This window comes from Diuraphis noxia, unplaced genomic scaffold (assembly GCF_037042655.1).
Source record: "Diuraphis noxia isolate RWA-SAM2 unplaced genomic scaffold, SU_Dnox_SAM2 contig0001, whole genome shotgun sequence".
Classification (NCBI taxonomy): Eukaryota; Metazoa; Arthropoda; class Insecta; order Hemiptera; family Aphididae; genus Diuraphis; species Diuraphis noxia.
Genome location: NW_028301711.1, coordinates 93938673 through 94010761, shown reverse-complemented (window position 1 = coordinate 94010761; position 72089 = coordinate 93938673). Strand labels below are relative to the sequence as shown.

At 27.0% G+C, this 72089-nt stretch overlaps 2 protein-coding genes, 2 long non-coding RNA genes, 2 other non-coding genes and 1 pseudogene across 17 annotated transcripts in view; 4 read left to right on the top strand and 3 right to left on the bottom strand.

Moving 5' to 3' along the window:
• LOC149062502 (uncharacterized) overlaps positions 1 to 3552 on the bottom strand; it is a 7332-nt gene extending 3780 nt beyond the window's left edge. Inside the window, exon 1 of the mRNA XM_089215345.1 lies at positions 3453 to 3552. Coding sequence (XP_089071471.1) covers positions 3453 to 3552 — 100 coding nt within the window. The remainder of the gene's footprint in view (positions 1 to 3452) is intronic.
• A 2476-nt stretch (positions 3553 to 6028) lies between these two features.
• On the bottom strand, positions 6029 to 8236 carry LOC107164369 (uncharacterized). The gene is made up of 3 exons (XR_001506062.2): positions 8062 to 8236; positions 6518 to 6676; positions 6029 to 6240 (listed from the first exon to the last, which is right to left on the bottom strand). It is a non-coding gene; the product is annotated as an uncharacterized LOC107164369 (long non-coding RNA).
• A 755-nt stretch (positions 8237 to 8991) lies between these two features.
• LOC149062501 (5S ribosomal RNA) lies at positions 8992 to 9110 on the top strand. The gene has a single exon (XR_016190033.1). It is a non-coding gene; the product is annotated as a 5S ribosomal RNA (ribosomal RNA).
• A 1564-nt stretch (positions 9111 to 10674) lies between these two features.
• Positions 10675 to 10793, top strand: LOC149062500 (5S ribosomal RNA). Its single transcript, XR_016190035.1, has one exon. It is a non-coding gene; the product is annotated as a 5S ribosomal RNA (ribosomal RNA).
• A 10707-nt stretch (positions 10794 to 21500) lies between these two features.
• On the top strand, positions 21501 to 33251 carry Pdk (pyruvate dehydrogenase kinase). 5 transcript variants are annotated; one of them, XM_089218164.1, is made up of 9 exons: positions 21501 to 21850; positions 24622 to 24790; positions 26852 to 27062; positions 27553 to 27737; positions 27808 to 27978; positions 28038 to 28207; positions 29651 to 29766; positions 29846 to 29954; positions 31434 to 33251. In XM_089218164.1, the coding sequence occupies exons 2-9, from the start codon at positions 24685 to 24687 to the stop codon at positions 31578 to 31580; spliced, it is 1215 nt and encodes a 404-aa protein (XP_089074290.1). In that variant the 5' UTR covers positions 21501 to 21850; positions 24622 to 24684; the 3' UTR covers positions 31581 to 33251. The 5 variants fall into 5 exon arrangements, with proteins under 5 accessions (XP_089074290.1, XP_089074291.1, XP_089074292.1 ...); XM_089218165.1 differs by having other exon boundaries at positions 24608 to 24790; XM_089218166.1 differs by lacking the exon at positions 21501 to 21850 and adding an exon at positions 23415 to 23432.
• A 5077-nt stretch (positions 33252 to 38328) lies between these two features.
• LOC107164370 (RNA-binding protein spenito pseudogene) lies at positions 38329 to 42721 on the bottom strand (annotated as a pseudogene). The gene is made up of 2 exons (XR_016189962.1): positions 42324 to 42721; positions 38329 to 42209 (listed from the first exon to the last, which is right to left on the bottom strand). The product of XR_016189962.1 is annotated as an RNA-binding protein spenito pseudogene (transcript).
• A 266-nt stretch (positions 42722 to 42987) lies between these two features.
• On the top strand, positions 42988 to 50058 carry LOC107164356 (uncharacterized). Of its 7 annotated transcripts, XR_001506058.2 has the most exons (8): positions 43008 to 43081; positions 43305 to 43421; positions 43490 to 43618; positions 43694 to 43953; positions 45515 to 45668; positions 45735 to 45990; positions 47390 to 47493; positions 47561 to 50058. It is a non-coding gene; the product is annotated as an uncharacterized LOC107164356 (long non-coding RNA). The 7 variants fall into 7 exon arrangements; XR_016189963.1 differs by lacking the exon at positions 43305 to 43421 and having other exon boundaries at positions 42988 to 43081; positions 43490 to 43605; XR_001506060.2 differs by lacking the exon at positions 43305 to 43421 and having other exon boundaries at positions 42988 to 43081.
• The last annotated feature ends 22031 nt before the right edge of the window (positions 50059 to 72089 follow it).

The following is a 72089-nucleotide window of genomic DNA, read 5'->3' as shown; positions in this document are numbered from 1 at the left end:
TGAAAAGTCAACATTAAAATTGAATGTACATTATATGTGTGTTGTGCTCTAAAATAAGCACACGTTGTCATGTAGGCATCATGTACATCTCTATTTAGCCTCGGAAAAATGAAATTTATCTTTAAAACAAATTGGAGTTTATTTTTTTCAGTCGAGCAATTATATTTATATTCAATATAAATAAATATAATATGTTTAATTATTATATTTTCATAAAGTAAAAAAATTCTTTATTTTTGTTTGAAATTCAAATTTTTTGACATACGATGTTCACTCTTGAATCAATTGAATCAATTAGGTATTCCTATACTCAATCGATTTTTAATATTTTATTATACTTCAAAAATATCAGTATGTATAGTTATACTAAATTTACTCCAATTATTTATAATAGCATTTTTAGTACATGATGGTATTTCCAAAATATTTTAATGTTTTTTGAGACATTCGGAGACATTTGACATTTTCGATTTTTAGTTTTTTTTTTTTTTTTTTTGGTGTCCTGACACGACATTTCCCACTAATCTTTTATTTGTAGTTCATTAGTAGGTACCTATATAGTTTTGGAGATCGTATTGTTTAGTAAACTACTGTTGAATAAGTCAAATTAATATTTTTTAATTGTAATGTTATTAATAAAGATAAAATCGTTCAGACCGATCTAATAACCCACGGGATTAAAAACAGAAAATTATATCAAAATTTGAAAGTTGTAAGCAAAAAGTTTTAAAAGAGATGAAATTATAAGCACAAATCAACATACATTTTTTTATTATTTTTTTTTATCCATCTCATAATCGAGTATATAGCAATCTGCAATGGATGAGTAAATAAAAAAGTTCTTGTAATAATATAGATAACATAAATAATTATAATTGTATTAGTAATGTAAATTTTTAACTATTTTTAATAATGCCTTCTATTATTTTGAATTATAACAATTTATAATAATAATAATAATAATAATAATAATTTTAATTTAACTAAGAATTATTTCGTGTACAATATTTATGGTTAACCTATAACTTTTGCTAATATAAATAGATTTGATGACTTTCCCACAAGTAAGCATGCAACAAACTCCAAAAATGCCGGATAAAAAATAAAACTGTATACTTTCAATATTCATAAGTTAAATGGTCAAGGTCTTCAATTTACTTCACTACACTTATACTTCACACTTTACTTCATGTATCCCTTGGGTCACAAATAATTAATACTGATGAATACGTCATACCGAACTTCACCTTTTTACCTTTGAAGATCGAAAATTCTAAAACGAAGCATTGGCGAACATTATGTACATTAAAGCAACTTTCTAGAAAATTCTATAACTTTCTTTTTCACAATTATTGCAATAAAAAAAAAGAGGGCCTTAATCGAGATAAAAACTATCCTACCTTTTAAGTTGGAACAAATTACACACAGTGTAAAAAATATCGGTTTAGTAATAGTTTTGGAGTTCATCCCGGACAAACATCGTGACACGGAATTTTTATGTAAATATACAATTATTAATAAAAACGTAATTACTTGGTCAAAAAGTTTGAAAAATTATTAGAAAGTTCCTCATAAGCTGTACTTGCAGATATATAAAAATATATATGTGCATTTGAATCTAAAATTTTGATCAAATTTGCCAAAAGTCATAATTAATTTAAATTACTTTTAATTTTTGAATCTAAACAATTTTTTATTTTCCTATAGTAACATCGTGCAATCTTTTATAATATCCTCGATTATTATACGTAAAACTTTCGAAATCACAATTAAATTTTAATTTATTTTTATTTTTTTTCAAATATCGCCTAGCTCCTTGGTTTTTCATATATATTCAATATTCATTACTTATTTCAATTTTCAATAATGGAGAAAATAACGCGTTACCTGATGGCTCATAGAAATTACACTTATTTATAATTTACGTTACACAAATCAACTGGTCTTCTTTTAGGTTGGCTATGTGGAAATTTAATTATTTATTTTATTGTATACACCTAATAATATGATCGTAATGAGCGTTGGAAAAGAAAACATCGCGTAACGATTTGTTTTATACTCGGTTTATTGTGACGTTGTAGAAACATGCGACTGATCAGTGCTCATTAACAGGGACGTATGTGTTTTTGTTGGCCGTCAAACGAATAGTCATACTGCCGCGTGCCGCCGAAACCCCGCGATGTTCCCCCTGGGGCCCTGGTACGTTGGACTCTGTAAAACTAGTTGTTTTTAGGGCATTTAATTTTATTATTATCATCAAACCATTTTATTTTATTTATTGTTGTATTTATTTTTTTTTATTATAAAATTCTTTTTTCTTTATGCTAATTCATTTTTGTATTATAAATGTATAACCATAGTAACCGTACATTTTAAACGGTATAAAATTAAAACTCTTTAATCAAGTAAATACACATTTTAAATCGCACACAAAACTTAGACTTGACTTATCCGATTTTTCCGTTTGAAAATTGAATATTATTATCATATAAAATGGAGAAATTCAAAATAATAAATAATAATAAAGAGATAATAATATAGTCAATGCCGGCAACGAGGAATGAGTACCTAAAAAGTATGATAAAATTAATATACACACAGCTAATTGAGCTAAAATGCAAAGACCAAATATGAGAAGGTTCTGGGAATTTTAAATTTTTACCTGTAGTTCTAACTAGATTCGCTTTGCTACTAGAAAACAAGTACGCACACACATATAAAAAAATTTCATAAAATTTGTCAAATCAATACATCTTCGATCATAACACCCAATTATAGTGGTCGACAATCGACTTACAAATACAAAATATTACCGATGTAAATATAATAAATGTAGGTAACCTGAGTTAAGTAGCCACAGCCATCTAGGTGCCAATCCGCATATAATATACAACGAACAGTACTCAAAGCATAGATAATAGAAGAGTCTTAATAGAAGTCTTCTAATATCTATGACTCGAAATTATAATGGATAAGGTTTTCAAAATCATAAATATTAAATTATCATGCGATGTAGTCATATCATAGACCTTATACTAGTCATATAGACTCATATATAGAGTCATAGATTATAGATATTACCTTATAACATCTATGTATAGAATAGTCACCGCCTTTGTACCCACTCGACTAATGGTACAATGTTTTTCGTTCGACTAAAATCATATACCCATAAGAAACTCTACTCATACGCCATCTATCTTGACACGGTGTAAACATGAAGAAAATGAGTAAAAGGCATAGACCTTATATTATATATTATGAGTATAAGGTCTATGGTAAAAGGTCATATTCAAGAATATCATTTTTGTATAATATATAATATATACATACATACAATACAATTTTCATGCGATAAAGTTGATCGAGATTTCAATTTTCAAGAATAAATTGGTCAGAACAGAAATATACGAAACTGAGTCGATAGTACCAGGGTCGCATATGGTATTCGCCCTCGGCTTCTCGTTCAGTTTTATATCGTCGAAACGCGATGAGCATCGACCACGGCGGCGACAGCATAGTATCTACTCGTACAACAACCATCACGGCCATAGCATACGCTCCTGGTCCTGGTAGATGTATAATAATCTTTCTCGCTAACGGTGAATGTTAATTATTTTATTAATATTTTTGATCATAAAACAATATAGATAATATACTTATATTATCAGTTTAATTATAAATTATAATATTATTGTATTATTTATAACATGATATAATTATTTATTACAAAATAACATAACAATCTTGTTTTTTAATAATTACTCAAAGTACATAATATAGGTAGATGTTGTCCATTTCATGAAATGTATATTCATATACATTGTATTTCCGTCAAAGTTCACAATCTGGACGAATTTCACAATCTGTATTTCCAATTCATGATATATAAATATATTTGGTATCGGACTATTGATCTATTGAATATACTTAAATTTATATATATAAATAATATATTATATATGTATATAATCACATACTTTCAATTATTAGTAGAGTGTTTTTATAAAAATATATATAATAATTAATGTATAATATTTTTTTTCCTAATTTTTTTACGTACTCGTTGGAAATAAAAAAAATCACGTCATTGCATAATTTATTAACACATTCCATTCTTCGATCAGAATCAAAAACAATTTCGTACACGCTCGTTTATTGCGGCCTATCTGCAATATAATATTACATTATATTATATTCGTAATTTATAGACACCGAAGAAATTATAACAAAAGGACAAGACATGATGACTATATCACTATATTATTTTCGAACATTATTTCGCTTTAAAACGTCAGTCGATAACAAAATAAATATGTTCAAATAATTCGTAGGTATTGCTGTATTAGTACTTTTTCTGTGTGGTATCGCATCGCAACTGAGTTCGGATAGGATAACTAGTATTTACTAGTTTACCTTTAACACTGCAATGCTCACCACGAAACTATTAAATCCACCTCAGTATTAACATAGGCAGTGTTTTTACTGAGCGCCAAATGATTTTGACAAGTTAAGCCCTCTTAAGCTATTAACATTTATTAAGTTATTTTGTTCAGTACATCAAGAGCCAAAAATGTAGGTATGTGACTACAATATATTGCAAATTAGAGGCTTATTGATTTGTTATAGTGAAAAGGTAATGAATTATATAGTCTCAATATGAATATTAATAAATTGTAATTAATATGTACACATATGTATTCAGTTTATAAAAATAATAATAAATTATACACATTATTTTAATTATTAGTTTAAATAAGTGAAATTAACAATTCAGACTTGAATCTTGCACGCAAACATTGAAAAGGTTATTTAAAAAAAAAATCTTAAAAGTAACAAAGCTCTAACGTCCACAAATATATTAATTAGGATGAATAATATCATAATCAAAGTTCCTATGTAGAGTTTTTAAATTAAACAGATAAATAAGCAAATCATAAAAGTAATCAATGTCCCCACCTCAAATGCGCCACTGATTTGTGTATATTAATTATTATATTAATATACTATAATTGTGGTTAAAGTATGAATAAAAAAATACAATAAAATAGTGATAAAAAATATTTAAACATTTTATTAAAAAATAAAAACTATGCAAAATTTAATGGGATGGGGCAGTCTCTACAACCTTAATACAAAAATATTATTTAATTTTAACTTAAAAATAATGATAAAATACAATGTATTTTAGTTTTAGCATCAAAACAAGTTATAAAATCATTAAATACAATAAAAATTAGTTTATCATTGTGTTATTCTTGATATAAATTAACAATTATAATATATCTATATTATATTATTAATAAAGTAAAAATCCTTTAGCTCAATTTAAGGTTGGGTTCTCATGATTGCAATACTTTCAAAGAACGTCAAGTGGGTTTGTCATCCTATATGAAATTTTCAACAACTGGCATATTTGTTTATTTGTTAAGTACATTAAAAAGTATAGTATTTGCTATTCTTTTTTTTAACGTGTGCTATATATTCTGGAAATGCACCAGTCACAAATACATTTTTGTATAGGTGTACCTTTTGCATGGTATGTTAAAAATCTAAAATGCCACATTTTGACAAGAATATGATTCATGAGAACCTGGCTTAAGCTAAATAACTAAAATAAGGAATTGAAACAGTCTCTACATTACAAATTAGGGTTAACATATTATGTTGGCAGTTTTCTTTAGTTAGAACTGGAAGAGTTTATAATACTTAAAATTAATTATATACTGATATAATGACTTAAGACTCATAAAAATAGATGGAACATTTGTTTTGAAGACTGGGATGCATGGTCATACCAAACGGATTATGAGAGATAGCTCAAGTTTTATCATAAAAGTGTGAAAAATATAAGTACCATTCCGAGGATAGAAGGTCCTCGAGAGTGATCCTTCAAAATATTAATTAGACCGAGATTCTCGTAATAAGCTAGCACGCGTTATCATACTTAATGTACCTATTATATTATATATATATATATTATATATACCCTTACCAGTATGTTTTTACAAAATAATAATAAATGAGATGAAACATTATAAAATTTTAATTTTAAATATTTAACATAGATATGTAGTATATTATAATATAATGGTATTAATGGTAATAAGAATAACTACATTAAAAAGTAATTTTTTTTGTCCTCAGCTGTTTAAAATCTACAGCATATCGTCTTCATCATCCTCATCTTCCATGTACCATTTGTACCATTAAGCAGTCCCATTCATCGGCTTGAATTTGCTGTTAAAAATAAAAATAATAATATAATTTAGAAAAATTACAATATATCAACATGCAATAAAGGATAAAATAATGGAAGAATTAAATTAAGGCATCCCCCTAATTTCATATTTAAATACTAATATGAATAAAGTAATTATTTCAATAAAATAAATACCTAACCAGAATAATAAATTAACATAATACATAAAAATGTACAACCAAAAATATGGTAGATAATGGTACATAAAGTAGAAGTTATCAAAATAATACTTGTTTTAACATTAGTAGATCTTACCAAAAGTGTGAAAATGGGCAACTGATAATAATTCAGAACCGCTTTTAATATGTGTTGAAATTCCTTCTTCGTCTGGTTTTGTTCCGTTACCTTGATTATCTGTATTAAGATATAGCCGCATTCCCTTGTAATGTCCTCTAATCTCTAGATTCCATATACCTAGGCACCAAATATAGAAATAAATATAATTATATTCAATGGTGATGAATATTAAAGTTTTTAACAGTTTAGGATTGAAGGAGGTCAACAACATTTTCAGGTAATTTATAAGATTATTATTCGTTAATTATTCTAGCATATACATTTTTTAAAATGATTTGTCTATGAAATATAAACAGGCATTGTGTATGTCATGATTGTACTAATGTACCAAAGCAGAATTAACCAAGCTATTTTTGGCAAAGATAGTTCAATAATAACACAATTTAACAACTTGGAAACATTTACAAATACTGAAAATACTTTAATATTAATTAAGTATTATCTACATAGATCAAAGCAAAATACATAATGTAGTTAATTTTCTTCTATTTCTTCGCTCTTCACTCCTAACTATATATCTGATCAGCCACCCTTACCCAACACTTCCAGATTGCTTTGTCCACCACCTCTATTTTATGCAACCAAACACTTTTATACCATTCTGTATTTCTTATTCTTATATGTATTTCTTATATCTTCGCTCTAACTTTTTTAAAATATTTATTTTTATAAGTCAACTCATCTCTTCTCACAACACATTCAAACCATCTCAATCTATTCTCCTTCATTTTTTCTACAAATTCTGCCACTCCTACGCTATGATTAATGAATTTATTATTTATATTTTTTCTCAGTCATTTCAAACTGAGTTATATTAACCTTAACATTCTCATCTCTGATATACATAACTCCATGTTCTATTTTATTGTCCATTATCTGAAACTGCAATCCATACGACATGCCTAGCCTAGAAACGGTTTTAAAACATGTATATTAATATCTCATATTCTTATCATACGAAATATCTGACAATTTTCTTCACTTCATCTATTTAAATATAATATAGTACCTACATATAATATGTTATGCTTAATCCTCAAGACCATAGTTTTTGCCTTTTTGGTAACACCAATCCTAAATATCTGAATCTAATCACTTTAGATATCTCATTATCACATGCCTTGTTCAATCAATTTATTTTTATTCAAATTTATTCTTATCCCCATCCCCTTAAGCGTAAGTTGTATTGCCAAGCTTTTGTTCACTTCTTCTACTTGGCTTTCTCCCACAAAATAAATTATGTTATAAAAAAAAAAAAAACACAATTACATAATAGGTATCTTTCAGTATGAAAATGAATTATGATAAAATAATTTTTTTTTGAGTTAAGAACCTAAGGAATCCAAATTAATTTATTAATAAAAATGGAAAACATTCTAAGTATGTATAATTTACTAAATTTAGTCAGGTTTTTAAGTCTAAATTGATCAAGTATTACCATCCTTCAATTCCCTTAATAACCGTTGAACAGTTCAACATCATTACAATAGTTACTTATTTACTTTTGCCAAAGGAGTCCAAGCCACATTTTCTGTATTTCTGTTGTCATCATTTTTATGTATAATAAAAATAATTTTATAGATCTAATAGTGTATTGTCATTATTCATAATTTCATCAATAACGAAAAATTCTTCGTCTGATTGATAATAGTTCCTTTTTTCTGCATTCTGCACACGGTGATACCCCAGTTCTCCCGGAGTGATAAGAGTGGTTATGCGGCGGTTACCCTGTGGTTACCATGTGACCAACTTTACTTGAGGTGGTGTTGCACCAAGGTTTATGGAATATAGAAAAGCAAGTCGAGGGATATTTTCGATCAGCTGAGCGGAGCGACGGCGCCGAGGAGCATAGCGACTAGTGCCGCTAGCATGGCATCACTGACGTAACTTATTTCGTTTTGGTATCACTGCTAGATCCCTGGTATATGCTTTATCACACTCCGAGAGAACAGTACTATTAGGTACCCTCTGCACACCACTGATATCATTTATGTTTAGTACCTTCCACGATATAATAAACTATAATTAAATCATGTAAAGAAAATACCAATCTTAATAACTGGTACTATTTTCAAGTATCTACGACTTATACTTTTTGGATAATAACAAATATTTAAAATCGTTTGAGGATAAATCGTTATCGTTACGCTATTTCGTAAAAATTTTAAATTCAACCGCACTTAATATTTTTCCTATAATGATGCTTGAGTTTTCTCTATAGCTACTTGTTGAAAAACTTATGGAAATCTTAGTGTTGTATTTTTAATCCTTAGTTATAAACTCAAACAAATTTATGATTTTTCAACTTCAAAATTATTTCCGAATTTTCGACTGATTTCGTCGATATGTTGATATGTAAACGATATGTTTTTTATGTTATTTAGATACAAAGAAATATCAATTTAAATATTGTAAAAATTATCTATCTTCATGCCAACGGCCATACCACGTTGAATACACCAGTTCTCGTCCGATCACTGAAGTTAAGCAACGTCGGGCGTAGTTAGTACTTGGATGGGTGACCGCTTGGGAACACTACGTGCCGTTGGCATTTTTTGTATTTTTTTTTTAAATTTTTATATAAATGTGAATATATTCTGATATTATTTTATTATAATAAGGTTATTTAAAATAAATCATTAATTATTTTGCATAAATAGATAAATACTAAAGTGTACCATCCATTTTTTTATTTCTTTAATTTACTTTATAAACACAAATATTTTATGACACAGTTTAATTCAAATTTATTTCATTTAACTTTAAAAAAAACCATTAAATTTAATACAACTTGAATTACAATTATATTGACCTTTTTCTTCTGATTAGTTATTCTTATTATTCTAAAATGGCACCAATTATTTTTTGTTTAATATTTGAAAGAGGTAATTAACAACAACGTTTATAACATTGTTTTTCTTTGAATGACACAATATTAAAGCACACTGAACAGAGTATAATACGTATTTATTTTTTTTTTTGCCATTAAAATTATAAATATTTAAAATAAATAACAAAGAAAGAATATTTAAAAATATAACAGTAGCTAGTTAATACAAACTTAATTTAATGATTAAAAATTAGAAATTAGATAGATACACATAAAATACATAAATTGCTTCAAATTATTAGTTATTGTGTTTATAATGTTTATAATACTATATTTTATTAATTATTATTTCTATATTGTATGTTTCCTAGCCATAATTATAATATAATATTTATTGAGTATATAAATGAAGAAAACAAATTTAAAATAGTATAAATTAATAGATAAAAATTATATGATTATATAACTATTCAATAAATTAATTTAAAAATTGAATTTGAATGTTAAGAATAATAGGAGTTTTAATGATTAAGTTCAGTCGCAAATCTGGTAGGTAGGTACTAGGTACATTAGTTTTTGATAGAGTTAATGTATAGTGTAGTAAAATTGGATAGAATATTATAAACCCTTGTCCCTTAGATTTCTTTACAGCAATATCTATATATAGGTAACCGATAATATATAATATATTTTAATAATAATATACATTATACATATATGTTAGAAACTAAGTATAATAGTGAATATTAGACATAATATAGAATGGAAATCCATAAATATGCATTAAAACATGATGAATATAAGAAATGATCAAGCAAGTGAAAATCGACTAAAAATGTAAAAATATGCAATACTAAATTAGTAAAACACATTTCTATCTTATTCAGTAGTCAGCATTAATTTAAATTTTTTAATTATAAAAATGTGACAAACAAATAATAATGAATATGATAAAAATGTATATGCACAATAAATGTTTTATTTTAGTACACAAAGTAGGTAAATCACATTGTGAAAATAAATACATGATATTAATTTATGTTAAATTAGACTTATATCATTTACTAAAATATGTTTTTATTTTAAATAATATAAAAGCCTTTTCCAGTTCAATATTTTTTATATTTTTACGAAAAAATATCAATTATTACGCAAAGTAGTTAGTTTCGATATATTTTATATTTATTACCATTGACTACAAATACTTTATTCATTTAAATATAGTACAATAATTTAGAAACAAAGAAATATCAATTTAAATATTGTAAAAATAATTAATCTGTTCGCCAACGACCATACCACGTTGAATACACCAGTTCTCGTCCGATCACTGAAGTTAAGCAACGTCGGGCGTAGTTAGTACTTGGATGGGTGACCGCTTGGGAACACTACGTGCCGTTGGCTTTTTTTTTTTTAATTTTCATATTATTTTTTTATTATAACTTATAAGGTTATTGATAATGAATCCGTAATTATTTTGCGTAAGTATTTAAATACTAAAATTATACAAACCATTCGTTTTTATTTTTTTTATTTACTATAAACACAAACATTGTATAATATTGTTTAATTTATCTTGTGATTCATGATTTGACAATTATTTTTCTCTATCAGCTTAACTATATAACTTCAATTAATCTGTTTTAGCTATTAATTTTATGAAGCTAGGTAGATAATTTATATTTGTATTTAACTTAATTCTTATTTGTCTATGTTTTCGATATTAAAACGCGTTAAGGTGTCAGTGTTGTGTGTAGTTCACACACACACACAAATCTTCTTTTACACTTGTACACATTGATATGACCTGAATATACCCGCCATATAATTTGCCTAATTCTTACTCCTTATAAAATTAACGACTGGAACCCCCTTACCTATATTATGTGTGTTTATTATTTATGATTTTATGAAGTAATATGAAATAATATAAATTCATAAATATTTACTCAATATTTTTTTTTTTTTACTCCCCAACTCAATAATTATAACTTGACCATAAAACATCCTGTAACATATCATTATCCTCAAAATTAAAAAAAAAAAAATTATCATATCATATCCATTAATTTTGAAACTTAAATATAGGTAAAATTCTAGTATAATTTTCTAACAATTATAAATATATATGAATTGTTGAGCAATTTTTTGAATAAAAATATGTGATTTTTCATTATTTTAAATTTTAATAAAAGCAAAAATCTTTTGGTAGGTTGCATTGATGTTTTTTTATTCTTTTGGTGTTTTAGAACACTTATGTGTATGATACAAAAAGTGTATTGATCTTCAACTTTTAATGAGAGTTTTGTTATCAAATTTCAAATTTTATCTAGTTGATAATTTTTGTAAAAAAAAAACAAAATAAATATCAATGAATTGGATCTTTATAAGATATTGAATAATGATTAGTAATAAACATTCAAACCTTTAATTTAATTTAATTTTTTTTTTCTATGAATGCCAACAAAAACATATTGTACATGAGGTATTTATACTGTGCGTCCAAGGAGTGTCAAGAGTATTTTTCAGAGTAGCTGTGGTTCAATGGTTCAAAAGAGAAAAGAATTTTATATGACAATTTAAGTATATATTGTTTTAACTTTAAACACATTATATTTAATTTCAGTCTCCTATGCATAGTTATCAATTTATCATTATGTATTTTAGTATTTATGTTGTTTAAAAATTTAACTTTATGAAGCATAGACAAGTTGAGCATATATATAAAATAGTGTAGCAATATATTATTAATTTGAGCCACCAAAATATTAGAAAGCTATGGAATTTAATAATTTGATAACCTCTGCTACACAATAAATTCATCAAATCATCAAAATATTTTGATTAATCTTAAGCTTTTTAAATCAACCTTTGCATACTATTCTACATTTCAGATTTCTACAGTACATCGGTATCGACTTGCATATAAGATGATAACAGAATATAGATAGTGACAAACAATAAAACCTACCGTCAGCCGGGCCAACTTGGGGCAAAAATATTATCTTTTAGTTTTACCTCCATAACGGTCTCTTCTCAATTAATTAATGTGAGACAAGTATTCTGTTGTTATCTTAGAAATATTTAAAACCATTTTGCAAGTGTTGCAACATCAAATTTTCAACGTAAGTATTAATTTTTATTAATTCTTTTTTTTACTAATATCTACGTTTTGAAAAGGTCCGAAAACTTACACTAATACACATTGAATGAGACGTTTTACATAAAAATTGATAATAAAAAATGTGTTCGGATGTGTGTTAAATTTTCTAATCTACATAATAAATTATTATAATCCTGCAGACATATCTGTAAATTGCGTTTTACTTATTTAGTCCATCTTGGGCCACTATTATTCATCCATGGTCAAATTTATGATTAGGATAAATTTAAACAAGTTACCAAATTCCATTTAAACAAGACTAACCTTAATACAATTTAGTCTGAATAGTACCTACGGTTATATTTTTAACTTTGTACGGATGGGTGAATGTTGAAGAAAAATTGGTGAACATTATAAGAACAACAATGTTTTTATTTTTTTGTGTATGTTAATATACACTCACCAGGTACAAAATATATTTTTTTAATTCAGAATATTATCTAGTATTTTTTTAAAATTTAAAATAGTGCATCAAGTTGGTTCAAGTAGATTATAAAATAGATTTTTCATAAGAAAAACATGAATGCCCCATGTTGTCAATATTCGGTATAACATGGGGCAATAAGAAAAATAAAAAAAACACATAGAAGGAATAAATTGTATGGTTTAAATGCAAAAGAAATTAATAAATCAAACCTTAACCAAAAAAAAATTGTATATTGAAAATACCTCTAGAATAATCAAACTTAAAGTTATTTATAATAGAATTTCAAAACTGCCCCAAGTTGGCCTTGTTGACGGTATGTAAAAAAATAATATTATAATTATATAATATGGGTATGTTATTTGTTTTTTGGTCAACATTATCTCAACCTTTCATATTATTTCTATTAGAATAAATAAAATATTAACTTATCAATAGCATTGTAAGTAAACAGCCAAATATATTTGGCAATATATAATAATATATATATATATATAATCTGGCATACAGTCTCTGCTCAGAATCATTTTCATATTATATTATGATTTAACATTGAATTCAAATTTAACATTTCCATTACGGTCACCTACTCAATGACAACATGCATATAAACTTGACACCTACACATAGTAGAGCGACTTCCCCTGTTTTTTAAAAGTTCAGTAGTTCCCCTTTTAACAATCAAATATGACGTCTATATAGACACATCATACTGACACCCATGGTCTAATATTGATTTAATTGTCTAGTTAAGTCTCCCCTTATCAAGTAAAATTGAACATAAAACTATCACATTAAATTAAGCAAAAAGGAACTAATGCATCAGTATGATGAAAAAATGTGTCAAAACTACAACATCAATTACTCAGATGGTCTTAAATCACAAACGTGTAATCGTGTTTATTTGTAATTGTCTTTGTAAAATTATTAATTTATCATTCATTTTAATTGCTTTAATCGATACTTCTAACAAAGACTGAAAAACTACCTGAACTTTTTCCATACATGTATAGAAATATATAGGTATTAAAGATGTATCTATGCTGCACAATTTGAATACCAAAGTGTTAACCTGAAATTTTTTTCTGCACTGAATAAAATTATATCTTCATAATTAACATCAAGAATGGCTGACGATTGTCTAAATATGTTATAAATTCTCTCTATTGAATCTATTATTATTATTATTATTATTATGGTAGGTATAAGTATACTAATATAATTTCAAAAACGGTCCATTAACCTATTATATTATTTTATATTATTGTGATTAAAGCTATTTATTTTACTATTATGCATTACTATTAGATACATACTACAATAGGTTGAATACTCAAATTCATTTTTAGAATTTTTATCATTTGAAAAGGTCATTGCTAGTATAAAATATAATACTATTATCTAGTATTGTATAGTATTTATACTTTTATCTAAACTATTTCTGTATCCAATTAATTATTTATGTATTCTAACTTACTGTACTTATACCATATTTGTAATACTATGTAAAATTGCCGTTTCGGCGTTTAATAAACAATAACAATGATAATAATAATAATGTACTTCAAAGGTTTCAAGTAGGTAAGCGAAAAATCTAGCAGCTAACTCAACAATCATTAGAGTGTATTAATACAACGTATATGCAAAAACAAAAAAATTCTTAACATAGATAACAGTTTAGGGAGAGTCAATTTTACTCCCTCAGAGTCCTTCTGTATATTTATAGAAAATAGTTGCCAAAATGTCACAATGCGTTGTAAAAAACTTTTTCTGTACCGCGGCTTTCTTATTTTTTAAATATTATTGTTCAATGATTTTTTTATAAACAAATGAAAAACAACAAAAAAGCCAATGTTTAAAAAATTAAAAAAAATTATTGTTCTTAAGTTACTAAAGAATTAAAAACGTTACGAAATGGATAAATTTCTTCTTTATAGACATTTTAATAATTCAATTAAAAATACGGTGCAAGAAAAATTGTCTCAATCAAAACAGTTTTATATACCTATACCTACCCGAGTACGTGACGGAAGGACGGTAGTAAGAGGCTATCATAAGATTCTAAGGAACATTGTATAGGCAATTACATTTGCATTTCACAATGTCGTTATTTTGGAGTAGTCAAAGATAATTTATGAATTTATCATTCATTAATTTGACTAGTATAGTATGGTTATCAGTTTATAAAATATACCATAATTTATCAACATTATAATTTATATTCATTTTTATTTATCTATTTTATATTGGTTTGGTAAACAAACATTCAGGGAACTATTTTACGCACTCTCATTCAAAATCAGTATATTTTGTAACCACTCGTCACAAAATTTTTTTTTGAATTTTCACTCATACAGTTATAGAGTTATATAGCTACTAACTAGACGATACTACTCCAAAATATTTTGTCATAATTCATAATACTTACTCCGATTATCCTGAAAAAAAAAATTCAAATTTCCCACAGTGTTGAGTATTATCTATATATAAATACTTTATCATGTTTTGCCTTATGTAGATACTAAATTTTTATAATTATTAATACAATGATTTTAATTTTTATATTATAAAAATATAATCATAAAATTATTGCGTTGTTTAAAATCTTAAACTAATCAAATAAATAAATGTGGTTTCTCGTATATATTTTTTTTTCTATGAAGTCAGTAGTACACTGTAACAGTGCAGAAACAGATCAAAATTGAAATTGTAAAGTAACCCCGTAGTTTCCCGTGGTTTTGTTTACGAAATTTCTAACTCTCGACGGGCTCTACGGCTAATGTCTCGGTCGGTTATGACGAGAATATCATACATATTAATATCATAGTATCATAAATAAGTAAACAACAATGATATTTTAATTAATTCACATAATAGTTAGTAACTAAATATTTAATATAGCTCATACAAATATGAAATAGATGTAGATAAATGCACTTCTTACTACTCAAAAAAGTATGAATATTGTATTCCATATTACCTATAATATATACATACATTAAATGCCATATTTATATAATGTTGAATCAATGATAAAAAATAATATTTGTATTAGGTATATTAAATAGTTAGAAACTATTGAAACTAAGATTTACATTGAACAGACAATATTCATGTAACTATCATGGAAATTAATTAATATATTATTGTTATTGACTATTGTTTACTTGTGTATGAGACAGAATTTAGGATTAAAAAAAGAAACGAAATAAGCCACACAATGTTTCTCGTGTGTCCCACTTTCAATGTTTTAACTTTTTTTTTTAGAATATTTTTGTGTTAATATTATTTAATAGGTATAGGTACAATATACTATTATTTTTGTATTGTTATTTTATATTTATAACAACTAGGAAAAAAGTAAAATAATAATAATCAATAAAATAAATTAACTATAAAATAGGGAATCGACCATTTATGCCAAATTTACCTGGTATATAATTATTATGAATTATGATAAAGATAAACTAATATATTTTTCTCAAATGATTATAATAATAATAATCAATACACTTTTGTTTAAAAATAATTATCAATAATACACATTTATACACATTTTTTGGAAACAATAATCAAAATTGGTACTAATTGTTTATAAAAACTATAGGTATATAGGTAATAATAGTTTATAGTACTTATACTAATCCACTCATTTTTTATAAATTATAATATAATATAAATTAAGATTTTTTCAACATATCATCCTAATTTTCATTGTAATTAAAATGAATAATTTACTTATATAAATAATTTTATTATACGTTACAAATACAACGTCTTTAAAATATATGAACCAAGTCATTATTAATGTGAAATGTTCACGCAGGTAAATTTGGCGCAAATGGACGATCGGAAAAAACATCATTTTTTTTTTTTTGGCGCAAATAGAATTGGGCTATACCCAAGACGAATTAATTTTGTTTTTGCACAAATGAGTAACATTGATAAAATTAATATGTAACAGAAATAAAGAAAATTAACAATGAATAATAACTAGAACAAGTGTATAGTGTAAGCAATAGTTATTACAAATTCGTCTATTGTCAATAAAATTGTCCGTTCGTTTAAACTTTAAAACATCACCATATTATGATATTATTGAGTTATGTACTGATGTACCTATATAACCTACTCAATGATAATATTTTTTCATGTTTCGCTGCAGTTTTGAAATTTCCGTCAAAATCATTTAAAAATGTTTACCTATCAAGAGTAAAAATGATTTTGAAATATACAAATGACAAAGAATAGTCGGTACATTTTGTTAGAGACTGAATAGCATAAAAGGTGAATATTTTACTAATTCCCTAATCTTATTTCCCCGTCAACCTATAATAATATTTGATTATAGCACTTGTTTAAACTGTTTAAAGACACAATTATTAATTATTGAGTATTGTTCGATTTAAGCAATATTATGTTCCTAATTATTTCTGTCTACTCGATAAACAAGAAACAACACGTCCACATTTAATAGTTAATAGTAAAATAATAATAGATTAGTCCAATTAGTGAATATAAGTGAAGACATTTATACATTTAGCTTACCATTGTTTACTACGAATATAAAATTACCGAAATTTAAAATGTTTAACATAGACAAGTAACCTGTTGGATTATTCGCCTACAATTATTAATATAAATATTATTGATTATTAATCTATGTATTTTATTTTTTCAAATAAGAAGACTAGATAAATTATATTAAATTATTTCAGCAAAAAAAAATGTTCTACATAAAACTTTGAAAGTGGGTTGCACGTCGCAGTATTTTCAATCAGTATTGTAGTCAGTCTGTATTTTTCGTAGAATGGATTTTCTACTGTATTACCAAAAACATTATTTGGATATTAGTCCGTTATCTATATCATTATTATTATTATTATTTTATAATTATTAATTATGATTTATGAATTTATAATAATGTTTAATCGCTGCACGTCCGTACGACGAAGTGCGTACGCTTTTAAATCGTAAAAACTATAATAATATTCGATTTATTATTAATTAATAATAATTATAGACAATATGATCAGTGTCAAATTCTAAGTGCATTGGAGTCGACAATAACAAACACAATATATAATCATATTTAATAGGACAGTTTATATCGTAATTATTGAAACCTACGCGTAATATACAATACTGTATTCGATGTGCAGATGTGTGCGCGTGTGCTCAGTGAGCGCTATTATTGTATAAATTAATAATATTAATATACATATACATGTACAGATAAGACGAATGACTGTACTCATTTTGTTATACAGTTCAACGCATTGCAATTTATCGCAAATTATCGCAGATTAAATGTGTTTACTACTTAACACAATTAATTATTCAAGACGTGGTTCATTGTTCACTGTCGGTGAAACGCGTCGACCTCTATTATAATATGTATAATACTATAATACAGCTCATTGCTTAGATCAGTTGTGTTATCAATCCCGAGAATATTATGTTTCGTATTATTATTATTTTTGTTATTATATCTTTACATATAAATTGAACAGCTATAATATAATATTAAGGTAGTAACATTGAGTATAATATTATAGTCTATTGACTATTGCTATATTCTTAAAAATTATAATCAACAGTAATACGACTATATCATATCATTAATATCTATATACTAATAATTATTTTACGCTGTTCGGCTTTCATTCATATAGTTGTTTATAGCAAAGGAAATACATGTATGTAATTGTGGAAGCCCGGTGACTGGAACCTGTTGGCCTTACTTATATACGAAACTAGGGGGGTGGGGTACTTAGCCCCCAAATCATGTAATAGGCCCCTACCTTAAAAAATTATTCAATTGTTTCCTAAACTATCTATATATAGGCTTATAAGCCTTTCAAAATCAAATTGTAATTTTTATATACCTAAAAAAATTTTTTTTAAGTTTAAATAAATTTTAATATTTTATATTGCCTAGCTATGATGAATATGTAGTGTTTGAAAATTTAAAATCTAAAATTGTGAAATATTTCAGTATTTAAATAAATGGCGTCTTTTAATTAAAATAAGTTTTATATTTAAATATAATTGTCGAACCTTCATAATAATTGTAGAGTATATTATTTACACCTAAACTTTGGTATTATAAATTTAAAATGGTATTCAAAATATTTAACTATTTGAGAGTTTGAATGATACAAATATACAATATTAAAAATATTCATATTATTTTTATTATATTCTTACAATAGAACACTGTACATAGTACATTAATAAAGCATTACATTTATACCTATATTATGTAAATATGAATGTAGTATGCAGGCGCCAGGCATGTAGCAAAGTTTTAATAGGATTATTATTTAGTTAACATATTTATATTATATCTTAATATCTATAGACTATAGACAGCACTACAGCAACAGCAAACATAATATATTAATATTAAAAATATACAATATTATTTCATGTTCATCAGCTCATCTATTTTTGTGCACTCTATAAACGTAGTTGGTACACCAATGATAATTGATATTATTACGAATTACGATAAATCAGTAATATATATAGTATAATAATTTTATGGAAATAAACCGTGCATATTATTTTTCTTGTTATAAATTTATACAGTTATACCCGAGTTATAATTTAAAACGGTTAGATAAGGATTGCGATAATAAAGTATTGGCCGTCAATAACTTGAAAAATATTATTTTTATTTATGTTATTTAGTCACAATAATAGTACCATCATTGCATTGTCGTCTATCGACGACAATAAGCAACTTCCCGAAAAAATAACCAAGTTTCGTTATAAATAGACGAAAACAAGACCTAATAATAGGGTTGCCATAATTTCATCAAACAAAACCGGGACAGACAAAAAGTAAATACAAATAGAAATAAATATCATTAAATTATATAAACCATTGGGTGAGTATAAAAAAAATGACAATAGGTTATAGTGTTATAACTGTAACAAATTAATAATGTAAACTTTTTTTTAAATTTATTGTTTAATTATAATTAACAATATTAAATTCGTCACGAAAATGACATTTTTTTTTGGTGCCATAATAACAAATAAAATAATAAAAACGAACAATCTAGGCTACGACCTATGTAGTATGTTCTACTGATATAAAAGTCATTAGTCTGCCTCTGTATCACCCGTATGGATATGGACGTTTGATTATCGATCGAATATAAAAATAAAACTTAAACTGCACAGTGCCACACGACTCGTTTGTTGTCCTCGAATATTCCCGATATTATTTTATATTTAGCTTATGGATTTATCAATTATTTGTTATCTCTAACAATAACATTTTGACTCTCGATTTCAATTATTATATGAAAAAAAAATTGTCAAAATTAAACACTAAACACTAAACATTTTTTCCTAATACCGGAACATATAGGCGCCCCGAAAACATTTTTCGTGACACCGGGACACAAAGTTGAAAACTGGTGACAGTCCCGGTTTTCCGGGACGTATGGCAACCCTACCTACTAATAGTAATATGTCAACCACAGCACTCATATTCCATTAATATCAATGATTATACTTAGAACTCTTGAACGATATAACTAATAATTGAAAAATAATAATCATTAACATTTGTATTAAAAAAATTTAATGTTTGAAATGTTTCACGTTTTTGTGAAATATTTCATAGGTACTTCAAACACATTAAGTCTATAAATATGTAAATTAAATATCATTAGCTGTATCCTGTATACCTGTATTGATTTTTTATTGAAATTAATGAAAATTATCATGAGAATTTGAACAAAAAAGTGTTACCAAATTTGTATTTAATCGTAATTATTTTGCCGTAGAAAACTACCGAAGATAAATGAAAATTTCTCTGAATGATTATTATATTAGTATTTTTGACATTTTTCATACACTATAATTTTTCAAAGTATCTTGAGTCTTGACTCATATGTTGAGCTATTTATAGGCTTATGAAATTTTTGATTTTTAATAGTTTTTTTTAAATGAGTGTCGATAAAAAATTTTAAATAAGCTTCAAAATGAAGTACAATACAAGATTACTTTTAAGCAGTTTGAAGTTAACGCGTTTGAAATCCAAATTTTTGCAATATTGGATATTATTTTACTCGAATTCGTGAAACGAATTTCCTATTTTATTGTAATTTAAAAACATAAGATTTACACTATACGTTTTTTTTCTTATACTAATTTAACTGTTTGCTGTTTGTTATTAGATATGAGGTACTTATATATTATTATCTCGGTGGCTTGTACATACATTTTAAAAACTTGAAATTTAAAACGTTTAACATAATATATAAATATATCTAATTGTGACGTGCACCTGATATAATAATATATCCGCTGAAGAGGTCTTCCGAACACAATAATATACTAATACGCCGCCATGCACCAGTCTACCGCCACTTAAGATCGAATGCCCTACCACGACCGTGGTTAAAATACCATAGATAATTATCTATGAAAAATGGTAACTGATATTAAAGTGTCAACACATACTGCAAGCAGGATATAGTGCCTCGACCTCGACGGACGACGAGTAGCTTGTACAAAATGTGTTAAGCTATATTATACGACTGATGTAGCTCCGACCTTCAGAAATCGTTCAAAATCGATTTTAAGTATCATAATAATTGTATACATCGATTTTCGATTTTCGTATTATATAGTTTGTGCGTTTTTCGTGGTTGTGTATGACAGAATAATGATTGGAATCGTATAATAAAATAATATATATTTATTTACGTAGGTATGAGATATATCGCTCTAAATATATAGTATTGTTTTCGATCTATACGATTGTAATAATCTTTTTCGCTGTAACGCTGTCAATTGACGTTACCTATACGTTAACTATACGTTGACTTGATGGTGGCGGCTGACTAGTTGGTGAGTAGTGAGTACCTACCTAATAACAGTAATAACTAATAACATATTTTATTTCAATACAGTAACACGAATATCCGTCGTCAAGTCTTAAATATATCGTGCTTGCATGCATAAGTCGATTTAATATTCAGAATTGTACGAATTACGCAGTCTCATACATGATATAGGTATAGGCGTGCGCAGTCTCCGGTTTCAGGAGCAGCAAGAGACAGATTAATTCGGCTTTTTCTTTTAATTCGCCATTGATGCCCGCTCATAGTTTTACATTTTTTAGTATTGGGTGTCAACATTAAAATTGTGTTGGTTATTTGTTTTTTTTTTTTGATAAAATATCGTTCAGTAAGGTGCTAAGCTACTTAAAGCCTATATAGTTCATATTTTTTATCTATAGTATAATAAAATAAAATAACATTAATAACAATATAAAATGTTTATTTAAAAAATAATTACATTGAAACTGAAGGTACAAAACTCAAGATGTTTATTTTTTTTTTTTTTTAAATAATAATAATTAAAGAAATAATAATTGGTAACAAATAATAATATGGTATACAATTAAAGTTGTAAAATGCGGTGGGCCGAAAGCGTCATGACAAAAACGTTAAAAACCCAGCTTATTCTTCGATTTGTTGACCACAAATTATAATATTAAAAACGATTAAAAATCATAGCATTTGTTTTTTCATTAGATTTCTCCTATCATAAAATATTTATCTATTATCTATACTTGACCAAAAAAAAAAAAAAAAATAATTATTTTTTTTACCTACAATGGTCATCGTTTTTGGAAATATAATTTTACCGAGGCCTATTATTCAATATTTGCTGGCTGCGGTAGTCTCAGAGAAAGTTCAAGGGCAGCATATTCTGTCTCTGCTGCCACTGTGCGCACGCCTGTGGATATAGGACATAGGTACTAACTTTTGGACACCTACGCGGTGCATTAATAACGTTTTTAGATATTTTACAACTAAACTATATATAATACTGGTAAGATTACTATTTTTTTGTGTCAACTGAACGTGTCATTGTATGGTTTGCATCTAATTATCATTTCAGGCCGTCTCTAGTCTAATATTTAATTGCATTACTCTAAAGTAAAAAGATACATTTTTTCGTGTTTGAATAATTCTCGACAGTTTACAACACTGCAGTTCATGACGCGCCATGCACGGTACTTATTATCTACCGTCATATTATGTTTATATAACTACAAAGTACGGGATGAGTATACAGAGAGTGAATGACCGAGAGAGGAGAGAGATGAGAGAAAGAGAGCGCGCGAAAGAGAGAGAGATGGGAGAAGGAGAGAAAGAGACCTTGGCCGCGTACGTGTTTCCGTCACGGTTAGTTTATGCCTGAAATCATAGTGAAGCTGCGTTAACGAATCAAAAGAGGATAATTCGATTCACGATCGTGTTTGTCGGTCTTTTAGTCATTATAATATTTCAATTTTAAAAAAACATAATGACATCTCAAAATGGTCGAATTTTAAGATGGTTTTAAACATATCTGAAAATTAATATAAAAATTAACGATCTTTTATCTGCAAAATATTGTAATAATTAAATGCATTCATAAAGTAATTTACAGTTGTTATTTTATTAATAATAAATAATAATACTAGTTTATATATTTGTATTTTACGTAAATATGTATAGTTTATTTAAAAAACAGATTATGTATAGGAATTGGGTACCGAAAAATTAATATTAATAAGTGTTTTGATTTTAAATAGTTTAGACATATAACATACGCGATATCTATTGCTTTAATTTTGTCTTGATTTAAATTCCCAAATCTCATTGATTATCTTCTAAAAATATATTCTAAATTAAGTTTTTTCCCCAATACGTTTATCTTGTGGACTGGCCCATCTTTCACCGGAAATTAGTATTTTTAAATTGTCCATATCGGCGCAATGCATTGTTGGCTGTTGTAAAATACTCAAAGTCGGCATAGTAATTAGTAAGCGTTATAGGCATGCCTGATACACCTGTACTATAGGTATAATAATGTTATACAATGTTAATACGTTACAAAATAAATCGTAATATTTAATTTCCATTCGTTAAATGCAATCCGAGATTATTATTATCTAAAGATTTTTTTTTTTTAAAGCAGACTTTGCACACTAATCACTAGGTATTATCTGTTGCCAGTTGCCATTCTGTCCAAAACTATACAGGAGAGCTTTATACCTATTATAATTTTTTTTTAATAACCAGCCTGTAAAATTTTAAATGTTACGTCTTACGATTTATTACGAATGACGATTTTGTTTACACTAAAGATTGTCGAGTGAAAATAATCGAATTTGGCCCAGTTTCAGTCAGTTGACTTCATGAGTTTTTGTTAGATAGCGCCACGAACGATAACTTTATTGTCCTCGCTCGCCGCTCTCGAGTCTCGATTATATTTTCTATACACTCATCGACTCATCTCTTATCTTCCTACCATAAATAATATTTTAATACAAAATAAATATATTATATAATACATACATTCATTGTGTACAGTACACAGACACACATAGACACATAGTATGTATTTATTTCTAATAAATACATCAATACTTTACGTTGTTATCATTAATGTTGATAAATAATTAATTTTATTCGCTACCTGTAATCTGCTGGTATATAGTTGTTGATATAGAGTTTAATCCTTTTTTTAAAAGTTTAATTAGTTATGTTATAGACGATGTTCCTGCATTATTAATTTTAATTGATTTGCTTGTTTTTTTTTTCATCTCAGTCAATAATTCACAGGTTGTACACTGTTCAGTGCTCATACAACACTTACATTTTGCTGACCGAAAAAGATTATCCAAAATGAGACTGATTGGCTATAGATTGGCAAAAAATCTGGAGAAAATGGTGGATTTCTACTCGCAATTCAATCCATCATCATTATCCATTAAACAGTTCATTGACTTTGGTGAGTTATTTACAATTATTAAACTGATACCATAAATTTCTTTCATAGAATTCCCAATAGTTAACAATGGTATTATATGTATGTCTATCGATGTAAAATTATTAATATTCGTCACTCATAATTCTCATTGTACAAACGTTTATAATCTTTTTATATTCAGTTTATTACTTAACAGTAACCATTTTATGACAATATTATCAGAGATTGTATATTTTTTTTTCATTCAATGTTTAAGTCCAAACACTTATTTTATTTTACGAATTCCAAATGTAAATATTTTGTAAGTGCCCATATATTATAAATACATATTTTATAAGAATAATTACTTTTTCATTAATTCATTTGAATTAAGTTGGGTATTCCTTGTATTTTAAACTTTCAGGATTGTTTTATTGTTATACCTAGCTTTTTACAAGGTATACTACTGATAAATGTATTGCAGTCTGCAGTTATAATCATTTGAAGGTCGACTTTAATGAATTTTATTAGTTTATTACTGACCTAGAAAGTTAATACTATTTTATTTATAACACAATGACATATTATATATTTACCTCAATATTTACTAAACACGTCTACCATACACAGAGTTAAAATAATTTTTCTAAGTTTTGCTATTTAACATTTAATTTATTACCTAGTTTGTTTTTATCAAATTAGTAATCTTATTTTTGGATACCAATAATATTATATTAGTATCTATTAATTGTATTCTGATCGTATCTAAGATGTTTTTAAGCTCAAAATAGTTTTTTATATGGTTTTCTAAGTAATTTTCTTGCATAAATTTACACATGTTTAACATTCCATAGAGGCAGGATACAATTATATTTTTGTGGATTATTCTTGTTTTTATTATTTTAATTAGTTTATTATCAGTGCCGTATTTAGGGGGGAGCTACAGGGTACTATTGCTCCGAGTGGCTGAGTAGGAGACGGTGGCTAATTTTTTATAATTTAAATTTATATTTTGTATAATGATTAATGAGGCGTATTTTTTTTGTTGCCCCTTGGTGTCAAATTCCTAAATACGGCCCTGTTTATGGCTAAAACTATCAAATATTTGCTCTTATATATATTTAAAAAAAAGAAAATTGTTTGGTTATAAAAAATGAAAAATGATTATATAATGGAAAACTTAAGGAAGTATTAATACCTAATAATTAAAAAAAAAAATTCAGATGGAATGTTAATAGATTGGTAGATTGCATATTTGAGTGATTGTAGTTCAATCATAAGTAACCTGTATATCACTACTTTTACCAGTGCCTTAAATAGTAATAACGTACACTGGGTTCCTATTTTTTTTTTAATTCAATTTTAAATACAAAATAAGGTTTTAAATTTCTAATGAATATAGTCTACATATTCAGATTTAAACTGAGTTCTGTTCATATAGATTGTATTTGTTCAATACATATAATGCTTCATTTATTAGAGTATAACATTTTTATTTTTCAACTTAAGGACAATTAGAAATTAATTTTTTAAATATTTATTTAACTTAAAATATTTCAGCACATTACAATTAACAGGCTTGATCACATTATCTTATTAAAAGTTACTATGTTTTTGTGATGTTGTGATATGTTAATATTTGTTAATAAGTATTTTTAGTATTAAAAATTAGGTTTGATCATCGTATTCACTGATGATGAAATTAATTAAAAATTAAAAATATTAACAATATGTATAAATATAACATTTTAATATAATATATTATTAATAATGTTGAATAATTGCTTTTAAATTAATTACATTATTAGCATATTAATTAATTATTATATTATATTTAATAAAATAAGAGCCAAAAGCTGAAAAAACAACAATCCACATCCACATAAAAAGAAGCTACATTTATTTGTAAAATTAGAATTATTATTACAAATATATTTTAACCAACAAAATATTTAAAAAAAAAATAGGTCAATAATTATTGACTTTGACTGATAACTATTGTATTATTGTGTATATTGATTTATTTTATTAATCATGTGTATATTTATGTTTTTTCAAATATTTACATGTTGTTATTTTTATTATTATTATGTATCAATATAGGTTTAAAAGCAAATGAACAAAAGTCATATCAATTTTTAAAGAAAGAACTTCCGGTTCGCTTGGCAAATATTATGAAAGAAATTCACTTGCTACCAGATAATCTGTTGAAAATGCCATCTGTGAATTTAGTGAACAACTGGTACGCTCAATCTTTCAATGAAATGATTGAATTTGAAGTTGATGATGGATGTACTGAACAAACGTTAAACAAGTAAATATAAATTTAATCCTGAAAAATATTAACATTATTAAAATTAAATATAAATACCTACATTTTAATTAGTAATATAAAGCAATGCAAGCTAAATTACACAAAATAAACTAGTTATATTATAAAATTTTAAATAAAGTTTTGAATAATGGTGCATATTTTGTGTAGCATAAATTCTACTCATTTTTATTAACATGGTTTTATTTAAAATCTATGAACATACTTTAGTTATAAATGTATAATTTGATATTAAATGTATTCCATGAATTTATAAATTGTAGTTTCATTCAATTATAATATTCTTAATTTAAAATATTTATTAATTTATAGAATATAGATTTATAATTTTTAATAGTATGTTAAAAAAAACACCCTTGGAGAAAAAAAATTTGTTCTGTATCTACTTGAAGTTTAATTAAAAATAACAAATAAACTTACTAATTTAATGTTTATTATTTATTTTACAATTTTATTATTATTAAATTTTTAGATTTTGTAAAATATTGGTAAAAATTCGTAATCGTCATTCAGATGTTGTACAGACGATGGCTCAAGGGGTTTTAGAGCTAAAAGATTCACATGAAATCGATTTGCATACCGAAAACAGCATTCAATATTTTCTTGATCGTTTTTATATGTCTCGAATTGGCATTCGTATGCTTATTAACCAGCATAGTAAGTTTAAAGTGAATGTTTAAAATATTTTCTTTTTTTTACATTTTATTTCTTTGTTTTTGTTCTTAAGCATTATTATTTGGTGACCATATAAACAACAATAACCATCACCAACATATTGGATGTATTGATCCATATTGTGATGTGATAAGTGTTGTGAAAGATGCATACGAGAATGCCAGATTTTTATGTGACCAATATTATTTGACCTCACCCGAATTAGAAATCTGTAAAAGTATTGGTAAGTTTAACCATGCAAGATTGATGCTACTAGATGTTTTATTGTATTTAATTTTATAGATGCTGATGATGAGCCAATAAAAATTGTTTATGTGCCATCACATTTGTATCATATTTTATTTGAATTGTTCAAAAATTCAATGAGAGCTACTGTTGAGCATCATAAGACTGATATTTTGCCACCATTGCAAGTAACAATCGTAAAAGGAAAAGAAGATGTCTGCGTTAAAGTAAGTTTAAAAATATTGTATCTATGTTCTAGATTATTATAACCTTGGTTTAGGTATGGATATATCTACAATTTATATATATTTTTAATCATCATTATATTTTGATGATAGAATATAATATTCCACTGTAAATAGTATCATTTTTGTTTGATATAAGTGGAAATTTTTATTTTTTTTTAACTTTATATTTGAATATTATTTTTAGATATTAATAATTATTTTAACATTTCTATTATTTTATTATCTACTTAATAACATTGTATAACATCTGTAAAGATGAATTTTAACATGTCATATCTTTAGCTAATAATGGTTACATGAGATTACCTAGAGAGTATGCCTCACCTGCACATGTTGTTTTCGTCTTACGAGCGTGTAACTACCAAATTTTATGTTCAGCAGTTCCAATTTAGTTCCATTAGTTTGAAATTTTGAGTGATTTTACCTCTTATTAAAATTAAAGATAATATTACTATCCAGGTTATCACAGTGCCTTGTTTTTATCATAATATATTCATTTTAAAGCAAGTTATGAGTATTTTAAGATATACAAACAATTTACAATTTAAAAAATACTCATAACTTGCTTTAAAATTGTAATATAATAAGCCTCTGTGATAACCGAATCACAGAATAAAAGACCACGGAAAAAAGAACAATCAATTTCAAAAAATTTCAAATATATTAATAATTGATGATGAAACTTGAAATATTATGGGGTGTCAATAGAATGAAAAAATTTACTTACCTACTATGAAATTCAATTTTATATTTGGATACTAAATAATAAAATAAAACTTAAATTGAATTTTATTACCCAATTATTGATAAGCCCTTTGACATTTTATTTAATTTATGATATATTTTTTGACACCTATGTTGAGATACTAGTAAAATAACTTTTTAGTACCGTATATTCCCTATATAGATCTTTCCATACTTTTATGCTATTATTCGAGTGTTTAATAATAATACCTTGATAGCCATAATTTTTTTTTGTAATAATTAATAAAATATTTTTAAAAATTGTTCTTTTTTTCCAATTGTCATAATAACCTAGATAATAGTGTTAAATTAATTTTTATAAGAGGTCAATTCATTCTAAATTTTAAGCTAACAGAGCTAAATTGAAACTGCTGAGCTTAAAATTTGGTTTTTTACACACTCGTAAGATGAAAACAACATTTTCAGGTGTGAAGTCCTCTTAATATACTATATTTAGCATGTAGGTTAGATTCAACTTACAACAAATAAAAAATATAACGGTCTTGTACTTATTGGCATAGATAAAGAAATTCAAATACTTGTACATAAGTTAAGTTATAATTTAAACTTTTAGTTGAAATAATATAAATGTTATGAAAGTTTGTAAGTAAAAAAACATATTTTAAAAATATGTACAATTGTCAATTAAATACTAAAAATATTTTATTATCTTGACAGGTGTCTGACCAAGGAGGTGGCATTCCAAGGAGTTTGAGTGAACGTATGTTTCACTACATGTATTCAACTGCTCCTCAACCTTCAAAATCAGATGCACATACAGTGCCATTAGCTGGAAAGTATTTTTAAACAAATTTTTTGATAAAATGTAAACAATATACACATTTTTAATGTAATGATGTTAACAATTTTAGGGTATGGTTATGGACTTCCTATTTCTAGGCTTTACGCTAGATATTTGCATGGAGATTTAGTTTTGTTACCTTGTGATGGGTTTGGTACCGAGGCCATTATTTACTTGAAAGTAAGACATAATTTATATTATTAAGATTAAATATTAAATCATGTTTGATAATAGTTGTAGTTTTCAATTACAACATGGTAATCAAAAAATTGTTAATTTTAATCTATCGAAATAAATGATTGAAACATAGGAATAAAGAAATACAATTATAAAATATGTATACTCTTATTTATTAAATTTTAAATAAAAAAGCTCACAATTTTTATCAAAAATATTAGTATTAGGTGATTTATTCAAAACAATAAAATAAGAACATAATAAATTATTTTCAAATATTACATTTCCAAGTAATATATTTTTTATATTTTATTTAAAAAAACAATTTATTTGACTTCTAATTGATACAGTGCAATATTTAGTTTTTCAATTAATTACTTAATTCATTTGTAATAGTAAAACCAACATTTAAATTTCCATATTTATTTCTTACAAAAAAAAAAAAAAACCAGTAATGTCTACATATAAAAGAAGAAAAATTATAAAATATTTGTTAGTATTATATCAAAGGTATTAGAAGCCTGATCCAAAAACTAATAATTAAGTGCTGTAACTTGAAAAAAAAATGAGTAAGCTTTTACGTTTTTATGGATAAACCAATTTTTACATTTTTTTGCAGATAATTAGTGATAACACTTAAAAAAATAAATAGGACTAAAAAATACTGCACTTGAGGAAACGGCTTTAATGATTATGTCTAAGATGAACTTAATATTTTACATATTTTATTTATAGTTTCAGTGCTATAAATATTTTTATGATTTTATAGATACAACATTTTAGCTTAACATTTCTATGTTTTTTGTATAATTTATTAAATTATTATTTTTTCTCAAGTTAAAGCATTGTGAATAATTTATTTCTTAACTATTATCTTCAATATTATTTTTAATGTTAATTATTTGTTAGTATAATCAAAGTTGTTATGAGCTAGGCCTAAACTCTACTTACATAGTTTTTCTTAAGAAATAAAAGCAAAATAATATGGCTCCAACTATAAAACTCAAAGTAATAATATAAAAGTGAATTTATGTAATAAATGATAAAAAAATTTTATTTAAAAAATTTAAATATTTATAGACATTTTTACTTTTTACATTATTCTTTATAGAAGTAATATAGTATTTAAATCATTGGTTTTTAAAACTAGCAAACTAAGACACAGATAAAATTATGTAAACAACTCATAGTTAATAGTTAAATTACATTTCATTATGAAACATAACATATTATTTATCATCAAATATCATACCCTATGTAATAGTAGAACTTTTAATTATTGTACTTAAGTAAATACTTTACATTTATTCCAGAAATACTACATAATTGTAAAAAAAATGTTTAAAATTAAGAATAAAAGAAAAAACAATTATTAAAAAAAATTAATTTCAATTTCTATAGTAACCCAACAGTACTCTGCTTGAAATTGGTATTGTCGATCTTCTCATAAAACTATTACTTTAATTGAAACAATTTTTTTAGGCTTTGTCAAATGAAGCTAATGAGTTGTTGCCAATATACAATAAGATGTCAACCAGGTTTTATAAAATAACTGATCACACTATTGACTGGAGAAGTACTTGCAATCACACACCGATCAGTCAGCAGCAATTTACACAAACACAATAAGTACAAACTGATCATTTGAGAAGCTATTTAGTCACCATTTATATACAAAAATAATACAATAATGGATTTTTTTTTATTTTAATTTATTTTAGATATTAATTTTTTTAGATTTTAGAAATTGTATCATAATTGGTAAAAAAAAAAGGAATTTCTTAGATATTACTCTTTTACTCTCATGATATTTTTGTAATAGCTCATTTAGCAAATATATTATTGAGAGACTTAATCAAGGTAAATTTTCGTGGATATGGAAATTTGAATTTATTATATAAATGGAACTTTTAACTATATTATCTTTATTAATTATCCAATAAATGGATTCATTCTAATTGCCTGTTTAACATTTTAAGGTGGCAATCACATTAATTTTGTGATTGAATAAAATACTGTTAGTTCTAGACTACTAGACTCATGGTAATTAGAATATAGTTACAAAAAAATAAACTGAGAGTTATTTGACTTGCGTAGATTTAATAATATACTAAATATGTGTTCTAGTTTAAATACAATACATATTTATTTAAATTTTTTATTTAAAAACAATCGAATTAAACTGTTCTTTTATACTTTTACACTAACCTTATTGTAATTTAAAAAAGTTGTCTACTTTAATCTTATTATATTATGTTGGTGATTTTGATTTGATTTCTGTAAATGTCATTAAATTTTTCTATTGTATACTTTTTATTTATAAACCAATCTTACCTATTTTTAATTTATCAAACATTTAACATTCGATTATTTTACAAAGTGAAATTAAAGCAGTTCAATTTTAAATTTTATATGAAAGTAAATTAAGAGTTTTTCCAGTAACTTGAGATTAATTAAATGTATAGCCTATTTAAAAAATGATTTAATATTCATGCTGTATATTATATATTATTTTAAAAATTGTTCAATTACTGTGATGAGGATTTTAATTGTTATTATTATTATTTTTTTTTGTTGGTCATTAAGGTTTAAAAATTAAGACATCAACTTATTAAAATTGTATAAGAAAATTACTACATTTAACTTTTTTCTTCTGATTAACTTCATTTACCAAAAAAAAAAAAAAAAAAAAATAGAATCTTATTAAATTATACCATTACACTTGATATAAATGTGTGTTGTACAGTTGTACTTTTTCACATATGAGACTAATAATTTAATTAGATATGCAGTTTTATATGTAATAATATTATTTATATATATTTTTTAAGGTACATACTTTTTAGTTTTTATAACAATTATAACTGCTTAGGAAGGTATATTAAATTGTTTTAGTAAACTACATTTTGGTTTAAGTATCAGGTTTATGTTTTAAATAATTTGGGTCTATATGTGTGAAATATAATTTTTTTAAATGTATTATGAAATTTAGTTTTTGATTCTGTTTTGTAAAAAAAAAACCAAAAAAAAGAAAAACCAACAATATTGTATAACAAACAAAAACAATTGATGTGTATAAATTAATTATTATAGAAAAAAAAACCCACTATTTGATTGTAAAAACTTGGTGTTTCCATATCATATTATAGAAGTATCTACAATTAAACTACATTTTTCAACAAAATTATATCAATGTAATAGATATTACTACAATTTGTACCAAATACTAATTATTTATAAGATTGGTCATATTATTAGGTGACACTTTGTAGATATGAATAAAAACAATAATTATATTTAGAGCTGTTTTACTTGATGAAAGATCAATACATTTATTAAAATTTTAAACAGTGAATCTCAATCTGCTGTTTCCTACAGGGTCACAGGCTATAGAATTATTAACTGATTCTGTATTATAAATAGCTAAGGCTCAGATGTTTATACACTTAAAACTATTGTAATATGCATACATTTATGCACTATAGAATTACAAAATATGTATTTTTAGCCGATAGAAATACCAAAACATGCAAAATAAAAACTTATTATAATTCATAAAACAAAAATATTTTGGTACAGGGGTGTCCAACCTTTTGTGAAGATTGGGCCACATACTTTTTTTTAAATAATAATACATTCAAATTTAATGATCAGATTATATTCTATTATACAATAATATTTTTTTTTTTTGTAATTTTAAAATAGTAAATAATAAGTAGGAATATTTATATACATACATTTTTTCTCTTAATATTAATAGATTATACATATTTACAATTAATTAATGGTTTTTAAATTTCAGTGGGGGCCGCATCAAAATTGACCACAGGCCACGAGTTAGACACCGCTGACCTAGTAGTTATTTTTATCTATAGTATTATTTTTTTTTTATAGAATTTAAAATACATTTTTAAATTTACATTATTAGTGTTATATTGTTCTTATATGGTCTTTTAATTTGATCAAATGTGTAAGTACATTTCTTTAGTGTGAAAAACTTAGTTCTAAATAAATTGATGTTATTGGAGCATAATTGAAGAATGCATAGATCCTCAACCTTCAAATCTTCTGCTTTTACTTTCATAGTATTGACTTCACCGGATGTATTTTCAAAATTTATACCAAAGGTTAGACTTTAGTTGCATGTTGTTTACATTATAAAACCAATCAATCCGTAGAAAAAATATCATTCCCAAACTCGATAACAACATTTTTAAAACGTATTGAACAGGATGACTTGACTTTCTGCATTTTTAAATAAAGTGCATAAATACATGCATATTACAGTAGTTTTAAGTGCATAAACATCAAAGCCTTTGTAATAAGCAATTATTTTTACAACACTGTGTGGTGGATTGCACCACCTATAAAACTAATATATAAAAATTGTGTAATTAATTGTATAGTTTGTTAATTTAAATTGTTTTTTTCAAAAAATGTACTGAAATATGAATTTTTATTTTTAAAATCCCAAAATATGAAATTAAAATAAAGACCATTAAATATGCAAAATAAAAATTGTATTATTTAATTCAGTAAAATATGAATTAAATTTGTTTCCCGGTTAGCATTAAATTGAATAAATAGAATAAAATAAGCAATTTCATAAATATCTTTATTTATTATAGTTTAGTAGTTAGATAATCTACACTCTACAATAATAAATAATAATTATAGGTACAGCGACCAAAAAATTAAAATCAAAAATCAAGGGTGATTAATGTTTTAATACAAAATTTGTAGTGCTTGTTGATTAGTAAATTAAATATTTTTTGATATGTGGTCAGAGCTTTGACAGGTTGACCACTTGATAACGATCATATTATTAGGTTATACATTTTATTTCTTACAAGAGTAACAACTACTTCTATTATTCATAAATAAAAATGTATGAAAAATGAGTAGACAGCATGGCGCAGCAGTTCTCAAATATTTACAACCATGGCACCCTTAGGAAATTGTTTCGTGTATCGTGGAACCCTAAAGTCTGTAAAACGAATATTATTTAGGTGAACTTTTTTCCCCAAGTATAATATAAAATAATTTTCTCAATATTTACATACATCTGGTGAATGCTTGTGCTTTAACCCTAAAGTCCTGCAGTAATACACTTAGGGAATTGCTGGCATGGCGCATACTATACGCCAACATTGCTACCGCTACCTTTTTTATTTATTTAAGGACACTTTTTTTTCATAGTAACTGTATTCAAAAAAGTAAATATAGTTTAAGTTACAATTTTAAGTATTGATTATGAAAATCGTAATAGATAACAAGTGTTTTAATTCTGATATAAGAAATAAAATAAAATTTATACAGACACACAGACACTTTATTTAATAAATTAGTATTATATTATGTAATTGGAATTTAAACAAATGCGTTAAATAGACTGAAAGGAAGGATATTGAGGGTTCCTTTTTATACTTATTTTTATTTAAATATATTAAGTGCACTTGTAGAAAAAAAATTCTGTTACAAATATCTTATATTAAAGAGAACATTTTTTTAAGTTAATTTATATATTTTAAAACATAGTTTATATTTAGTTGATTAATGAACATAGTCATGAGTCTTATTTGTATGTAGGTCTGTTTATAAATGTATTTCTATACTAATATATAATACAAGTCATAATTATTTAATACAATTGACATTGATACTATAATATAAAATATAATATGGTGTTATTAATGCACATTAGAGTTAATTTTATTTCATTGATCTTATACTTAATAATTAATGCAAATTAAAAATGCTTTTATCATAGGTATATGCATTTAATATCCATATTAACTTTATCTTATACATATTAATGATTGTTGTAGTGATCACGTCGCCTACAGGTATCAGTAGTCAAGGATGATGTTTGGAAGGTGACTCTTGAGTTAATTACACAACGTAGAATTCTTCTTAATTAGATTAATTGTTTATTTATTGTGGTAAAACATATATTTATTTATAACATGAAAGCTGAATGTAAGTTAAGTATTCTGAATGATTAGAATAAATTCGGTTTGACTCGAATATTTTCTAAGTTCAAAATATTGGTTATAAGAAATTTTCTAAGTCCAATAAATTAAATTAAGCAACAGACTGGCGTGAAGGTGCTCTGGCTAGTCTGGTCAAGTCGCGTCTGAATACAGGCCGTTTCGGGGTCCCTTATATAGTGCTACCCTCTACTCCCCATAGTCTACTTGCTCTTGTCGCTGTTCTCACGGATGTGGTATAGTTATCTAGACTGACGGGAAATGTTACTCGCCCACATACAAGTCAAAAGGTGCATCCCGTGCAGCTGCAGACCTCGATAATTTATATTATTATGAATATTATTATTATGTAAAACTATATATTATGATATTACATTATAACATTGGTTCTTGGAACTTTTGTATTGATGTATAATCCCACACCTTGTGTGCCCCTATCAATGATCTTTTATAGTCGTATGACCACATGATTTTGTGTTTCCCTAATATTAATGATTTCCACGAAATACTGTCTCTCCTACATTAACAAAGTTTGTCACACCCTTCCCTAGATTGGTGCGGCTGGTACCTAGTTGACTGTGAACTATACAATGCGGGACACTAGTCCATAGCATTGTATATAAGTGTGGTGAAAGTAAATTTTTATATTAGTTCTGTAATAAATCATTTTATTTAATTTTTAATTTTGAGCCTTATGTATTGTGAAACTTCATTTATCTAGTTGACAGTCACAATTTCAATCAGCTTATAAATAATCATAGTAATTGTAGTTTGTAGAATAGTATACACAATAGGATTTTTTTCTTACATGGCTGATAAAGTTGACATGGGCCGTGAACACTTTTTACAAAAACAGTAGGTCGTGAACCAAAAAGATCGAAGACCACTGCCATATACTATATTATTATGTACAACACATTTATCGCAATTATTATTGTGTATGTAAGTATTGTATTTATTTAATAACATGCGAAACAACAATATAATAGACATGTAAAAAGGTAGCAAAATAATGTCATTAGGACATTACCTATTATTTATTAAATTTTTTGTTGATTTTTTCCCACTTTGCCTATAAGATTCAATTGGTTATACCTTATAAGATTCACTTTGTGCTGGTCCCAATGTGAGTCTTATAAGCGTTATCTACTGTATTTTTAATCATAAATTTAAACTTTAAACATACCTACTATTTATATAATTTTTTCAACTGTAAATTATAGTACTTGTAATATCTATAATCTACAAATACATAAATAAATAAATCATCATCTTATAATAATAACATTTACTTCTGCTCTATCATTTTAAGGATATGATTAATCCTTGCACTCACAATTGAACTACATAACATGAAAATAATATTAATTTGATATAATAGTATCTCACATTTGGGAAAATGGAACTTTTAATAGTAAGAATTAATATTTGTATTTAGGTAAATATTTTATACTTCAAGTTTCAGTAATATTTTAATTCTTAAGAAATTTATCAATAATTTATCATTCTAAATTTTAATGTAAATAATATAATTCACTAAGTATTTAAATAATTATTTTCTCAAATTAGTAAACATACATTCTGTGTACTAAATTAATTTTTTTGTGTTTATATTTGTACTTATTTTTTTATTTATTTTTAATTAATTAAAATATTAATATTGTAAAAGTTTTTTTTTTAATGGTTATAAAATATTACTTATATTAAGAAAATCTATTTATTCATCTACGCGTGTCTTTTTTTAGTTATTTGGCATGATGAATTGATGACTTATAATTTAACTAATTAGTTGTTTTTTCAATTAAAGAGATCGATTTTTAGGCAACAAATTATCATGACCTTAGGGGTAAGTAATAATATGAAAACATTGTAAGCAATTCACAATAAATCAATAATTATAAACTAGAGTAATATTGCTCATATAAAATTAAGTGTCAATCAATGTTAATAATTCGTAAATATGATAAATTATAGATTTTAGTTATCAAATTCAAATCTAGAAAAATATTTATTCATAATATATTATATTTATTATGAATTTCAGTCACAAATCAAAATTAAGTAAAAATTTAAAAAAAGTTGAAATTTTGATATTTTAAGTTTATCAATTTAAATAATCAATAATCATTATTTAAATCAGACTAATATAAATTACCATTGTCACATAATGTTTTCATAAGAAAAAAACACCAAACCTCTTTTAACACTGAACACAACACCAACAATTTATTGTACATAGCAGTCCGACATAGAATTTACTAAACTTCCATGTTAAATGCAATTAATAGAATTAAAAAAAAAAAAAAGTTGTGTGATTAATTTCAATAAGCAAAAGTAACATCTACGTCATACATGATTTGTATGCAATAAATTAAAAATAACAACAGTTAAATCGCGAATTACACTTTATTATAAGACTACTAAAACGCACAAGATTAGTTAATAATAAAGTTATTTATTTTAGCTTAAATAGTTACACTTAAAAAAAAAAAAAAAAAATTACTGAACAACCCAGGTTAACTTGATTGCTTGATAGTTTACATTTACTACACTGTACTTTCAAAAGATAGGTATGAGAAAAATAGTTTAATTAAATGTAAGATCGGTATACAAATTAACACTTATTAATAATAAAATAATGCATTATTTTAAATTTTTAATTAAAAATATTGAATCACTTTAGTACACATTAATAAACTTATAATAGTTTTCTACGAACTAAGATATTGCAGCACAACTTGTATAATTACGCACTCCACATATTTTATACATAATTAAACAGTGTGTATATAAACTTTAATTAATAAGAAATACATTAAACTGAAATTATTGATTAAATATAAAGCACAATATAAAAACTTTTACACAGTTTAAATAAATCACAATAACTTGTTTTGTTATGAACTTCTGCGTTCAAATTAAAAACAAATATTGTAGCATCAAAAATCAATTTGGAGTCAATAAAAAATATTTAATCTAATTGTATTCTAGTATTATCATAACTTATCATAATTAAAACTATCGAATTATTAAATTACATGAATATAAAAAAAAAATATGGATACACCCCATATATATAATTAAGTAAATGCTACACTTGTATGTGTTTTTCTAGTCTTACAAATGCATAACATGGCAGATTATGAACTTAGATTTGTTTAATAGTAGAGTGAATTGACCTATAATAAAATTCAAAATAATACTATTATCTATTGAATTTTAATAGTTATTTTATATTTTAATTTTAAAGTAAGTTATGACTAGAGAGCGGATCTTTAGGATTTTACATATTTTTATTGGCTTTATGCAGCTTTACGAGAGTGAAAAATGTGGACGATTTATCCATCACAGAGTTCGCAGGAAAAAATTTATTTTGCATATTAAAGCATATTTTGGACATAAGAGAATATTTAGCCTATTTTTCATATTTTAGAATATTTTCTATTATTGTTCATAAAAATATCATATATATTGTTAATTTATCGATTTGTATATTTATAAGTTTAAAGCATATTTAGAGAATATTTTAGTGTTTTTTTAGAGCATATTAGCATCATATTTTAAGCTTTTAAGAACCTAAAAATCCGCTCTTTAGTTATGACCAAATAAAAATTATAAATGTTGGTACAGATTCACCAAGATAAAATTCTCACTTTTAAATTTGATAATAGATCAATTCACCTCAATATTAAACACAACACAACTAAATGAATTATTCAAAATGCATAATTTGGTAAGTTATCATAAATTACCTATAAAACCCTCCAAATGCCCTGGATAATATTATCACGTTTCAATTTTTGAATAGGTTAATTTACTCAATTAAAAATAATAACTGAATATTATAGATTATTGTGTTTGATGTATTGTATGCATGTAAGACAGAGATAACGCATGCGAGTGTAGTGTCCTTTCTATAGGTTAATGAACCTAATTAAAAATTGAATTAAAAATGAATATCTTATTACAAAACACCCCCACTAACCACTACCACAACTAAATGATCATCTTTTAATGTTTCACTGCTTAAATTTTTTGCACTTTGTTTCAATAATTTGGCCGAATACTCGCATGGAGGAAATGCATATAATACACCAGTTGGTTCAGGATCTTTACTTATCAATGATATAACCCCAGCCGCCTCTTTTTGTTTTAAATAGGATACTAAATTACGTAACGGTCTAATTTGTACAGATGCATCATCATTAGAAATGGAGTTAGTGGAACAAGGCATTGCCAAAAATATTGCATGCAAGTCAGCAGTTATTATACGTTTAGAAACATCTTCCAACTTTGGCTCGTCTAAACGTAACCGTTGAGTTATGCGTAATGTTGATTTACCATCTTCATCTCTCATCATTGACTCTATAACATTTGTATCACCAGAAATTAAATGGCATTTAGCTGGGAATTGAGAGCTTTTTAATACAAGACTGCCTTGCCATATATTAGTACATTTATGAGCCAAATCTCCTAGAGTACGAACAGAACTAAAAATACCTCCAGATTGTATTGTTCCTTCTTCAGATTCTAAATCACTGTCAATTGATTGGTGAAGTGGTGACCGAGGAGAACCAATATCAGAAACAGAATGCTGCTTGAATGATCTACCGTTCTCATAATTGCCAAATTCTTTGCTTTCTTCACAGTATTCTGTACGACTTTTACGATAACTTCTAGAACTGTAAGGATACTCACCATCTGGCCAACCATATGGATATTCGTCTTGTCTTACTAACTCTCGTAAATCTCCTGCAGATGCTGCTACATCATCATGAGATGACTTAGACTTTGATGAATAAGTTAATGTAGGACTGACGCAGACACCTCCATCAGCAAAATCTGTTCTTAGTTTATGTTCAGAGCCTCCTAAAGCTACTCCTCTCATTTCTTTGACTGCTGCAGTTGCCGCATCAATGCTTTCAAACTGTATATAGGCACAAATGTCACCTTTGACATACTCAATTTTTTTAATAACACCAAACCTATCGAATTCTTGTTCTAGTTGAGCAAGTGATGTCCAAGGACCCAAACCACCAATCCATATTCGTTGTGTTGGTGTAGATTTTCCATAGCCAATTTTACATTGAAATTTGCCCAAATATTGACCAGATAATTCGACTTTTGCTCTATGAGCCATATCTAAATTTTGATAGCGAACAAAAGCATATGCATTTCCTGTTCCTGGCAATGGTCGTTTAACATCAATATCTTCAACAACACCATATCTACCAAATATACGGCGAAGTTCTTCATCAGAAATGGAAACTTCTAAATTTCCAGCAAACAATGTGCGTGTAGCTAACGGGTCGTCTTCTGGTGGAATGTGGTGCAAATAGTTTGGAAATTTATCTTTTTTGTCATGTATCATAGGAGGAAGAGGATGTGGTCTAAATGGTGGCATAAAATGTCTTGGTGGTCCATACAATGGATGAATTGGCCCTAAATGAGGATGAATAGGCGCCACATGATGTATTAACGGTCCTCGAGGTATCATTATTTCATGATGATGTAATGGTGGCAAACCCAATTCTCGAAACTCTCGTTGTGGTGCCATCATGGGAGGAATAGTACCATATGGTATCCTTTCATAAAACCTATCAGCTGGATGAATCCTATGAAGTTCTGGAGGCATAGGAGACCTATGATAGTATCGTTCAAACTCTGGTGAAAAATTTCGAGATCGAGAACGCCTAGTTCTTGATTCATAATGATCTCTAGAACTACGACTTTCATAAACAGGTGTAACTAAGGCCATTTTATCAAATAAACTTATTCTAGGCTTACTATGTTTGGCATCTCTAGCATCTTCTGAGCTTCTAAAGCACACATACGCCACTCTTTCATCCAATTCATGTGAAATTTTAACATTAAATTCACCAAATTTGCGATATTCTCGATATAATATTTCTTTGACCTGTTCGTCGCTTGCTTTAGGATGTAAAGCACTCACTGATAACACTTTATAAGTGGGGTGCGATCGTTCAATTTCCCTAGAACGGCTATATTCATCACGTTCTGAATACCTTGGTGCTCTAGGACTGGGTGGCGAGCGAGCTCTACGGCGTACACGTTCGGGCGATCCTCTCTCGTCAGAACTACCATCATACCTGTTAATACTGCTATGACGTTTTTTACGTGACATGGGAGGAGAGTCACCATAACTTCTACGTTTCATATTGTCAATTTTCACGGTGATTGTTTTGGCTTTATAAACTCTAGGCAATCCAATCATTCACACAGTTGCACAATAAAATCATTAATTTACCTAAAAATATTAACGATTTAATTAAAATAAACATAGCAATACGAAACATGCATTTTTATTTGATTTCATCAACATCAAACACCAACTAGGTATGTGATAGTATAGCGCACTCACTAGTAAAATGTCAGAACAAACACAACTGGCGACGTCACGGCGGTACTGAGGACCATCAATGCGGAATACCTCAAAATTATCGGATCCTAGTAGTAATAGCGGAAACTTGACAATTTAAGCACAAAAATTGATAAAAACATGAAGTAAAATGTAAGGCGTTTAGTTCTAACCGACTACTAGTGGTCGGTCGGTCTGGGGCGAATAAAGAAACGATATTAAATGGCGGAAACGCGGAACACAACGCCGTTGGACGCGGTGTACGTTACTACGTTACGCTCACTGACTCACTTGCGCTGGACGATTGTGTGTTCGTGTGTCGTGAGTCGTGACCGCGGCTGATGCTTGGGACTAGTGTAAGCTGTATATTGTACATACATATAGATAATGACATGTATATAAACTATAAAATGAAGGTAGTTGCGCCGCCGCGTAATACATTCGTTCCTCATATCACGTCCGTAGTAAAAAAAAAAAAAATAATAGTAATAATAATAATAATGATAATAATATTATGTGGATACAAGCGCTGCAGCTGCACTGCAGGCGCATCAGCAGCGCTGTGTAGGTTTTAGAACCATTAACCTGGTAATCGAAAAGTAAAACATAATATTATCATCAGTTGCACAATGAATCGTTATCATTTTTTATCGATCGAACATTTAAAAATATTATTAATTCGATTGTACAGGCGTAGCGAAAAGGACTTTTTCTAGCGTACGACTTGTTTTTTGAAGAAATCGTTTTTGGTTTGATAAAATGTAATAAAAATAGTAAACTATAATTCATATAACACTTTATTCACTTAATATCTTCTTATGATTATTGCTTTTTTTTACGCTACACAGCGCATTCGTCTTGTTCATTTAATCATTTTAACATTTTTAACCATTTCCGTATTCCGTTTTCATTCAATATTTATATTTAATAAACAATTAAAAATGTTAGTCAATATATCATCAAATTCTGACCGTTCTGGTAAAGAATATGTTTTAGATGTTTTAAAAAATCTACCTATGTCTAGAATAAATCACGATCGTAAGATGCTTTCAACAGCTTGCTTGGACATTATAATGATAATATTTTTAAAATCAGATTTAGGTAATTCAGAGTTATATTTTATATTCTCGATTAACGATTTATGGAATGATTTTTTAATATAATTTCAGGTTGAATTAAATATGTTCATGATTCAATTTTATACCATATTATGACGAAGGATGATCAGCTACTAGAAATTCAACTGTTATATGTACTGTAACATTATGAGATCAGAGCATTTCAAGTAAATTAATATAGTATGTTCATAATGAAGGCAATTTTTTTTTGGTTGAAAAATTGTATCAATTTTTTTTAAACTTTGTTTTTCATAGGTGATGTTATTCAGATTCACTAGTCTATTGTATTTGGAGTTGTGAAATGCGTTTTAAACTGTGTAGCAATCCATTATCATGTCCAAAATGAAATTAAAAAACTAGATGTGCAAATACCACAACTTTTGTTGAATTATTGGAGTAATTTATTGTACAGACAAGGTCACAAGGATCCAGTATTTCAAGAGTAACATAGGAGAATAGTATAGAAATGGAAAACACTTTGATTTCAATGTGCAAATAGTATTCAAATTAGTCAGGTAATAATTATATTAGTATAGTAAGTTAGGCTTGTAACTTTTAAGATTAGAAAATTTTTGTTATGGAACACTTTAGGACTTTGACAGCTAAGTAATTTATACATTTACCTAAGATCAATAACAAAAAAGTAAAATCAAATTTTTTTTTGCTTGTTTTTATTACAAAATATTTGTGTTATTTTAATATTTTTTTTCTTAATGCAATTTTACACTTATATTTTCTTTTAAAGAAAAATCATTTTTAACTATCTAAAAAATCATTTAAATTTGAATTGTGGAATGTGCATTAACAATTTTGAGATATTCCTGTACTCAGTGGCGTACGCAGAATTCTTTAATGGGAGGGGGGGGGGGTTACCATATTTTATGTACATATAAAAAAAAAATGTTCATACAATTGTATTCTTTTTATATTTAAAGACATGCACAATTAAATTTTTTTTAAATGTATATTTTATGATCTAAAAACACTAACCTATTAATTTATAACTTAATATTAATTTGTCTCAATGATTTTGATAATTCATTTAGTACAGCGTCAGTTGAGATTTCAATATTGAAATTGTAACAGCATTTTGTAGTTCTAAGAAAATTAAAACTGATTCATGACGTTGAATCCATTTTGTGGGGCATAAATTTTTTAGTCTAGTGGCTTTTGTATTTGTTTCTATACTTGCAATTGTACTTAAAAGAACTTCTTGTCGTTTAGGAGTATTGAAAAAATTGTATACAGAACTAAGTACTAATATTACCTATTATACACATTACACGCGCACGTATATCTGTGTATGAACTTAGTGCTTTGCTCATAAACAATCATGTAATAAAATGTAACATGGAATGATAGCAATTATTTTTCGACAAAAATAATTATTAATGTGTTATAGCGGCCAGACTAGACCGATATATGGAACTTTTTAAAACCACCGGGAAGAGACCGACCGACAAAACGCGTAACATGATCCTAGCCTAAATTCCATAAAAAAATCATTATTCGTATTTCACTGGGGGGGTAACCCCCCCCCCCCCCCCGGTCAGTACGCCACTGCCTGTACTTGTATTATTTAATTTTTTATTGATTTTTAAACAATAGCTTTTGATATTATTTCATTTAATATATTGTTTAGGCTTAGTGTTTTTATTATGGACTTGAAAATAGGTTTGTATTAATGATAATACAAGTATTAAATTTATTAATATTAATTAATATTAAGTTTTGGAGCTTATGCTCATTGTAGGACAAGTACCTATGTTAGTTGTTGAAGTTAAACACAACAGGTTAGTCTAGGTTTATTGGTGTTTTTTTTTTGTTAAAAATTAAATACTTAATTTTGGATTACCAGCGGTGATTTAAATTATATAATATTGGGTTTACTTCAACATTATGATTGACAAACAAACAAAATATTAATTTAAAATATTGATTGTAGAACAAATTATTATATCATATGATAAGTTAGTTAGTTACATTTGTTCTTATTTCTGTGCAAATATTAGGCTCATGTAGTTTAGATGGTTTGAATTATTTTCTAATCATGTTAAACATTTTTTGTACTTTTAGATGTGGTGGACAACCATGGCGAACTGTTTTTGATACCATGAAGGTACACTCATCTAATGATAAAGTTGCCTGTCTGGCAGTTTCAGTCTACATTGAATATTGTATGTATACAAATGTTAAGACCACGCAAAAGAAACTTAGTGCAACTATAAACGTAATAACAGAGAAGATACCAGTGATATTTTTAGAAATTTTTTATAATTTCTCAACTTGTGTTTAGGTCATCAAGACTAACTTCAGAGAAGAATATGTACAATTGACCCCTTTGCAGTTAATTGTTCAAGATTCGTATCGCCTGTTAATAATCTAGATGGTCGGTGGCTGTTGTTGATGTCTCTTGAATCCTTTTCTTGTGCTTGTTTTGCATTGCTATCAAGCTGGCTGATTGAACTGATGACCAGTTTTTATTTCTAATAATAGTCAGATCTTGGAAATACTACAAAATATACTTAATTAGTGTTTTGATACTATTCTCGGTAAAATATAATTTATTTGGTACTAAGACAAATAGATTTTAAAGTGCCCTCATTAAAGTATTTGATATATCTTTATTCATACAGTTAGCAAGGCTTGCATTATTTTTATAATAATTTTAAGAGGACGTTACACTGGATTTTGTTGTCTTAATTCATAACATAGCAAATTTACACTCAACAGATCATTTGTAGCTTCATTAATTTAAAAATTAGAGTGAATCAACTTCTTATGAAACTTAATAATGAAAATATTATCTGTATTTGTATAGTGGGGTCCTAAGATAATTCAGTTTTTAAGTGAGTTATGAGCATTTTAAATTTATACTTTATTATATACGCAAATCTTGCTATAAAATTGAACTATTGTAAAAAAACATAAACATATAGATAATGTTCTTACCATTATGTTTCATGATAGGTTGATTCACTTGATTAGGTTAGGTTAGGTTTTTAAACTCACAAAACTACATGTGATCTGCGGACTGTAAATTTGGTATGTTACACACGTCTTGTTAAACAGAGGCAAGAAATGCTAGCGTTACGTCCTCTTAAAAGAATATTAATGCGCAAAAATTACATCTTTGAACCAATTGTTTACAATCAAAAAGAAACTGTTGTTAATTTTTATTTTGTTGAACAATATAACATACTTAATTGCATTTTTTTAAATATAATTAAAACTACAACATAACTCAATATTCCAAACTTTTTGTTCCTTTTAATTTTACTGCTTTATAAGTTCTAAGCTTTCGTTATTCACATTAATTGTATTACTATTTAACATTACAGTATAAATGATATATATATATATATATATATATATATATTTAGCTTTAATTCTTAGTATTATCGTAATTTTTGTAATCCATCCAATGTGTGGTTATTTTAAGTTCAACATATTAAAATTAGTTTATTAATGCTGTATAAAAAATAATGAGCTTTTTCTTCATATAATAGAAATGAGTATGTCATACGTGGTAGATCTGTTGACTTATTTTTGTCTAGTTTTACATTGTATAACAAACTAATTATTATATGCTTAATCCCAAAATCTGATTTTATATATTAATATTTATTTGTTTTTAAATTTTTAATAAGTATTTATTTATATTACTAAATAAGATACATTATAACAACTTATTAAAAAGTTAGTATTATAAATTTTTAATGGGCAACAAAATGCACAGGATCAGCTAAATTTATATTTATAAAATTATATATGTTATATTTAAACAATCTTAAAATGGACAATTCACAAAGCGCATATTCAATATTTGAAATGGAAATTTTTATCATTTACATTTAAAAACCAATTATATTTAATAATACCATAATCAATATTAAGCATACAAAGTGAGAGAACATATCATATTTCTAAGATCTAGCACTTATGTTTCAGCCAATGTAATGCTGCTTTGAATTAACAACTTGTAACAACAGACTATAGTTACTCCTCATTGTACGCTGGTATGCTATAAGATGGCCTCTTTGATTGAACGACTCGTAAGTTGTAATAAATAAAAATGTGTCTGTGTATATTTTATGTTATACTAACATTCAGGTTTTTCAGACTCCTATGGTGGTCAAACATCCAGATCTTAAATTACATCAAAACATATTCAATATGAGGCTAATGTCACTGGTAAACTATATTTCACCACAAGCTTCTCATTCATTGCATATGCCCATTGTCCAGACCTACTGATTTGTGTCAATTATATGTTGTAAAGCACAAACCTGTTACTACAATCAACAATAACAATCGGTTTTTAATGCACAATTATTAACCAAATACTAATGATCAAGATACAAGAAATATTTGTTTATACAGTAATCAAATGATTCATGAAACTCCTTTTTTATTTTGATTTCAAGTGATCAAAATCAGAATATAGTTCATTAATTGAATGATCTATTTAAAATAAAAGATTTCACTTAAATGTTTATAGGCTCATGTATTTTTTTCACGCCAGGACTGACTCACTTCTAAATTATTAAAAAGTATTTTTAATCGTTTGATTTTTAAGCAAAAGATTTTTTCTTGAGAAAAACTTTTTTAAATCACGATGCATATTCTAAGTTTATTTGGTTAAAGAATAAAGTTGATTTATTAATGAATCTCATTTTTGGTTTTTATGCGTTCACTTAGTGCATTAAATTATATAATTAGTATATTACATTTGTCACTTATTCCATGATATTGTAATTTATTGTTATTATCATATTATAATTATTATTTATTTTTTTGTTAAGTTACATACAATATTTAAGAGCTTGATTTTCTTGCCCTGTGGTTTAATTTTATAGGACTAAGCTTCGACATAGGTAAAATGCCAATCTGTGTCTTTTGCTAGGATTAGAAATATCATTCATTTTACGTACTTGATAAATGGTTTTAGACTTTTAGTATTAATATTGTTACTAGGAAGAAAGAATCGGGTATTCTTTTTTGTCCAAGCCATTAATAATTTGTACTGCAGTCTTTACCATTAATTAAACTTTTTCTTTAAAAATATAATTACCATTTGTTTATTTGTTTCATTAAATTGCTGTTTATTTTAATAATTATGTTTTATTGTCTATATGTATTTATTACTATTGTATTGTACTTTTGGGCTTTTAAGTCAATATAATATATTAATATTAATAAATAATAAATAATATTATATAATTAATATAATAAATAATAAATAATATTATATAATTAATATAATAAATAAATAATGATAATATATGTACGTGACTGAAAAAAATAATAAATAATAATAGTAATAATAATGTGTGAATTATTAATAAAGATAACATATTATAAATATTTCTATTGTTATACTTTATACATTATACTAATATCAAATATAATATTAGTATATTTAAATGTATAACAATAGTATTTACATTTTTCAAAATAATCAATAATTTTGCCTAATTAATTATTAGCCATTATTATTAAGTAAACATTCATAATTTATTTTGAGTATAGTTTTGAAATAAGTAGCTTTGTTGAAATGTTTTTAAAAAAGTTTTGTGTTAAATTTTATTTGGTATTATGCTTTAACATATTATAATTTATATATTATAATGTATAATATTTTATTTTTATGGATATGTATTTCAATACAATAATAATTCAATACAAAAACCTACTTTAATAGAATTACAAAATTAATACTTAATCTAAGTGTTTAGAGGTCTAGGGGATATACAATTATTTTTAACACTTTTGTTTAACTTTTTATGTGATAGAGCATAGAGCAATTATATATTTTTTTGATTGATACTTACGTTAATGATTAAATTTAAGTAATACATGTGATAAGTATTACAAGACCATAACACAATATTTAGCATTGCTTGTTTTGTTTCATTTTATGGTAAAGACTATGTATGAAATAATTTTTATTCTACTTATGTATTTTATATTTTAAGATTATATGCATTTACTACAAATATCTCTAACCAATAACCATACTTAAATTTTTACCTTAAATATAAATTTGTGATATGTACTAAAGTTAACTATATGTAATATATATTATAATTGTATAACCAACTACAAACTTATTAATTTTACCTGTGTCCTATTTTTATTTATTTATGAATATGTTTGTGTGTGGGCCCATGAGCTCACAATTTTAAATATAATTCATTATAAACGGTTAAAGTTGATTAAATAATTACAATTTTGTAATATAATATGATACAATATAAATTATCGTAAAAATTAAAGTTACAAATAAATACTAAAGTAATCTAATTTAATATAAGTAAATAATGCAATAATTCTATACTTTTTTTATGAGATTGTCTATATTTTGTTCATGTAGTAACCAGTGTATTTTTGTTTTTTTAAATAAACCTTAGGGTTGCTTTGTTTAATTTTTAATGATAATAAATTGTAAATTTTTGGACCGATATAAAGTATGTGGATTGTGTTAATTTTTTGTGCATAGTTAGTACTTAGATATTAGATATTTGTTGATCCATGTTCAGTTTTAAAAGTAAGGTTATTATTAATTATATAAAGTACCGAAGCTTTGTAAAATAAATTTTTTACTTGTAGTACATTCATATCATTGTATAAGTATTTTCAATTTTGTGTGGTATCTTATGTATCTTTGGTCCTATGTTTACATATTGTTAATTAATTAATTAATATTTATTTTTTTAATTTAGTTAATAAAGTCGACTAATTTATTGAAATAAATTTATGTCACTAAAAAAGCAATATTCCAATTAAATGATTTTGAAAAACATTTTGACTGATAGATTGGAAGATAATACATATTTTTCATCCAACATCTTTAAGACAATCTATAAACATGAAAATTTTTTAAATAATACACAACCAACCACAAAAATAAGTTTTGAAATAAAATTTATTACATTTTTATCTATTACTTAATATTTTTTAAGATAACAATTTCTTATAAATAGAAATAAGAATTTTTCACCATATCATAATTTTATATTATGATATAACTTACACAACTTTAAAAAAAAGTAAGTAATATAGTTGAGATTTCGAGATGTTGAAAAAGTTTCTTTATGTTTTGAACAATAATTAATAAATATAAAAATATGATACTTTTTGATATAATATTTTTAAAAAGTAATATAGATTAGTTTCAAGGCGACAAGGCACCTATTTATAATAATATAACGTATACATTTCAGATAAAAAATTAATGCTATTTTCATTGCTGTACATCTTTAGACTTACTAATAAATTATAATCTAGAATAGTTGTAAAAAATATTCAAAACATTTCCTTCAATTTGAAATTATTTTTACCTAGGGGCTTGGACCAGGGATGTGTTATTTTTTGATATTCCTTATAAGTTATGATGTATTCAAACTTTGCTATAGTTTACATCATGGAAATTTGTCAAATTTAGGAAAATATTGGTTATAAAATATGTGTTGACTATCTTTGATAAGCTAATATAAGATTGTGGTCCAATATTTGGTCACTGTAATTTGATGTTTACATACATAAACTTACAACCTACATAATTATAGATATATAAATCAAATGTTTTTGTCAGTTATATATTATTTTATTAATTTCTACTGCCACTATCACTATGCTCAATCCTAGTCATTGACGTCACCGAGTTCAGTGATTCCGATACGCAATTTCAATATTTAGCATTACCTATGTATTATATTTAAATTTATTTATTAGAATATTACACAGGTAATACATTCAGACTTTATATTTTCTATTATTTTTAATGTATGCACATATTGTTATACATATACCTACTGATGTATAATTTATAAACCGTTATAATATATAAGTCATACTTAAATAACGTTATAATGAGTTTGGTTTAAATATATTTATGACTGCATTCCATAGAGTAGCGTCCAGTGGCGGCTCGTGTATATTCGCAAAAGTGCTCGTGCACTACCTAATAGTGTTAATTATAATTTAGTAAATGTCTATAGACGCTGGTATGTAAGCGTCTATCTCTTTTTTTGCTTATACATGCAGTTACACGCGTCATGGCGACTGTATATCGGTCTTGTCAACAGTCAATTGTTCAGTCCATTTACCGACTCGGCCACTCGGGTGACTCATCCGAATTAATCAGTGGCACTTGGGCGTTACCGACTAATGACTAACGTCTAACGACTTGGTCGATAATAAACAATAAAAAACGAATGCCGGAAAAAAAGTCCCCGTTAATAAAATCATACGAAAAACATGATTTTACGTAATTATTAATTTTATTTGTAAAATAAACGCACTATATTTGACAACAATTTATTAGTGTATTACATGGTATAGCCGGTATAGGTATTATGAGTAAGTTTCAAAAACGAGTAGATGATATATATTATATCAGTATATTACCTGGGTAATTTACGAAATAAACGTAATATAAATAATATTTTCACTTTATCTAATAGGTATGGGTAGTGGATAGTATACCTACACCTTACTTATCTATCTAATTAACTTTTGTAACTTTTTTAACATATAATTATTAAATGTTTTGATAAATGTAATAATTACGTACAATCATGTTTTTTCGTATGATTTTATTAACGGGGACTTTTTTACCGGGGACTTTTTTTCCGTTTACCATAAAAAATAAGTCGGTTATCAATTACTAACGAATAACAAACCTCATAACGAATTATTACTAATGAATAAAATAAATCATGAAGTTTTAATTAAATAAAAATAATTACTAAATAACTATATTACTATAATACAATTATTAGTATTTACTCAATTTATTCGTAGTTTGTTTAAATAAAATATATTTTACAACTGTAAAAAAGGTCTTACAATATTTTTTCTTGTAAAATATCATATCTAATTATCATAAATCATAATGAACTATATTAAATACATTTATTTGTTAGCTTTAAGAATGTAAGATAAATATTAAACTATTTATATTTTATATATATTTCTATATTCACTGACTAATTTTGTTTTTAGTTGGTTTAGTTAGTTATCTAGCCCTTTTTTGATAGTCGTGAGTCGTTAGTCATTAGTCTTTTTTGACAGTTGTTAGTCATTAGTCGTTTTTTGATAGTTATTAGTCATTAGTCGTTTTTTGATAGTTATATAAGTCATTAGTTGTTTTCCGATAACATTAGTCATTAAGCTTTATGATGTTAGTTGGTCATGGACATGGTAATTGTAACCAACTGTTAGTCGGTTTTTTGGAGCAAAATATAACTATTAGTCGGTTATTCAAATCATTCGGTAGTGCCCATCACACTGTGTTTACGCAGAATAAATAATTATAACTTAAAGAGTTAATAAATAAGTATATTGATTGTTATTTGTTATATTAATTTAAAGTTTGTATTCTTTTCTAAACAACCATCTAATATACGAAACATAATTTGGTTTTACCCTACTAGGTACAGAGAACGGAATTACAAATTGTCGTCTTTCGGATTTAACTGAAGACACAATATAAAATATAACGCAGCATTACAGTCCATAAACCGTCGTGCTCACGACATCATTTAAACTAAACTCAAAAACACCCTTTTTGTGGTAAACTGAGTCCCGTTTGAGCAGTTTTAAATTAAACTAAGTCTCAGGTTTGAAAAGGCTAATGAAGTTTCTACAAAAGCACATTTTTCTTCTTAATTTTAAAGGCTATTAGAACTGTCTGTGTTTACAGGCATGGTTAAAATGTTCAAAATGTGCTGATTTTGTTTTTTAATTTATATAATTGTACATACTAATCACAATTAAGTATTTAAGTACAACATGTTGCAGGCAGGAGCGGATCTGGGGGGGGGGGTCAGGAGGTCAGCTGGCCCACAGTTTAATATTTGCCGATCAAATTGAGGCCTCTTTTCAGATCTTGGGTTGTTGGACACAATATGGACCATGTGCGTTGGTAGGAAATATTTTCGGAGGGATTTTTTGTCTAAATCTATATTAATATGATAATATTAAGAATCATTGATTTGTATGTATTAAATAATATAATAATAATAATTATTATTTATAATATAAATACAATATTTTGTCCATATAATTTACAAATTTAAAAATATAAAAAAAAAAGCCGCTAGCTGATAAGCGCGGTCCGCCGATAAAACCGATTTATGGTATTTATACACTATACCTATTTTGTTATGTTATTAGTTAATTACCAACAATTGCAATTCAACTAGTATACAATGTAAATTGTGGTTTCCCACAAATTATACGTAGTACCTACATAATATGCGTGTTAATAATATTCTCGAACAAATTCACAAAAAGCTCAAGATTGTTTTATTTAATTTCGGGGGGCGTTTGAACACCCAAAACCCTCCCCCCTTACCTACGCCCATGATATGGACCCTCGGATTTACTTGAAAAATGAATAATTACAAATTTTGTCGATTCATAATTTATGTATTACCTATATAACGTAGGTATATCGTTTTAGTGGAAAGTTGTGTCAATCGTATTTTATTATGTATGACGTACCCGGTACCCGTACCAACGCTGCACCGATAAAATTAGATTTTATTTATAAATTAAAAATAAGTAGTATCGCTAAATGATAATGGGTCTATTGTATATTGACATATAGTAGTAGTAGCCAGTAGGTATACAAAAATAGGTACACAATTGTGTATGCCGGTTGCGACGTGCGTTCGCAGAACAAATAAAACTATATATAATATGATAATCCGACATAAATCCGTAGTCCATGGCAGTCGTAGTACTAATAAGTCCATGGCTAGGTCCATGTCTATATATTCTCTTCCTGGATTTCCTCCATACCACAGTGAAATAATATAAATTAGTTAGTGGCCCCTCGAGTTGTCCTGACCCACAGTCTCAGCATAATAGTATAGCTCTTATTTTAAGATTTTTTAGGTCATATCATAGTGCATGTTTAAGTAATTTTAAGTGCTCTAAAATTCGAACTCTGCTTTAAGATAATATGGTGAATACACACATACATTTTCACCGATAAAAAAAAAAAAGGATTTTGGAATTATTTGTGATAAAAATAAAAATAACAACTCATTGTATAAGCATAAAATTACCACTTTGGACTTACTGCCTTTATGACTTAGGTCGACGTAGAGATGGTTACACACTACACAGTACACACAGAGCGGTTTGGCCGAGCGCGGTCGCGATTTTTTTCCGCGGCGGATAACCGCCTACAATTAATCAATTGACATATTTATACGCAGAGTAGGACATTATTCGATAATTTTTTATTTAGATTATTATTTAGAACAAATTCATTCCAATATATTCACAACGATTTATTCGAATAAAAAATTATTCTATAAATATTTTTAAGATACAATAATTCTACTTATATTGAGCTCCATACAAAAATGTATGGATTAGACATTTAGATATTATAATAATATAGGAAATATGCGTGTTAAAAATTACCAACCAAAGTTTAATCAATTAAGTAAACGAAAATTAATCGAATGATATTTTATTCGAATAAATATTTATTCTAATAATTATCTAGATAAAATGTTGCCCAACTCTGTTCATACGGGAAAAACCGCGACGCGGACGACCGCCTGCGAACGCTCATGTTCAATTCCTGAGCGGAAAACCGCGTCCGTCAGCTATAATTAAACTGTGGTTTTTCGATGGACCTGGCAGGCGATTTGATCGCTGCGATTCTAAGCAAGAATTTCTAAACATGATTTACATTGAAGAATTCATATCAGGACAGTGATACAAAGCAACGAGTGTATCTGGAAGCATACCATGTACATATTTTGTATTAATTTTACAAATAAAACGACTAAAATTAATTTTTTATTTATTCAATAACATATTACAATAAATGTATTTGAAATTTTAAAAGAAAGTAGTCATCACGAATCACGATCTCCAGGCTATCCATGTATAGGATGGACCAACGTGGGTTGAACATGTACAATAAATTTCGACGAAATGGACGATAAAAAAAAAAAAAAAAAAAAAAAAACAGAAAAAGTATGCAATAAATAATTTATTTGTATCTGTTATTCGAATACATTATAATAATAATTGTAGTAAAATAAAAAAGTATGAATTAACATAAATTTTAGGGTAGTAATTATTAATTTTTAAACAATATTATAATAAAAAGTTCATGAGTAGTTAGTAACCATTACAGTCAACTCGCGATATAACGAAATTCGATATAACGAAAATCTCGATATAACGAATAAAACTACCGGTCCCTTGAAAATATCGCGGTATAACGAACAAAAATGTAATGTATTTATGTCCCCTCGATGTAGCAAAGCGTTTTTGATCAAAACTCTCGCGATGTAACGAATTTTTATAAATTTGAGCTTTCTATTACGAATTTTAAATTTTAACTAAAATAAGATACATGTCTCTAGTGTATAACTCTATGAAAAATATATAAAAATAAGTATGTTGCTATTACTACATAATAGATTACAAAGTTTTTCTAATGATTATCATGCGATAGTACACTCAAGTACAGTATCGCAATTAAGATAAGACTTATGTCGATTAGTGGCTCTACACAAAATATAATATATTTTATACATATGTATACGAATAATAAAATTATTAAATAAATATGTACATACATATGTATTTGTATTTTATTAATTTAAATTTTGAATTTTTGTTTTAAATCTCGTTATAACGAATTCAACTGGTATATTCTCTTGATATAACGAATTTCGATGTAACGAACTTTCGATATAACGAATTTTTTTCTCGGTCTCTTGAAATTCGTTATATCGCGAGTTGACTGTAGTATCTTATCATAACTGCAGTATCCGACTCTACTAAAATAGTTGCTTGAAAAACTCGTCATTTTTTAGACATGATGCTAAATATTATACATTCGATGTATTGACGGGCCTTTGATAAACGGTTATTAAAAATTCTCCTTTTGTCATTTAAGGTTCTACCTGGGAACGGCCGTAATAGGTTCCAGTAAAAAGCAAAAGCTTCATCGGCCACGAGAACAAATCGTTGTGGTAAACCAAGTTCATAGTTGGTTACCTATATAATACTATGGTTTGAAGTAAAATTGCTGGAAAAGTTACCTATAATATATTTTAACATATACGATATACCTAACTGACAATAATGTGGTTCCCTTTGAAATAACATAAATTAAGACACATTAAATTGTATCAACTAACGTATGCGCGTATAACTTTGATGTTTAATTCATTATAAACAGTAAATCAAAATAAGTGTTAATAGTTGGAATTTTGTCAAAATTCAGAAAATTATCTAATTATTTTGTTGCTCGGAATTCTTCAAAAATTTTCTTTTTATATTTACGACAAAAAGGTAACTCCTTAAAATTCTATTACTTTTATGAGCGTTTGATTTCAATATTTTTCGACCTTGGATTTTTTGAACAATTTCTAGTTCATCGATTTTTGATATTTTTTCTTTATTCAAAAACAAATAAGCGTGGATACTTTAAATCTTCATCAAATGTTTTTTTGATATACCTTTAAAAATATAATTATAGAATTACTTGAATTTTCACTACTCATACGGGCATTTGGAATATTAAATTTTCGATTTTTGGGTTATGGCAGCTGTCTAAGAACTTAAGTGGTGTCTTATCTGAACTCAGATATTTGGTTGTTATGTGTTAGCCTGATAAGGTTTGAACTTTAAATTCTGAATGATTGAAAATTATAAATGCTCCAGAATCCATAGAAACTTTCGTGTTTTCATTCTTAAGGGATGCTTAAAAAAAATTTGAAATTTGAATACAAGGTTACTCGTAAATTGCTAGTGGAAATAAAAAAAAAAGTGAAACATTTATTCACAATAATTTTTTTATGAGTGTTTGAATTTTGAATTTTTACAAAATTGAAAATACGTAAAAATCACGAAAATCTGCTAATTATTTAAGTTAGAAATTCATAAAAAATTATCTTGTGAAATTTAATATTAGTAATAAGATTTGAAAACTTAGTTAAATTATAATTAATAATATTATAGTCAATATAATAGATATTTAGATACTGGGCTGCATGTTAACCTTGAGCAAAATTAACCTTTTTCTAAAAGTCAATGTGTAAAACTGTGCCAAAAATAAATTTAATATATTACGAACTGCGGCAATTTATTTTATGTACGAGGTATATATATGTAGTTCCTAAATTATATATACCTACTTATGTGTATTGTGTACATGTATCGTTTAATTAATCATGTTTTGTTGGTAAGATAAATCCAACTGTAATTTTTATTTTTAACGAAACATACTCTATATTCCTTTAATTTGATAATATTAGTTGGTACCTATAGATGTATATACCTACAAATTAGAAATGTAGGAGAAAGGATAGTACAACAAATAAATAAGCCGACGACGCAAAAATACAGGGTGATTCTTTTATCAAACAACACTCATTATTTCAAAAAACTATTGACTTTTTTCAAAATTTTAGAACCATCTTGTTCTAGAACTATTTATTTTTAAAAATATTTTCATCCTTATATTTATCAGGTTAACCATTAGGTATCAACTTTTGATTTTCAAATGACAACCTATACTTAAAATTTCATAAACTAAAAAGGTTATTTTTTCAACGAATTTTCACGTTTTTCACAAATTTTCATTTTTCGTTAATCCGTTTACAAGATATAGCCTCCCAAAGTTGGGTGGTTTTTGGGGGTGTTTGTGTGTTATAGGTGTATGTTAGGTGGTATTTACACACAAACACCATATAAGTGTTGTTTGATAAAAGAATCACCCTGTATATATTTATTAATGAATGGCGACAAATGAAAAAAAGATAGGCGAATTTCAAGATGTGCATTTTTGAAAAAAGTATGGTTAAGAATAAACAACAAAATGTTAAATAAATTAGAATAAACAATTATTGTATTATTGTTTTATTATTTAAATTAATTTTTTTTTATACGATTACTATAGGTATTACCATCTCTTAAAATAATTTCTAATAATATTAATATTTTTCAATTTTAGAATTTGAGTATTATACTTTTATTAAGTATAATTTATATATATAAAAATGGAGACAAAAATGTATAACGATTCATCAATTGAGAAAGGCTGAACCGATTTCGCTCACTCTTTTTTTGTTTGGGTCGTAATTGCCAGGAGAAGGTTCTTACGGATGAAAAAATTGAGAAAGTTATCGGGTTAGAGAAATATGATGAGGGTGTGATGAAATTAAAGTGGCACCATCTGCCCAGTAAAAAATAAAATAAATAATATTAATATTTTTTGGTAGTCAAAGGCAACCATTTAAACAAACAAGTGCTCTCGAGAGCAGCTGGACTTATTTTTAGGATGGACATTTTTGTTTATTTATAAATAGTAGTAGTATGTATTTGTATGTTCACAGCCTGCAGCTTTTGTCCGGTAAAAAAATTGTTCAAGTGGAAATGTTCCCCTCCGAGAACACCGCTATACCGCGTAACACAATACAGTGATTACACAAAATTGTCCGTCTATTTGCACCTTGCACAAAAATATTTACCGCATCAACTATTTTTTTATTAGATTTTCTGTTTTTTTAATTTTTCAATCAAATATCGCTAAATTTCATAAAAATAATATTTCAAGTAAAGAACCCAAATTATTTTATAAACTTTTTTTATAAAAATTAAAAAAAACTGAAAATCTTATAAAAAAAATGGTTGATGCGGTAAATATTTTTGTGCAAGGGGCAAATAGACGGACAATTTTGTGTAATCACCGTATTTTGTTACGTGGTAAATCGGTGTTCTCGGAGTGGCACATTTCCCCTTGAACAGTTTTTTTTACCGCGTAAAAGCTGGCTGTGAACATACAAATACATAATACTACTAATGGTTGCTTTAGTGACGGTTATTATAAGCGGTTATTAATTGTTCTGTGTTATTACTGCTTATTAGTGATGGTTATATTATGTATTTATCTGTTATTTTATAGTCAATATACATTCTTAAACAGCTGGACCGATTGCGACAAAATTTGGTACAGCATTTTATTAGACATATGGGCAGAAGATATTATGCCAAGTTAGAAAGTGTTATGCCTAAATATCATTGAATTGAATATTTTAATTGTCAACACTATATATTGAAAAAACGAAGAAAATTACATAATGATATACGAAATTGAATATCGTTGTAAGATTATAATATTTTTTAACCACTATCTATCATTATGTATAAAAATATACTGCTAGCATCATCACATGAAATGAATTTAACACACAATATTATGAACTATGGACCATAAAAAAGATAGGATTTTTAACGGGCTACGAAGTGCACGGGTTCAGCTAGTATAATATAAATAATATAGTGCCCGTGGGTGGCTTCTCCAATTCAAATTTTCAATGTCTGTATTTACTCTTATATATCATTTACGTTAATTGTACTTAATTTGTATAGTTTGTGTAATTAAAATACAACATATACCTATGTTACAAGATAGCGTTCAAATTACAAACGTTATCGATCATTAAGTTAAGCCACTGTTAAAATACGTATTAATACGATAGATAGCTGTCATAATACACATTACAGCTAATTAAATGATAAACGCATATTATATTATATTATTAATTATTATTTATGTTATCTTACCGATATGAACTTAACCTATAACCTATTTATTGTTTGTACTATAATATAGAAGGCATATAAAATAAATTGCTGCAGTTATTATAAGTATCTTATCGGTTTTTTCACAGATTGTATAATGTATTAAATTTCCATTTTCGATTGTACGGTAGTTTGAGTAAAAATAAAAATAAACCTAAGTTAAATTGAATCCATTTGTTAATTTTAATCATAAAATCATATTTTTGTTACCTATAGGTATACTTTTCCTGTCTCAACTGTCTATACTCTGCTCTTTGTATTTTTTGCTGCGTAATGTGCGTTATTTCAATTAACTTTTGGTCATCAATAATTCCATCCGACAATTTAACAAAACAAATGTATGATTAAAAAAAACTAATCTAGATGATCGAAGTATTAACACTGTAATAAATAAATGGTCTATCGGCCATTTCTTATAGTCGAATGTCTATAAAATTATACTTATACTTATAATAAAAAAATACAAATCTGGAATTCTGGGCTAGCAGTAAAATATGGATATTATTTATTAATGAATAATCCACACGATTTTACTTTAAACCCTACCTAGAGTACAATATTTATGGCTTGTGGTTATGTGCATTTTACAGCTACGTCCAAAATTACTTGCTGTTAGTCAACAATGTCTTTCATGTTTCCACATTTCACTATTAGCTGAATCTTTCGTCATACTTTCTAGGTATATGTGAAAATGATCAACTTCTCTCAATGATCTAAAATAGTATAGTATAAAATTTAATTTCGAACATACGTACTTACCTTAAGGGATATATTATATTATTAAAATTATTTATCGTAAAACATATTGTGTGGCCTTTATTTAAGCATGTCTATATTTTTTTTTAAAAGTGTGGTTGAAAAAGTATAAAATGTTTGTAAATGAAGATTCAAATGTTTTGTTGATTATAAGAAGAGGTACACTAAAATATTTAAAAAAAAGAGATTCCCCTTATTTCAATTTAAGCATTTTAAGCATATAGGTATAGATATAATAAATACAGCTGTATAATCCTAAAAATTACCTGACAAATAAATTAATATATAATAATATTTATTGGCCAAAAGAAAAATACAATTTCAATAAGTAATCATGGATTATATACATAATTTGGTTAGATGGCCCATCTCACCACTGAGGATAACCTCTTATCGGTGATGATGGAGTACTATTAAAAGCTAAGTTAGTATATATTTATAATTTTATAATATTTTAGATATTTTGTAAGAAATTGCGTCATTCTGACTATAATTTAAAAGCCTAAATTGCAATCAATATATAAATAAAATATAAAAAAGTAGATCAAAAATAGAATAGATAAATAGACTACATTATATAGGTACATTGATATATTACATAGGGTATTATTTAATTGACATAGTTCATTTGACATTTGACATTCCATGTACAAATTCTACATCTTTGACGTATTTAATAATTTCATAGCATCAGCATTACCGTAATGTTTTCTCTTCATCATCTTTTCTGCTAGAAAAGTGAATCTAATACATAAGAGAGGTTGATTGACTTGATTCCTTGTAGTTTTCAAAAAATACGGGAAAACAAAAAAAAGGAAGATTGGAAAATCGTATGCAAAACCAATATTTACGATTATTCGTTTTTGAGTTACTTACATAAAAAAAAAAAATCAATGAAGAAAAAATCCAGAAAAAATCCAGAAAAAATGCTGGAATTGAAAATCAAAAAATTATTTCGACTACTAGTCGTGTACGCATACACACAAAGAAAAAAATCAATAGGTACATTCATTGATCCGCTCATCAAAATCTTAAATATTATAAATAAATATTAGATATATAATTTACGTATACGTATTACGTGAGTACCTATACTTAATACTTAACTTATAATATATTTCAATATTAGATACTGCTTTAGTAGTTTAATGTCTGTTGTCCATAGCAGTGGACAGTGGTTCTCAATCGGTGTGCCGCGTCAAAATACTGTGCCGAGAGCGGAGAGATTGACTAGGTGTGCCGCAAGAAGTTTCTGATATTTGTAATTATACTGGTAAAAATATTGAAAACAGTAATTTATTTCATTACATTATTGTGTTGACTGTGCGAGTCTGTGCCGCGAAAACTTGTGATGTGCAGTGTCGACCTGGCACGCCAAAGGCTCATGAATCAGTTTTTTAAGCGGGCCCCAAAAAATGTAAATGTCATTTTTAGCGATATGGATTATATTACATTAAACTGTTCCTTTTTTATAATCATTAATAAACTCTTATATAAATTAGTAAATAATATATTGTAGCAATTTTTCAAAATGTTTTATTTATTATATTGTGTTAATCAATTTGTATTATATATATATTTATGTATGCTACTGTATACGACATACGTCGTATGTTGATGGTTTTCCCGTACATCGTTATCGACGGGCAACGGGCCATTATATTGTATTATTTTTGATAATATTTAATGTACGTCGGAAATGACGGCCGATTACTGATGGCACTAAAACTAAAGTTAGTTACTTGATGTCCGTCGTCAACTAATAAACGTGTTGCTATTCATCATATTATTAAGACTTGTTTCTATTATTTGCACACACAATATTATTCCCTTGTCTTCGTCAAGAGCTAACACTATTACACACAATATATTTTTTTACTACAATATAGATAATAATCACGAGTTAACTCAAAGACCAAAGTATAGTAACTTTAAAACTATTTATTTTTAACAATTAAAATTCTTCAAATAATACCTTATCCCAGTCACCAACTTAACCAAAATACCTATTTTGACACCGTACTTAGTTGACATTTTTAAAAATATACACAATACCCAAAATGAAACACAAAAAATCAACATATTTTTAAAAATACTGAAACTTACTTTTCTTACTATTTTCCACAATCGTAACACGTTGCAAAATAGGAAAACTTATTTTTTTTAATTAGTGATGATTGTATAGCTAATAACGCTTTTTTATTTTTTTTCTGCCTTTTTTGCAGTCCCAGATTTATAAATACGTTTCATGATCAATGGACAATCCGACAATGATTATAAATAGATTGCGCACATTCACCACGATAAATAAATAAATAATTAAATGCAAATATAAAACAGTATAAAATCAACAGTGGCGTGCCCAAGAATTTAGTATTATGTCATAAATAAAAACGTATTATTTTCAATCTTTATTATTATACAAAAAAAAAAAAAAACGAAATTTAGGCAAGGCTGAAATTCATTTTTCTGGCTTTAGTAAAGAATGTATCGATATAATATGATCATTAACTACACATTATTTTGATGAACTAGAGATCCAAATTACAGCCATATTTGAAGACTAAAAAACAAAAGCCCATAGGGGGATATATCCCCTAAGGCTAAGCGATAACGATACATCAATCTATTAATAAAATAAAAATAAAAAAAGGCGGGTAAGTCGTGGATTTCGCTCTGCTGTACAGTAGGTTACAAGTGGGTTATTGTAATGGATGGAATTAAATTTGAATCCAATGATATTATATCATTGTATACGAAAAACGATTCTGAGCGAAGACGATTTATCTATCTAGGTTATATTATAGATTATTAAAAATTTTAAAATCTTAGATTTAAAAAGAAAAAATTTTATGGCTTTCTAGTTTAAAATAATTTGCGAATTTTCGTGATTTTTACGTATTTTGTCAAAATTCAAACTTTGAATGCTTGTAAAAAAAAAATTGTGCCAAATATATTTCTTTTATTATTCACCTACTATTGTAAAAATATGTTAGGAGCCTTATATACAATTTTAAACTCTTAGATATAAAAGGAAATTTTTTTATGAATTTCTAGCATAAAATAATTTATGAATTTTTGTGATTTTTACGTATGTTGTCAAAATTCAAACTTTGAATGCTTGTAAAAAAAATTATGAATATGAATTTATTTTATTTTTCAACTGATATTGTAAAAATATGTTAGGAGCCTTGTATTAAATTTTCAAATCTTAGAATTGAAAAGAAAATCTTTTATGCATTTCTATCTAAGATAATTTGAACATTGCCGTAATTTTTACGTATTTTGTCAAGATTTGAACTTTAAATGTTTATAAAAAAAAATCGTGCCTATGTATTTTTAATATTTTTTAACTGCTATTGTTACAATGTGTTAGAAGCCTTGTATTAAATTTTCAAGCTTTTTTACCGAACATATACATTTTTATCGATATTTATAGAAAAAAAAACTAAAAATGTTGAAAAATTAAAATGTCAGTAAACAGCTCAAAACAAATCTATATATTTTGAAAATTTTATCAAATATATAAAATATCTATATATAAAAATTCAGTGAAAATTTCAAGTACCTGCGGTCATTTGTTTTAGAGTTACATCAAAATAAGGAAATCGCTAAAAGTGAAAATCCAATGTTGTAAAAATTTAAATTGAATTTCCGGTTAGGTTAGGACTTTTTATTTGTGATAAAGATTGAAAAACTTTTAAGGAATCTTGTATTAAATTTTCAAATCTTAGATTTAAAAATAAAATTTTTTATGAATTTCTAGCTTAAGACAATTTGTGAATTTTCGTGATTTTTACATAATATGTTGTCAAAATTCAAACTTTGAATGCTTATAAAAAAAAAATTGTGACTATGAATTTCTTTTATTTTTCAACTGCTATTGTAACAATATGTTAAGAGCCTTGTATTAAATTTTCAAGCTTTTCTGCCTAACTAATAAATTTTTATCGATATTAATTTAAAAAAAACTAATAATGATCGAAAATTTCAAATGCCTATGAATAGTTCAACTTAAGTTGAAAATTTTTGAAAATTGCATGGTGGATAGAATATACTTATATAAACATTAGGTGAAAATTTCATGTATCTATGGTCATTTTTTTTAAAACTACATCAAAAACCAAAATCGATTTTGTCGAAAAATGAGTGCGTAAAATTTCCCGTTTTTCCCTTAATTTTTAGTTTGTTTTTCTCGATTGTTTAGAAAAGTATTAAGAATTTTTCACTTTTGACCCCCCAAAGTACCAACTAGATTCACTTTCTGATCGAACGAGGTACTGATAAGTCAAAAATCGAAACACTTTTACTGCCCCAAAACGTGATGACAGACACAAAAAAAAACACACCATGGTAAAATGAATACATTCATCGCTCCGCTCAGAATCCAAAATAGTGTATTATTTAATAATAATAAGTGGTTATCGTCGTGGTCGACCCGACGCACGGCATGATAGCTCAACCAGACAATATGTAAATTAGTAAATTTAGATATAAATGATATAATTCGAAATTCGACCATTCTATATTGGTTTATTTTTATACTACAAAACAAAAAAAATATTTTTTAATGACATAATATTTTATTTTATTTTCAATTCTAAAGATTGTAATTTTATACGAAAGTTTGGAACAATTTCGGGGGGGGGGGTCCATGGGATCTGGGCCCCTTCCCTGGATACGTGCCTGCTTAGAGTAGTGCAATTATTACAAAAAAACTCCTTCTACTTGTTACGATGTTAGGATTATAATTGTTACTCGACACTTGCACTAGTATGCACTGTTGCAGTATAGTACACTACACTCACACTATAGATAATTAGGTAAGGATCTGATTATTGATCAAATTTTCAAAAATACAATTTTTCTTTACCCTGGGCCCAAAAATAAGAGGCCCCCCCCCCAAAAAAAAAAAAAAAATCGGAAAGGCCACGGCCGCATGACCAGGCCCAACACTGCTGATGTGTAAAAATGTGCCGTCGGTCAGCCTTAAATCAAAAAAGCTTGAGAACTACTGGTCTATAGGTAGATATAACCAAGGCTAGGCAGTAACTAGTTAGAAAGTTAGAATTTAAGTTAGAAGTTACTTTTTGCAGTAACTTTATATAGTAAAAAAGACTATGGAAAAAAAACCAAATGAAAAAAAATCCATGAAATTAAAAACCAAATTTTTATATTTTGCTATCATTTTTTTCTGTCATATTTTTGGTACCTATTATTATAGAAAATTTCAAATAAATATATTGTCAGTAGAATAAAATATAATATAAAAGTTATGGATACCTATCATTATATAATAGAGAACAGAACAAACATTAATAAGTTAGTTAATAAATTATATAAAAAATTACAAATAAATATCTTGTCATTATTGAATAGAATATAAATAAAAAAGTTATGGATACCTCATTGTATAATAGAGAACACGCATTAATAAGTTACCTAATTAATAAATTACATAAAAAATTACAAATAAATATCTCATCAATTGTCAGTAGAATAAAATATAAATAAAAAAGTTATCGATACCTTATTGTATAAGAAATTGCAGTTAAAAAGTTTTCAATGTCACGGGTACCTTTATTTTAATCTTCACATAACTTTTTTAATTGGATTTGTAATTTTTTATACACCGTGTTTTGTCGCTTCTGTTGGGGTACACCTAATTCAATTTGGGCCAGCTTAGTTTCATCGGATGCCACTTCTAACCTTATTTTATTTATAATAGTCCATATTGTTGGATGTGTTTGTCCTAATAATTCACTGAACCTGAGGTTCCAACCTTCTGTAGAATTGTTTGTTCGTTCTTCGTCATTTAAAGTCGATTCGAGAATGGGGTCTGTTTTATTTATTGAGGTGTGGAGAATAGCTGGACAGTTATTAGAGAACTCTTTTTATTACATCTCCATGGGTAATAATTTTTTCCTGCGTGCTTCATTACGTACATATAGCCATTGAACGCTAATTTGTCTTTGCCTTTATTTGATTCTATTATTTCCATAATTAATCACAAAAACTTTAATGCTTTAAAACCGATGTTTTCTAGACGTCTACACTGTGTCACAACTAAATAGGTAGATGGTCAACTAAATAATAACTATAGCCACTACTCACTAGGTAATACCTATATTATTATTAACTATAACAAAATGATGCATGTGTGCCTGTATTATCTAGAGTCTAGAACTCTAGACAGTCTAAATAAGTCCTATGTAATGAATAAATGAACAACATAAGCTGTAGGTACCTTTTTTTTATCTTAATGGCATCTTTAATAATATAAAATATTATCTTTATATGGTTAAATACTTGTGCATTTTATACACAGTCATATAGGTACATACACACACCCCAACAATACTTTCCTAAAACATAGTACCTATACAATTATTTACAGTTTATACTTATATTCTATTCTACTGACAAAATATTTATTTGTAATTTCCTGATTTATTAACTAACTCATTAATTTTTGTTCTTTATTATACAACAGACAGAATACCTAAAATATGATAGCAAAATATGAAATTTGGTTTTTATTTTCATGGTTTTTTTTTCTTTTGGTTTTTTTTTCCGTGGTCTTTTTTTCATTTGGTTTTTTATGTTTTGGTTTTTTTTTTTTGGTTTTTTTTCCGCACGCCGATTTGTCAGTCTAGAATAAATTGTATATAAATATTGTCATATATTCTATTTTGAAACAAATATTTTATTTTTCAATTAGGACGCATTTTGCATAAGTCATGGTTAATCAATTTTTCCAAAAACATTGCATGTAGTTATAGCAATTCATAATACCTTATATTACCATAGATATAATATATGTACCTGGTTCGAGATAAATCGTTAGCGTTACGTGATTTCATAAAAATTTAAAACTCAAACGCTTAAAACATTTTTCCTATAATGACGCTTTAAATTTTCTGTATTAGCAATTTGAAGCAAAACTTACCGAAAACTTGGTGTTGATTTTTTTAACCTTAGATATAAATACAAACAATTTTATTAATTTAGAACTACAAAATAATTTGCAAATATTCATGGTTTTGACAAATTTTTGTCAATATTTGAACTTCAAATGATAATAAAAAAAAAATTGTGCCTATGTATTCTTATAATTTTTTAATCACTATAAGAATAACTTTTGAGAAACTTTGTATTAAATTTTCAAGTATTTTGATAGGGCCAAAAAAATTTTATCGACACTTAAAAAAAAAATTTTCAGAAAAATTGAAAATTTCAGTTGTCTATAAATATCTCAAAAAAAAAATCAAAATATTTTGAAAATCAAATCATGTAAAGAAAATGCCAATCTAAATAACTGGTAAAATTTTCAAGTATCTAGGACTTATACTTTTTGAATAATAACAAATATTTAAAATCGTTTGAGGATTAATCGTTATCGTTACGCTATTTAATAAATAGTATTTATATATCAGTTTTTTATAATTAGGGAATATCATCTTAAATGACTTAAATTAATTACAATAGTATTTTGTATAAAAATCATAATTTGGCCGATCGGCCAACGTCCCCACTAAATATGCCACGTGGCTTTCTTTTATGTTTACATAGCCTAGGAGAGACTCTTATGGTTTGACGTGTCAACCGAAAAAATGTACATTCGGTGTGGCACAGATAAAATTACGGAGAAGGATTAGACCGAAACCGGAAAAACCGAAGACCATTTAGGGTTATCGGTTCCGAAGAAGACGTAGGACGTGATGCGTGTTTTAGGCGTTTGTGGTTGGTACAGTCAGCTCGTGCCTATCTACGCCGAAATCACAGCACCGCTCACGGATCTGTTGGTCAAAGGGACCAGATGGTGGTGATCAAATGTTGAACAAGAGGCATTCTGGAAGTTGAAGGAGTCTTTGGTGTCCGCATCATGACTCTGTCCTCCTCTTCCAGGTAAGCCATTCAACCTACCGGTGGAGAACGATTCCGCAATATTTGCGGAATCGTGTTGATTTTAATAGCCACTGATATACATACACAATTCCGCAAATTTAACATATATATACACGATTCCGCATAATTTTAAATGCAACGTTGCCATTCCGAAAACAAAATCTATATTATTTTAAAGGCCGAGCCACACTATTGAGTGATTTTGGCGCGCGGTACGCATACGACGGTGGCACCCGGTACGCGCGTTAAAATGACGTTTTTTTGATCAGTTTCCGCAACATAAGGAATTAAACGAGTTTGTTTCAGCTATATTATTATACGATAAGATAATGTTCATGTCATTGTCGTTTATAAGATTAGATTATAATACGTTTCTTATATAAATATAATATGAATAAGAAATTTGGACTACACTTATGACAAGGTAAGCGCTATAATCGATTATAAAAAAAAATATGTTATTATGTACATTCAGAAAACATGATTTTAGTTTAAATTTAATTTACAACTTGTATTTTCTGATTATGTTTTAAAAAAATATATTGACAAAGACTATCCTTTTCCACCACTAATTTGGGCTGAAGAACCATCAAAAAATCCAAGGTAGGTTCTATAATTATTATTTAAACTGTATAATTTTTATAATATTATTATAATGTTATCACAGAACAACAAATACAGCCGAAAGTTTTCATCGAACATACAATAGCCAATTTTACTACTCACCTCCGCCCATTTATTCAGTGCTGACAGTCTTATTAGAAACACAGTCCGAAACAGATGTAAAAATATATTCAATTATTTCTAAAAATGAAAAAAAGAAAATGACTCTTAGAGAAACAGAACGCATTGAAACTATTATTAGGGCATATGATAAGTATAAATCTTGTAAATCCCAAGATCATTTATTATATTATTTATCACTAATAACTGGCCATACATATCAAGATAAATCATTATAATTCATATTACATATATTTTTAAAATTATTATACTCATTATTATTTTTAACTTACATATAAAAATGTTTACAACTTTTTTTGACTATATTAAAAAATATAGTATACCTAACTATAAAAAAAAATTACAATTTATATAACAAGAGTAATTAATTGTATATTTGTATGGCAACGTTGCATTTAAAATTATGTGGAATCGTATACATATATATTAAATTTGCGGAGTCGTGTATGTATATCAGTGTCTATTAAAATCAACACGATTCCGCCAATTTTGCGGAATCGTGTTATAGCCCAACCTACAGACCGGCGCAAACGAAGTCGGAGTAGGTGCCGTGCTCTTCCAACGGGGGAGAGTGGTGAAAGGAAAATACGAGAATTTCCTATACCAGCCGAAAATTTAACCCAGCCCTGGAAAGATATTTGGTAGTTAAACGTGAATATCTAGCAATAGTTTGGGCGGTGGACTGGTTCAGATCGTATCTTGAATTTGGTAAATTTTAGGGTTGTGAACCTCATTTATTGATAAGCCTCATCATCTATGAGATGTCTACCTGCCACGCGTATCGTTCATCGTAAGAAGCAGTAAAAACCGAAACGTCGGACAGTCATCGTCCAAAATGATGTTTGGTCGGGAGATACAGGCTTCCGGAGATTGGCAGCTCGAGCTGTCCGAAGAATCTCCGGGCACCGTAAAAAATGGTACGGACCCTTACCCATACCTAACCTTACCCTTCGGTAAGTATCAAAGATTCTCCGGATGATGCTCCGGTGGAAAAGGGTTACTCGGGGTTATCCAGCTCCGAAGTCCCCAGAACCGAAATACCGTCAGAATCCCGGGGAAGAATCAATCTGTTAAAGCGGGATTGGGTATATTACTAAGTGCATCCGAAGTCATGTTGTGGACGTTCATGACGGAGGTTAAACACTCTATTAAGTCTATCATGTCTCGGCGATGAAGTGAGCTGTAGGACCGTCAGAGAACAGTAACTAACCATATCTTGTTTTATATAGCAGAACGCGCTGGTAACTCACCGCCAACCCGCAATAACCAGCCATCCCATGGCATGATTTCCAGCCATGTCGAGAAACTTCAGGCAACGACCGGACAGCTGCTGTGAGAAGCCAGGAGGCTATCTGGTGATGGGCTGGAAGACGCAGTGGGTGGTTGTTCGGCCGAACGCACGATAATTGCATCATTTGGCCGTATACAAACAAGTCCGACCGTATGGGCTTTATTCAAGTGAAGGTTCGTTGAGGGACGCCGGTCCACACGGGTGAATACCCCGCAGCGACAGGCCGCAGTCCTCGAGAAGGGCTGCCAGGACGGATTTTACCTCGACGAGTGGCGCTGACGTACCAGTGCCACAATGTGCGGGGCTGACGAGGTCGGTTTCAGGCGTAACTGCCAGCACAGCCACCAGCCCAGCAGCCAACCACACAGCCACAGATCACGCCACCAGCTGGGACGCAAGAGCAACAGCTGAGAGTGATGGAACGGTGGATCGAAGCCATGGAGGTAACGCCCGTGGTCCCGGCAACCCCCTCCCCCTTTCTGGTGGAGTAGCATGGTTGCTCGGGCGCGTCTCGTGGATTCTTGGGGGGAGGGAGTATGTCGTGGCCGATATCGCAATGACCTCCACTTCTCTATCGACGTCCGCGAAAGCACGACCGAGCACCGGTCTAGCAGCCGCCGACCGGGTGAACCGCCGACTCGACGATCGGTGGACGACCCGTGCAGCTTTTGCCTGACCGCGCGCGTGGACACACCGTAACCAATATTGAGTTAATTAATAAATAATAAGATGTGTTTCCGCCCAACATAAACATGTTCAGTTATTACAATTCGTCCTAACATCAACATACTCATAAATATATCATTTACAATTATACGTTCAACTAAAACACATTTAATAGAATAATATTGAAATAATTGATGTTAATAAGTTACAATGTTAAAGATTGATACGATCATTTAGGTTATAATAAATAAAAATGTTACATTATATCATAAATATTCATGCATGAACGCCATGAACATCTAAAATAATTAGATGTGTTGTATAGATTTGTTGATAAGTAGGTTAAATTGAAGCGTGACTTGACAATCATTAATCATATCATAATTTTTTTTATGAAACACAGTTATTTATTTTGAATAGTTGTTTTTTAATTTACATTTATCAATTTGCAAAAATTAAAATTTATTATAATATTTACATTTCATTTTAAATATATTTTTAGCTTCTGGGCTGGTTCTGTATATCCGTGGTATTCAGGAGCGTATTTAAGGGAGGGGCACATGGGGCCCGTGCCCCCCACCCATTCGCCATATTTTATACTTATTTTTATTATATGAGAAATTTTACAACTCTACGCCCCATGTACGCAAA

Excerpts from the sequence above, each read along its gene's own strand:
- Pdk (XM_089218164.1), top strand. The coding sequence starts at position 24,685 with ATGAGACTGATTGGCTATAGATTGGCAAAAAATCTGGAGAAAATGGTG. Across the intron at positions 27,063-27,552 it reads ACTGAACAAACGTTAAACAA|ATTTTGTAAAATATTGGTAA; the intron begins GTAAATATAAAT and ends TTAAATTTTTAG. Across the intron at positions 29,955-31,433 it reads AGGCCATTATTTACTTGAAA|GCTTTGTCAAATGAAGCTAA; the intron begins GTAAGACATAAT and ends CAATTTTTTTAG.